This window comes from Perca fluviatilis, chromosome 24 (assembly GCF_010015445.1).
Source record: "Perca fluviatilis chromosome 24, GENO_Pfluv_1.0, whole genome shotgun sequence".
In the NCBI taxonomy this organism is placed as follows: Eukaryota; Metazoa; Chordata; class Actinopteri; order Perciformes; family Percidae; genus Perca; species Perca fluviatilis.
Genome location: NC_053135.1, coordinates 17,539,305 through 17,611,393, shown reverse-complemented (window position 1 = coordinate 17,611,393; position 72,089 = coordinate 17,539,305). Strand labels below are relative to the sequence as shown.

Genomic DNA, 72,089 nt, shown 5'->3' with positions numbered 1-72,089 from the left:
AAAAGTAGTTTGGTTTAGCACCGCAAGGGTAAAGACAATTTTTTATAGACTGAGCTTATATGCGAAGATGGATCACCTTAAAATGGTCTCTTCCACTTCCACTCTTCTAGGTCTATTATATGTTGATGTATGTTTGGCTATATAGTGATAGATAGATATATCTGACTCTTTCTGTGTTGTATCCAGTGATGAAAACCGGAGATAGCGGCTTCACCGTCTTCAGGCTTCTGAGCAAATCCAGGAAGTGGGTCTGGGTCCAGGCCAGCGCCAGGTTGGTCTTTAAAGAGGGGAAACCAGACTTTATCACGGTCCGGCAGAAAGTTTTGACGTAAGTCTCTCTGAGAACTTTTTTGTATTGCTTTGTAATGTTTTACATTAGGAGCGGCGACCCACTCTTGTCTTTTTTTTCACCCCCAGAAATGAAGATGGGGAAGAGCAGCTACGCCTCCGTCGGCTGCAGTTGCCATTCAACTTCGCCACTGGAGAAGCGTTGCTTTACGACATGGCTCCCACCGTCGACATCCCCGACCCCTGCTCCGCCCCCAAGCAGAGGAAGTTAGACAACTACAACGTCCCCCCCGACTCCCTCCTCGGCTGCATGCTGAGTCAGGACCAATCCATCTACTGTGAACACAACGACACCCTCAACTCCCTCAACGACGCCGCTTTCAAGGACACCCACGCCACAGTCAGCGTTCACGGAGACGTTTGGCAGCTCACGACGCCAAAAACTGCCTCGGGAAGCCTGGTGAAGTCCGAGGACACCGTTCAGGACATGATGGAGACCCTGCAGCAGATCCTCTTGGACAACGACCTCTGCGACACCGTGGATGTGGGGCCTGAAGAGCTCAAGAGCTGGGAGAGCACCCTGTTGAAGATAAGTAACAACAGCTGCGAGCTAAACGAAGACCTGGACCACATTCTCAGTAACGACATCCTGTCTTACGTAGAGGAGCAGCTACAGAGGGAAGGCGGATTCAAGCTGCCAGATCAGCTGGATGAAATACCAGCCTGCCTTTCCACTTTGGACCTCCAGAATCAGATTCCTGGCCAGGCTGGGGAGCAGAACTTCGGCTGGCCTCTGGAGCCCCAGAACCAGCTGATACCAAATGGAGGGCAGATGGTAGCCGGACAACCGACTCCAGTCGTGGGGATGATGAAACTGACTCACATGGATCTTCCTCAGTTGAGTTCTGGTTTAAACGGTCCAACCCTTCAGCAGATCGCTTCACAACAAACGCTCCCCACTTCTGTTGGTCTTCAACTGGGAACCACGGGCAACACTGGCGCTCCAGTTACCTTCAGCCCCACGGTGGCGGCTACAACACAGAACCAACTGAGGAAAAGACAGTTAAATCCCATGTTCAGCTTCCAGGGAGACCAGTGGAACTCCCCTGTCCCCAACTCAAACCAAGCCGACAGCTTTGTAGCAACCTACACCCAAAATATTTCAAACGAACCAGGTTTTGCTGCTGATCCTTCCTTGGGAGGCTGCGTACAGGGCCACTTTGCACTTCAGACACAAAACAATGGCAACCAGAGAGAGTCTTGGCTGCTGGAGCAGCAGCTGATCTCAAGCGGACACCAACAAACGGGGGCCTGCCTCAGCCAAATGTCAGGATTTCAAAGGAATCCTCTTCCTGGGATCGCCGTGGCCCAGAACGCTGTCAACAGCAGACCAATGTTCAGAACGCCAGAGACTTTGAATGCACCGTTTCCCGTTCAGCAAGCCATGGAGCCGCCGCCTCTTGCACCTTCAAGCAGTTGTATGTTCAGAAATGCCCCCGCCTCCGTGCCTGTAAACGGAGGGAACCTCAGTCAGACACCCTCTTGCCAGAGACTGAACCACGCCAGTAACCAGATTCCTTCCAAGCCCGCCTGCTTCTATCAGGGTCTCCCTGGAAGTGGATCCGTGCCGGGGAGGACGGCCGTCCCTGGCCCTGATGAGGCAGCGCTGTCCTGCCAAATGGCGGCTGGTCTCGACCCGAACGGCCTGCTGTTCAGTGAACAAACGCAGGTAAAACAGTAACAGCATGCCTATCTTTCAAGTTTGAAGACCCCTCATTTTTTAAGATAAAGTGCCGATTAAATTGTTTTCAGTGTTGTAGCACATTCCTAGCCTGGTCCTACCAGGTCTGGTCCATTACATTTGTACAGAGAGTCTGGCCACTCTCCATTGACAAGTGTTGAAGGCGAGTACTCTGTTGAAGTTTAAAACCATCGGATCTGCCCAGAGCCACTCTGGATCTGCCATAACGAATCGCTAACGTTTGGTCGTGGCGTACAACAACTATCAACAACTATCGGCTTAGCATCGCTGGCGTTTGCCTTAGCCAACTCCTTCACCACTAACGGAGCGAGCTGGAAAATCAGACTTTTCCCATCCCCGTGGGGAGGAGGGCCACAGCATCATGGCCACCAACACAAATCAGCAAAAATTGTTCTTGCTTAAGTTAAAAGTTAAGTAAAGTAATGCCCCATAATTCGTAAGCATTCAACGTATTTTTTGCTGTGTGCACCACAATCACGGCCGCTGTATAAGAACTCCGTGGGCCGCGCGTGGAGGAGGTCGGGGTGGTTAGTCGGGTTATAGTCAGAGCTTTAAATTCACTTTTTTGATCACTAGCCAACATGGCTAGTAGATTTTTAAAGTTAGTGGCCAATTAGCCTTTCGCCAAGCCCCGCCCCCCTTAGTTACTGTTGCTACGTCCGACAAACAAATGGTCAAACACGACAAGCGCGACAGATTGCCATGACGGGAGGAGGTATACCCGTACGTGTCAGTGACCTTTTTTGGAGCAATACCTCCGCGATATCCTCCAGATCGAAGCAAAAGGGGTTACAGTACGCAGTGGAGGGATATATTCAAATGTTCGACTTTGTTGTAAACTGACGAAAAATAAAGTTGGGGAGCTCAAAGACCCAACACAACAGCAGCTAATAGGGGTGGTACGGTTCACAAAACCCACGGTTCGGTTCGTATCACGGTTTTAGGGTCACGGTTTTCGGTTCAGTACGGTTCTTATTTTTTCTTTAACACTCCAGAATATACTTCAGCATATAGCTAAAATTAGCATATTGAATGCATGTTGCACAAAACGTGCACACAGTGGCATTTCTATATTGTTTTATTTCATCATAGGTAACGTGAAATCCCAAATGTTCCCACACACCAGACTATAAACGACGCTGGCGCATCCTCCAGCTCTGGGCAGCCTCTCTCCCACTGGACATTTCTGCACGTGACGTGACGTGACCTGCAGCGGCAGCACGCCACTTGAGGAGCGGTCGGCTCGGTGTCTCTCAAAATCTGACGAAAATCTTTTAAACTGACCTTTGTCGATCTGAAATGAAGACAGATTCAGCAACTGCATGGCCTATTTCTCGCTTAAAATGTTTTCAGAAACACGTTTCGGTAAACTATTTTAGTACAATATGAGATCGTATTCTGAACGAGCCACCATGACTGTTTTGAAATTTGGGACCAGCCAGACCCTTGTGACGCGATCGTCCAATCAGCTGCCATGGGTTGCGTTTGTCACGCCCATCCCGCTCGTCATTTCCAGTAAGTGTTTTAACATAGGTGTATGAAGTGGGCACTACGGCAGTAAGAGGTTAGTGCAGCTTAACAGTGTACTGACCAACCGTGCGGTACACACACGCTCCGAACCGAGACTAGCGAACCGAGCGGTTCGGGTGTTTTTTCAGAACCGTACCACCCCTAGCAGCTAATGTAGCTAGCGTTAGCTAACATGTTAACTAATGTTGGCTAAAGCTAAAGGGCTCGTTAAACTTAGCTTAGAGAGTAGGTTAACATTCTGGCAATGATATCCATGATAATCATAACTTTGGTCCAATTTGTGTTCTTGCCTCTAGTAGATCTAGACAACACGGTAACTAGTTAGCTGTTAGCCTTAGCTTTGAGCAGACGTATTTATGCTTCGTAATGTTCGACACATTTAACTGGGAGTGGGGCCGTCCACACTGTTTTATCCATTGTAGGCACCGCTCACGTTGGCCCTCGTTCTGACTCATGAAAAAAAACATGAGTAAAATAAAAGACACTACATAAACTCTGCTACTGTGTGTTTATTTAAATATAAGTACACCTACATGTAGGCCTAAGAGATTGCAATATAAACCTGTATATTACTATTAGGACAATAGAATACATGTGTCAAGGATGTAGGCTATAAATTAAATAAACTTCAGCTGGAGTCCGATTTACTACGGCAACACTGTTGACCGCATCAGTGATCTCTTTCCATTCAGCATTCTTTATACAGTCTTTAATAACAGTTTTCAGGCTGCCAAATAGTACACACGTTAGTACAAATGAACCGGAGATATCAGGGTTTCAATCTCCACCTCTGAAAAGTGCCGCTTCTCAGCCGGATTACGTCTCGCATGTCGTAAATTGTAGGGGCGAGGCCTCAAAACCCAGAATATATTGGGGCGTGATATTTAAACACAACTCCTCCAGACAATCTCTCGGGGTATCCATGGATGTATTAAGAGGGGGTATCTAGTGTCCGATTTACAAACGCCGTGGGCGCACCGCTTCACCATCTTGCTTGGAGTCAATGTTTGTCGGACCTGCTCACATAGTAACGGTTGCTATGATGTGTGATTGGACAATGGACGTTTTGGGGGAGGGGCCGGCAAGAGGTCAATTCCACTAGCCAAATTTTTACAAATTTAAAAAAAATGTAACTAACTTTACTACTTATTTTTTTAGCTCCTTTGGTTTGTTTCGCGCCGTTGCATTTACTCATAAGCGGCACCGCACACGCTAGGTAGTAGCTGACGGTGCGACACGTCACGACACGGCGTTCATGGGAAATGTAGGATAAGTACAACAAGGCAGCGTTGCCAGATAAACACGCACAAAACCGCCCAAATTCTTGGCGGAAAACAGACCAATCTGGAAATCTATTGTTCATTTTTACCCGCATTTGGCACACTGGCAGGTGTCAATTTAAAGCCTTGGTCATAGTCAATATTGATTAGCCCTAATTCTAAACTCTGGTCGATTCGGGAAACATCCTCCAAGCTAGAACGGACAAATTACATTTATCTTCAAGTCAAATTCTCATCACACACTCAAGAGCCATTTTATTTCCACGTGTTCCACCAAATCAAGTTCCTTTCCGAGGCTATTTTGCAGAGGCACCGTTGCTTAGCGCCGCCCAAGACGATTGTGATTGGTTCAAAGAAATGCCAATAAACCAGAGCACGTTTTTCTCCCGTCCCGGAATGCTGTGTGGACTAGCCAGACCCTTCCTCCTCCGCAGCGCTGTGGAGGAAGGACTGGCAATGCGAGACTAGCATTTCTTTTACATATTATCCTAAGTTTTGACTCAAATTCAACTTAATTGGTTGATTGATTGGTCTCTACATTCGCCCGGGTATTTGCGAACTTCAAACAATTTTCATAATTCGTTCTTTGTGTCGTTTCATAGATCAACAGCTGTCCAGTCAACGGGAACGGCGGTTTCCCCTTCTCCTCGCTCCCCAATGGATACTACTCAGAGAGCAAATAGGAACCAGCCGCTGCGGGATGCCCAGCTGGGACTGAAACGGCGGTTTAAAGGAAGCAAAAGGACTCCTGTCTCTAAACGCGAAAGTGGATCAGAAGAACAGACATTTTCCCGAGGAAAGGACGAGGAGACTCGACAGGACTCCTTTTTCTCTTTTTTCCTCTTATTCGGAAACAGCGACGGAACGTGGAAGTGTTTGGTTACAAAGAGAAGAAAAGGAAAACGTATGTTCCCATAGGAAATCCCTCTCTGGAGCTGGTTGGATTGTACCAAAAAAAAACGGCAACAAAAAAAGGTTAACGGATGATCTGAATCAGTGATTTGTTACGAGCAATCAAGATGGAGTTGGGGACATTTTTTAACCGGTGGTCAGTTTTCTTTCGCCACATTGATGGATGAAATTTGGCTACAGTCATCACTCACTGTCAGCCAATCAGGCGCTGCGCTGCTCTGCTCTACTCTTTATCTTTAGCCCCAGGGTTCAACATTAAGGGTTGCCCGATGGTCCGGGGCAAGCAAAACGCCACATCGGGCAAATAACTAGAACAACCCAGTTGCACGTTCAGACGTCATCGTATCATATCGTTCTCTTTCCCCCGTTTTTTTTTTTGTTTTTTTTTGTTTGTTTAAAAAAATAAATAAAATGAAAGGGGAGAGACTTGGAGGTTGGAATCGAACCTGCGGCCGCTACAGGACTGAGCCTCTATATGTTATGGGCGAATGCTCTACCACTATGCCGACCCAGGCACCCTTGGGGAATGCTTGCTGAAGGCGCCGTTGGCCGTTGCGCCTTAGAAGTTGTTTTGCGACATTGTTTTAAAATGGTTTTGACATTTCGGGCAAGTCAATTTTTTTTTTTTCACTTGCCCGAGCAGACAAGTTGAAAGAAAAAAAAAAAAACCTTAACGTTGAACCCTTCAGTCCTCATTGTTGAAGCCTTGTTGAAGCCTTACACACATACTGTCCAAAAAAAAAACACTTCAGACAACGCCTAAAATCTGACTTTTTGTTTATGTCCCAAGTACGTACTTTCCGAGCTGCAACGTGCTCACTACTGCCCCCTGCAACACCCACTGCAACTACAGCGCCCACCAACCGTTTTAATTCATGTTTCGCCGGCAAAGTTATGCGTTAAAGGAGATGTTTAGGTAAGGGCGTAACTTTGGGTTCGACATTGGGGTGTGGGGAGGTGTGTGGGGTAGATCATGTATTAAAAAAATACATTTTTTTAATACATGATTTGCAGATATTTGAAAAGATTTTCCAGAAAATTCAAAAAAGGCAGCAGGGGATGTAATCATTATGTTGTGCTACTAGCTAATGTTAGCTAGCTCCTAATGTTAGCTAGCTCCTAATGTTAGCTAGCTTACTGACTTTAAGCGGTAGCCCCGGTAGTTTGTGAACAGAGACGTTAATAATGTGACAGGCTTTACAGCGTATGTACAGCGCTCGGATGTATCATAAGATGATACACATGATGAACTACAGCCATTATATCCATTTTTACAGCCACGAGAACTCAGGAGAACCGCCATATTAGCGTGCAGTGCAGGGCGCGGCCCCCTTGGGTCTGCTCGCGTTCATTATTTGTGTTCATCGTGCCTCGTTAAATCATCCTGGATTCGGCTATAAGTGCATGTTAAAATTTTGAAATCCTAACGGTTTAAACAAGGACCATTTAAGTGTTTGGTAAGTCGATGTACCCACGCAAAAAAAATGATCCGATGAAATACAGAAGTTTCCTTCGTCATGTAAAGTCTATGGGAAAAGTCTTTCTGGGCCAGAGGGATGTCAGATGTTGCAGTCCCCCCATGATGCGAGTAAGTGCGTGAGTGTGTTCGACAGAAAGTCTTTCGCTGCCAAAATTCTTAAATGACTCATTCTTGACAAAAGGCAAAAGAGCTGTGCATGCGCACATTTGAATAATGTCGGGCTGTAAATGGGTTTGGGCTTTTAAAAAAAAAAAGCTGTCTTGTTGGGCTCGGGCGTTGTCGGGGCTATCTTTTAAGGCCCGATTACAGCTGTAACCTAGCGTATCAGTGCACCTTAAACATGAACATACAGGAGAAACGTGTGGCTCCCTGCGACACCCGCCAACAGATGAAGGTTGGTCTGTGTGTATGTGGAAGCAGTGTTTCCTTTAGGATTTGTTTTGTGTGTGCAGTGGGGGCAGGTCTGTCCGAACAGCCTACACTTAGAACGGACCCATCGCGGTGACGTTTTTGGTGGAGCTGTTCGTTTAATAGTCGACTCGGAAGAAAGTGAACGCTTTGACAATAAACTCCATCAACACAACAGTATGTGGAGTTAAACTGGACAGGCCCAGTAACCTCTGAACAGTTCTATTTGTTGTTAAATTGCAATGTGAGCGGCAGCCAACGGGGGGTGGGGTGCATTATGTCGGCAGGATAATTTAAAAGCCAACCGTGACTAAATGTTTTTGTACAGCCCTATTTCTGGTACCGTGGTGGCAGAAATGTTACCATGGCGGGCCGCCACTACAAAAAAACCAACATAGAGGAAACGCTGTGGAAGTTCTTCAGTCTCGAAACATGAATAGCATGAGTTGGATTTAATGAGCCTGGAGGACAGCGCGTGCTTGCCGTTGCTAAAAAAAAATTAAAAAATAAAGACTAAGTTGCCGTCAACACTCTGCTGTCTGCGACGCACAAAAAAACACAATACTCTCTAAATATCTCTATTCTATTTTAAGCGCTCGGAAGGATAAAATATGTATCTACTTGTTTTTTTTACCGTTTTTGTCCTTTTGAAAATTGTGTCTTGGTTGCATTCATTTTGAACTCTTTTGCTGTCCCAGTTAGGGAGATATTTTACTTTTGCAGACTGTATATAAAAAGAAAAAAAAAATGGAAAAACGCACAACGAAATCACAGCATCATCATCCCTAAAAGGCGGCTTTTTAAGATTGAAAGATGATGCCATGAAAACAGCTGCTTGTTAGTGCCTTCTTTTATGTATATATATATTTTTTTTTTAAAGCATTCAAACCAAACGTGCCCTTTTCCTCAACTTCTTCAGAGCCAATATGTGAGATCATGTTTGCACTATTTTCTTTAAAGTGTTTGCTAAAGCATAGTGAAGAGAAAAGAACTTTGTTGCAAAAAAAAGAGAAGTGTTTTGATAGCAAAATCAGGATGTTTTAGTACTCTGTATACTCTAGATTTGTATAGGTATTGGATCATAAACTGTGTCTTATTGGAAAACAAAACTCAACTTAAAGTAATAATAATCTTACATTTTGAATGTAATAGGCCTAGACTGAGAGTCAAAGCTGAGCAGCACTCTCTGCCTCAACATTTTGGTTTTAAGACCTTTTTTTGTATCGGTCAAGCCTGTAACTTACTCCCCGTGAACTCTTACCAGATCGCTGTACTCCCGGTTATAGTTTTTGACGTCTCACACACACATAAACAACAATGGCGGCCCCTGTTGACGCTGTACAGACGCCGGTGATTAACGGTGATAAATGAATAGACATAAATAGGCAACGTAAAGTAATTCCGCACATTGTAATCCATACAGTACACATACGACTGTGTACTACTACAGATTATGTTTATTAAATGAAGCCCAAATATATGTCGCCGACTAGAAATCGCTAGTATCAGCTAGCGCTAGCTAACGTCAACGTTAGGTAGCCACTAGCTAACGCTAGCTAACCCTAGCTAGAAGGGTTTGTCGTGACGTTGCCTGGAACGCTACCACGTCGTGAGTCCTGACTTGAAGAAATGGTGTCCGGAAGGCAGCATAAAGCTGGCGATTAAAAGACCAGGATGTTGATCAGACTTCGCAGTAAGATACTAAGATGCGAGAGTGGAGCCTCAAGTCACATTTCCGTCCTCTTCCTCTTTTCCCGCTTCTGTCTTTTGCAGTTTCGTTATCTTATCGCCGTTCTCGCAGCGCACAAATCGTCCCGGCAGTGGAAAAAAAAAGACAGAAGTAAAAAAAATAAAAGAATTATAGGCAGCTATTGTGTATTTAAAACGAGGAAGAAAAAAATGTGAAAGCACTTCACAAGTACCTTTTTAATGGACCTGTTTATTTAAAAAAAAAAAAAAACACGATTTAGCACTTAGATGGAAAAAGAAACACCATGGCAACGCCTCAAAACTGCTTCATCTATGAAATCAGATTTGGTTTTGTGTCGCCAGTTATCAGCACTTTTTTTTTTTTTTTTTTTTAAACAAACCGTTCTCCTAGAATTAGGTTTCAGCTGATTTTAGAAGTTCCAAAGTAGCAACAGACTTGAATATTTCAAGCAAAATACCAAAAAGAAGATAGTCAGCCCGTAGCGTATGTTTCCATCCACTTGTCAATCGAATGATCTGAAGTGTCGCTGGACTGTAGCGGCGACGTTAGCGGTATTAACGTTAGCGGTATTAACGTTAGCCTGTATCCGGTGATTGCGATGCAAAAGTGGCTCCTCCTGTCTATTCGGCAGTTTTTAAAACTTAAGATCGGGGTGTTTTAACTCATTACAAAAGTTGCCGTACGCCACAAGGCAACTTTTCGACATTGTAACAAAAAACAACAACAAAAAAAACAATCGTAAATATGACGAGTCAACCGCTAAGTCATTCATTGGAATGGTTTGTTTTCACACCCCGCAATTTAGCGGAAATGACGTTTTAGTGGGCGCTCCCTGTAATCCCGACCAAGTCTTATTGATCAATTGAATACATTTTTTTTTTCTGGTCTTAATTATGACTTTGAAGCTTTGGCTTGCTTTTTTCACAATTTAATGTGCTAAAACTCTTCATTTTAGTCTTAAAATGTCATCGTAAAAAACGTCTACCGTGCATCGGATTGAATCACGAAGATAATCTACCGTATAAATCTAGGAAACAAACAAATTCTCGTCAAAATGAAGTCATTTTTTCATTTTTCTCGAAAAAATGGAGCATCTACGCAGAAGGGAGTATTTAAAAAGATTTAGCGCAACACAGTCAGCCTGGTCCCTGTTGTCCTGTAATGTAACCCTATGGGGGAAATGTGCATCGTCAATTTCCTCCACTAAAAGTGCTTGTTTTACCGCTGACAGGCTCAGATTATTATTCTAAGTGTCTGACAACATTATGGAAAGGATCCCTACAGAGATAGACCTTTTAAAAGCTCTTTAATAATTTCCCCCTAGGATTATTAAACTATTTCGGATTCGGATTCGGATTTAAAACCTTTCTGTTTAACCAGAAACAGCTCTGAGGCGTTAAACCCACCAGACTCCATTTAAATAAACAATACTTTTAGCGTGTATGGAACCAACGTTTTGCACATGTAAATCTGTAAACTATGTGTTTATTTCAACCAAAACTAGAGTTGTGATGTTTGGAAAAGTGGAAAGACGACCCAAAACAGCTTTTTTTTATAGTTTTATTTTGTTTCTGTCAACTTTGAATGAAGTGTGTTTTACAATGCTAAAATGACTGTTATTTACATGGAGTCTGGTGGGTTTAACGAACGCAATTTGGCAGATGTTTTTGAGTTTAAAAAAAGGATCGTACTCTTTAACAGAAAGGTCGACCTCCTTAGAAATCCTTTTCATAATGTTGTCAGACACTTAGAATATTAATCTGAGCCTGTCAGTAGCAAAACAAGCACTTTGTGGACATAAATACAAGCTGGAGAATTGCCTATTAACTACCATTGTAGCTTGTTTCGCCGCTGCCAACCTTTTACCTCTTTAAATTTGAGCACTTCCTATCCAATCACAAAGTATTCATATAGAAATATTAAATCTATTTTGTTGCTTGCTTCTAGTTGAAAAACCAAACAACCAGCCCTTTGTACTTATTATACTTTGCAAACAGCAGGAGGTCAAGGCTCCACATTGCAGTATCTTTGTGTACCTGTATATACATACATAAATGTTCTGTTTTAAATATGTACATGTCCTATATTGTGTATTTTTATGCCGCATTGCCTTAACCCCAACTCACGCCTTCATCATTTATTGTACATATTGCACAGCATATACAAAACAGTATGTTAACTTCCTGTTATGATTGTTTTTTTTGTGTAACTTGTCAACATGTTGTATCTCGTTCATTTGCCTTCCAAATTTTGCCTCTAACAGTGTATCAAGTGTTAATCCTTCCATGCTTGTAACAGCGCATCATGTAATAAAACATAAAAAAATGTAATAGGTTTATACTTCATTATGAAAATGATCTGCCGCATTTTGTAATAAAAAAAAACTGAATGCAACTTGTGATACATGTAGCGATGAAAGGTAATCTACTGAACACAAAGTATATTTTTTTAAACTACATTTTCAGTCACCATGCTTAAAATAGACATGACATTTTGGTTGGTTATTGCATAATGCACCACACTACATTTTGGTTAAAATAAAGTGCAACCCTTTGCATTTTGTAGGAACCACCGCATTATGTAATAATTCATTACAAAGTGTGGGAAAATCTGGGGCGGCCTTTAGCTCACCTTGTCCTTGACAAAAAAAATACTGTATTACACATTGGGTTCGGGGTTTTATTACGTAATGAAGTGAACATGTATTACATTTTGAAATTGTATCACATTATGCGTTGTAACAATGCTCACCATATTAAAGGTGATCTGATCACACATTGCAGTTTTTTTTAATGCCTGTCTGCTTCACATTATTAAATTACATCTCATTTAGCTGACGATTTCATCCAAAGCGACTTACAGTTGCTCCATACATCAGAGGCCGCACGCCTCTGGAGCAACTAGGGGTTAAGTGTCTTGACATGACATGCTGCTTTTAGGATGCTTTTATATAGGCCTTAGTGGTCCCCTAATACTGTATCTGAAGTCTCTTTTATATAGGCCTTAGTGGTCCCCTAATACTGTATCTCAAGTCTCTTTTATATAGGCCTTAGTGGTCCCCTAATACTTTATCTGAAGTCTCTTTTATATAGACCTTAGTGGTCCCCTAATACTGTATCTGAAGTCTCTTTTATATAGACCTTAGTGGTCCCATAATACTGTATCTGAAGTCTCTTTTATATAGACCTTAGTGGTCCCCTAATACTGTATCTGAAGTCTCTTTTATATAGACCTTAGTGGTCCCATAATACTGTATCTGAAGTCTCTTTTATATAGACCTTAGTGGTCCCCTAATACTGTATCTGAAGTCTCTTTTATATAGACCTTAGTGGTCCCCTAATACTGTATCTGAAGTCTCTTTTATATAGACCTTAGTGGTCCCCTAATACTGTATCTGAAGTCTCTTTTATATAGACCTTAGTGGTCCCCTAATACTGTATCTGAAATCTCTTTTATATAGACCTTAGTGGTCCCCTAATACTGTATCTGAAGTCTCTTTTATATAGACCTTAGTGGTCCCATAATACTGTATCTGAAGTCTCTTTTATATAGGCCTTAGTGGTCCCCTAATACTGTATCTGAAGTCTCTTTCCCATAATTCAGCCTTGGTGCAGGATTACAGCCACTAGAGCCAGTCCCACAATGAGCTTTCCTAGGCTAGAATAGGTTCAAAGAAAGCGACAAAATTGGTAAAAAAAAAAAAGAGGTACAATGGTCTGGTTCGACAGCCTTCTAACTGAAAAAACATTTTGCAAAAAAATGTCACGTACCCCCTGCAGTTCTCCAAAGTACCCCTAGGGGTACACGTACCCCCCCATTTGAGAAACACTGTTTAACTCTAAGTTGTCCTCAAAGTTCAGAAAATATGGGTTCCTTTGAACCAAAATGCCCAAAAATAACATGGATGCATGGCTGTACATTGTATGGGATCTCTGCACGTCACATTAATGATTACTTTTATTGAATTTGGGGTGTTTTATTCAATTTTATAAACATGTTTAAATGTATCGTGACTAAACTTTGACATAAACCAGCCTGCGATCCACTCAACATCGTTTGATCCTAACTATTAGTCAAAATCAGTCATAATTTCTGCTTTTTTAAGTCAAGAATTTGGTATAAATCATCTATATTAGGTTTATTGACCATGAATTTAAAAAAAAACTCACTTTTGACCTGGATGGACAACAAGTTCATGGTCGACGGGAAGACAACACAAGGGTTAAACTATTCAAATGGTGTTCTTTTTTCATGCATATTTATTTATTTATTCATTCATTCATTATCGTTGTAGTTTTGTTGAACGTGATGGTCTCCAGTGTCCACTAGATGGCGGTGTAACTACATATTTTGCAACATGTATGTGCAGCTTTGACACGCTGCACTAGCAAGAACAAAATCACTTTTTTTGTGATAATAATAACGAAAATGTGTCTTCATTTGTAAAAAAGGTACACTATTTGCGTTTATTTTGCTCTGACCTGCTGTATACATGATTATGGGTGGCTCTTATACAAAATTACACCAAAAGTAGATGTTTATTAAAATATTAAAACATTAGTGATGTATAAAAAAGTCCCTAATGTACTGATGTAGTTTGTGAAAGGTATCCACCGAGAATAATGGAAAATTAATAGTAATAATTATAATAATCCATTTTATTTACATAGCGCTTTTTAGAACACTTATAGATACTTTACAGAGTTTTGAAAAAAATGAATAAATACTTTTTTAAAAGCTATAAAAAAAAATACAATATTCAACATAACCGTTGTTTTTCCTTGACGTGATGACCTGACATCACCTGCACGCTCCCGACGTCAAATCAGTGCCCCACGGCCGCGGGAAGCGCGCGCTAGTCCGGGTCCAGGAGAGAGAGAGAGAGCAGCAGAGAGGAGAGGTCCGGGGAGGAGAGAGAGAGAAGAGGACCAGATGGAAGGAACATTTCACTTTATGACCATTTAATTTCAACGTTTTTTTGGGCTGAACTTCGTTCCCCCAGGATGTGAAGCTGAAACGGAGGTTTTTTTGTTTTTTTTCCGCGGGATTCGAACGCCATGGACGGGATAACCGGAGCAAGAGGAACGTTAGTCCTATGGCGGTCCGCCGGTAATACTTCGACAGGCAGCTCTTAGCTAGCTAGTGCGTCTGCTTTACAAGTGACAGAGTGTATCTTTGGTTATGGCGTTTGCTGTTTCTCTTCCCATATGAATTACCTTCTGGATTCTTCTGGAGTTTGTATATTACAAGTTATTAAACGGAGACAATAAAGCAACAACAACAACATGTATGCTGGACGGAAAAGAAGAAAACCTGCGCAGAAGGGGTAATGTTGTTGTGGCTTTTTAGACCTTTTCAGTGGAATTCTTCCATTGCTAGGCAACAGCCTGCCCCTCCCGTTAACCTCCTGTCAGTTAGCTAAATGTCATTCACATAAACTGCAACAGGAAAATCAACTTATGTAATGTAGACTCTTTACGTTTACTAATGCGGACAAATGCAGGTGGATTTTCATGTTGCGAATACAGCCTTTTAAAGATATGGATTATGAAATATCAGACATTTTGCAAGACATTAAAGGTGAAGAGGGGTACAGCATTTAAACTAACCGATATCAACATGGCACTTTTCCCAGCTGGTGACTTGTATTAAGACATATTTTTAGGTTTAGATATGCAAGCGGGGAATTATCTAATGCTAACTTTTGGTGAATTTAGGAGACGTTTACAGGCGTTAAATAGACAAAGTGAGGTAAAATAATAATATTCTACTGTAAATGTGTATTTTGGAATGTTTTCTTCCCAATTGACTGAAAGAAGACATGTTATAGAAGCAAAAAAAGCCCCAAAAACTCCAAATTGAAAAATTATGTTTAATTGTTAAGTGGTTTTAATCAACTAACGTTACTGACTCCGATTCAAGTGTGTGTGTCTCTCTCTCTCTCTCTCTCTCTCTCTCTCTCTCTCTCTCTCTGTGTGTGTGTGTGTGTGTGTGTGTGTGTGTGTGTGTGTGTGTGTGTGTGTGTTGTGGTCTGGTCATTCAAGACGGGTGTTATTGTTTCTACTCATAATCAACAACAATTTATAAATATCACAAATATGTGAATAATCCATTTTCAGTGGGAAACAAAACAACTTGTAAACTCTGTGATGTTTTTTTATGGCTGCACTGAGTCGCCACGTGCAAATATTCTGGATGTTCAGAGCATATTTTTATTGACGTGCAAAATCACTGTGGTGTGAGGCTGACATTGTGCTTTTAGTGACGCACACCTGGGCCTGTGTTTTGCTCCTTGAGTGTAAGTGTTTTGATTATTGGGTAATACTTTTGATTTCAGTGTGCGAGCATGTTCTGCATTTCTGCTGCTTGCAGTGTTCTGCTAAAATACAAGAAACTGCTCGTTGAATTTGACAGTGATATGTCGCTTCACGTCCAGAGTCAAGCCGGCCCCGGCTGAAAGCGCCAAGTCCAACCCGTCCAAACGCCACCGCGACCGCCTGAACTCGGAGCTGGACCGGCTCGCCAGCCTGCTGCCCTTCCCCGACGACGTCATCTCCAGCCTGGACAAGCTGTCCATCCTGAGGCTCAGCGTCAGCTTCCTCCGCACCAAGAACTTCTTCTCCGGTGAGGAAAACGCAAGGTCATTATGAGATGGAATGGAGCTGCAGAGCTCGCATACCTCAGCTTAAACAACTTGTGTTGGTCTACGTAACAGTGTTTCTCAAATGGGGGGTACGTGTGTCCCCCTAGGGGTACTCTGGAGGACCGCAGGGGGTATGTGACATCCAAGGCTGTAGTTACTTCTACTGTCTTTTTTTTTTCTCTCCAAGTTTGTCGCTTTTTTCAAAGTTTTTTGTCGCTGTTGTTTCAGTTTGTCGCCTTTTCTTGAAGGTTTTGTCGCAAGATTATTTTTTTGAGCTTTTCCACCTTTTGATGGACAGGACAGCTAGGTGAGAAAGAGGAGAGAGAGGGGGGTAAGACGTGCAGGAAATCGAAACCCTGAACCTCTGCGTCGAGGCATAAACCTCTAAATATATGTGCGCCTCCTCTACCCACTGAGCCAACCTGGCCACAGGTTTTGGACTATTCTTGTCTTTCTTCCTTAATTCTTTCTACTTTGTTTTTTTTCCAAGTTTTTGTTACTATTTTCGACCTATTCTTGCCTTACTTCCTTCTTTCTACTGTCTTTTTCCAAGGTTTTGTCATTTTAAAAATAAGTTTAGGTATAAGTTTATCCATCAGCATTTAATTAAATGTGTTCCAGGTCCAAGGCTGTTGTTTAGTAAATCTATCGCTGACATCGCTGTATTCTTCCTCTTTATATAGACTGCTGCTGCAACCCGCTCCCGCGCAACACAGCGCCAATTTAGTCTCTTTGTGGGTTTTTGCGTCTCTTTGTAGTCGTGTTGTGTGTCTCTCTTTGGTCGATTGTGTTTCACCTGGGGTCGTTTTGCGTCTCTGTAATTTGGCGTCTCTTTGTAGTCGGTTGGGGTCTCTTTGCGGTAGGCTAGTTTTTGCGTCTCTTTTTTCACATCGTTTTGGACCTTTATCATCTCCATACCTGTGTCTGGAAACGTCGGAAAAGCTAGAGCTGATAATGAATCAATAACAATCAAAAAGCTTGAAGACAAAAAAAGTTGCTAAAGAAGTCCAACTACAGTCATTAGCTCTGAGAAAAAGTCTTTTAGTCACATTAATTTGGCTTATAGTAGGTGCTACATCTAAACCTTATAAGGGCAGGGCAAACCCTGCAAAAGGTAATATAACAAAAAGCTCCCAGGAGGCCGCAAATGTGGGGTTCTCAACTGCTTTGGCGGCGGTGGGTTTTAAAGTGGCGACCATGATGACTTTGGACATTGAGACGGATAGGGAAAGAAAGCGACGCTGGTAAAATGTCAGTCCGTAGTCCTGAAGACAGATGCTTTGCCCTTTGCCTTTCCCCCGCCTACTGAAATAGCTTTTCACACCTCGCACGCAGGACCTGCGGACACAGAGGCAGAAAAACATGCACAAACAGACGGCGGAGGGCGGTTTTCAAGTGAAAAGACATGAAGGTCAGGGAGAGTTTCTGGAAGCCACGTTGGACACGAGACTGTGAAATACGAGTCAGTTGTGAGTAGGGCTGGGTACCGAATTCCTAATAATTTTTAGGAACCGACCGAATTGCCTCTAAAGTATCGTATGGATAAATGCCTCATCATTCAATACCCATTATCAATGCCTACCTCTTCAATACCACACAGAAGGGGAGGGCAGAAATGGACTTTTCAGCATGAGCCTGTCTCTCTCAGCCCCCACCATTATATCACTTTGTCTGCTGTACACCTGGCTGTCTTATAGGCTGTATTAGCCCTCCTACACAATCTGGACTGTGGTCATAACATCTGCGTCTTATAACTTATTCCCTGTTATATGTTGTTCTTAACGCATATTATTTCTTTTCTTATGTGTCAAGCAATTCTATTATGTTTACATTCTTGTCTTTTCATAGTCATAGTTAATATTTAATGATAAGCTATTGCACTGTTCACTTTTGCACTATACCACCATTGCACACACTCTACCATAGCACCATATCATGGTCATTGCATCACATGGTCTGTCCATACCAGACCTTTGTAAGTACTACACAATTGTTAACTCTTTACATTACTGTGAGTGATTCTTATGTATGTGAGATATACTGTATGTGTGTTTGTTGTGTTATGGTTGTCTAAACTACTGGATGCCTAAAATTTCCCTTACGGATGAAAAGAGTATCTATCTATCTATCTATCTATCTATCTATCTATCTATCTATCTATCTATCTATCTATCTATCTAACTATCTATCTATCTATCTATCTATCTATCTATCTATCTATCTAGATCTCATCAGCGTCAGTGAGCCAATCAGCACGCAACATTCTTCTACCAAGGTCTAATAATGTTTGTGATTGGCTGTCTAATGTTACACGTCGTAGAGACACGCAGGAAAAACTCTGTTACAGAAGGAGCTGAGACATAAATACAAAGATTTATGCCGTTATGTTGTCATTTCTTTTTGTTTTATAGAAAAACAGTATCGCACAGAATCCCACCAAATTTTTCCCCACATTCAATGCGATAGCTGCTACGATTAATCGTTTAGTCCATCATTTAGTTGTCAACTATTTGGATAATCGATTTCTCGGTTTGAGTGAATTTTTTATAAAAATAGGTCAAACTTCTCTGATTGCAGTTTGTTAAATGTGAATATTTTCTAGTTTTCTTCACTCCTCTGTGACAGTAAACTGAACAGGCCCTATCTCGCACCTGGCGCGGCGCAAAGCCCGACGCAAGTGTCTTTTTTAGTTTAAGACCGACGCAGTTCTCAATTTCCCGTCCAGCGCCCGCGTCGTTTAAATAGCAAATGCACCTTACGCCCATCTGTGCGCCCATGGGCGTGCTGGTCTTACAGGGAGGTGTGTTCAGGTGCATTCTGGGCGTGCTGGTCTTACAGGGAGGTGTGTTCAGGTGCATTCTGGGCGTGTTGCTAGCTTGAGGCAGCGGGAAGTGATCGCGCCATTGACCAACAAAAACCTGGTCTAAAGTCAATAACGCAGCATTTTCATTGTTATTTTAACAGAGCATTAGTAAAATGCTCCTAGGCTCGTGCACAGCGCGCGCACACTATGCTTGTTAGACACACAGGGACGCGCAGCAGCACACACACATGCAGAAGATTACAAATAAAAATATGACAATGGGAAATAGTATGATGATATGATCTGCTCGTGCACTTTCACTTCACGCACGAGCAGATCAGTTTCTTCTCCTGAAAATCTCTCCTTTCTGCTCAGCAAATCCTCCATCATAACCAAACGCGCCTGGCTTTTAAAGGGAATGGGAGATGATCTCTGATTGGTTTATTGCATGTTACACTCAAAACACACCTCTGATTAATGAAGACACTAAGTACAACCCTTTTGAACCATGCGCCCGGCGCACGGACCCTTTGTTCCACCGTTAAACTAGCAAAAGTGCGTTCGTACTCGCCCTAAATGCACCTGCGTCAGGCGCTTCCCGCCGTGCGCTCTTAGATCGTTAAAATAGGGCCCTATATCTATTTCCTGAAAACAACAGTTTTGGACATACCAGGTTTTCACCCGACAGGGACGATGTATACATATTTTATAAGAGGTTTCGAGTTTGTGACCTTTGTGTCTGGGCTGTCTGTGATTCAGGCTCTGTTTAAGAAGTGATTAAGTGGCTTTGTCGAGGTGCTAGCAGACTTACAGGCGTAGCAGATGGATTTTGAAGAGGTGTGTGTGCGTGTGTGTGTGTGTGTGTGCGCGTGCGTTCACAGATTTGCTGTAAGAGGCAGATTGTAAGTTTGTCCAAAAAAACAACAAACAGCCTTCAAAAATCCTTGAACCATATCACAATCCTACGGCTGCAATGACGGTGCAGAGACTCAGATCAGTTATATTTCAGACGGACAGTATGATTGAAAAATAGTGTGTATTTTGAACATTAAAGCACGTAGACATGTAGTAGAAACCCCAAACACAAGTATGAGGCTGCAAAAAGAGCAGAATATGGGCTAAAGCCCCGTTTGGGTTTCAGGCTTTACGTGATATGGAAACACTCCTTTATCGACCAACTGCAGAAGCTCTTTGGCTGCCGACGGCCAATCACAGACCTGATTAGATCTCGGCAGAAGCACGCTGCGTGCTGATTGGCTCACTGACGCCGATGAGATTTACTCCTCAGGTGTTGAAATTGGGTGTTGGATGACGAGGCATTTTTCGATACTCGGTACTTCAGAGGCAATTTGGTGACCCTGCAGAAACAGGCCTGGACACCCATACACACACACACACACACATCGTAGCTTCTTAGTAAAACAACCTTCACGTATAGTAGGTCAGTCAGCTCGTCTTGCCCGTGGCCGCGAGTCGACCCGTGTCCCAAAGTCTCAGTCACACAGTAATGTAGGTCTGAAGGGACTGCAGAGAGGAGGTGGGGGGTGGGGATGAAAGCCCCGGAGAGTAAAAACACGGCGGGGATAATCCAATCATGGCCGCTTTACAGAGCTTTTGAAGAACGAAGGGGAGTGGGGTGCCCACTTTTCAACTTTTGACCCCAACAATCTCAGAGAAACCCCTGTATTTAAATGATCCTACAGTTATATTTAGGGATGCAACGACTATAGATGTTGTCGGTACGAATAATCACGCTTTTCGCGATTATCACAGTTATGATGCGTGAATCAATTTCACCACGATTGTATAAAATCACGTGACCACTCTTGATTTGAAGTTTCAGGAACAGGAGTCCTCTTCTTCGCCCAGAAAAAGAAAAAGCATATTGAAAAGAGCAAAAGACCGGCTTTTTGAAGCGTGAAGGCTACCGTAGCCATAATACGTAATTTGAACTGTGTGGTGCGAGAGAGTTCATTGCAATATACGATCTCAACGCTAGATGGGAGAAATTCCCACATATTGGACCTTTAATGTTACAGGCCAGTAAGCCTATCAAGGTTTTTTCAAAAATACGCCGGTTTATATGTGCTGATAATACGCTAGAAATTATGTTAAGACATTTTAAACTTTGAAAAATGAATAATTTGGTGGCCCCACTCTGAGGACCCCCTAGGGGTCCCTGGACCTCCTGTTGAAGACCTCTGCCATAGGGGATGAAGAAGATAAAGCAAGTAACATGTTAAGTTGGAAACGTCAGTGACATGTTTGGGCTGTTGCGCTGTAAATGCAAACGTCGGCTCCCGACTCATTAGCTGTTAACGGCGTCGTTAACATTACCGTACACCGTGAACATTAAATAGGCTAACTGTAGCTAACCAGTCCCTCCATGGTTTTGCGGCCTTCTTTTGATTGGTCAAAATTGCGAGCTGCACCAAAGTTGCGGTGATTGGTTGAATTTGCGTGAATTGGCGCGATTGCGACATCGCGAGATCCTGGAGGGACTGGCTAACTGATAACGTTAACAAGCTGACAAACGCTTAACAACAACATTGACAAACAATGAAGTCGCTAGCAAGCTTAGCAACTTGAGATCCCCTGTTGCCGCCGCAGCGGTCCTGATGCCAGGGCCTGGCTCTGCTCTGCGTGCGTTTTCCTGCTGTTTGCTTACTTGATGTAACGTTTAAAAGAAATTGCAGCAGTATCCCACCACGAGACGCCATTGTCAGGGCTCCAGACTAACTTTTTGCCTTGGTCGCACTGGTTCGCCTAACTTTTTTTATTTAGGTGTACCAGCACAAAATTTAGGTGCACCCAAATTTTTCCTTGCGTCGCCATTAAGGCCACAATTTCAAGGTCACCTTTTTATCACACTCCATATACATTCATATATATATATATATATATATATATATATATATATATATATATATATATATATATATATAGTGTCAATTATTTTAAACAAGAATAAGGAGTTGGTACATTTTTTAATTTTTTTTATTTGAAGCACATTATACTGTACTCAAAGTCTTATAGCAGGTTCCCCCTTGCTGTCAAATGCCCCTCACATGGCCAACACCTGTAATTTGGCCTTCTTCCCCTTTGGCCTTGGCTAAACCAGCACACTCCCTAGCATCAAATTTCTGCAAGCTGGGCCCCTCCACACTGATTCTTATCAGATCTTCCACTAGTCCAGGACTAAATCATATCTCTGTATTTTTCGGCTGAATGGCGATACACAATATATATCTCTCTATCTCTAATTTATATTTTTTACAAAGTAGGCTAAATGTTCAGTTTTAAGTCAAAGCCACTTTTCACAAGCTCTTTTATCAAAACAGATGTGATTGAAATAAAATGCAAAGACAGGGTTTCCTTCCCAATTTGAAAATATACAGCTGCAACACGTAAATTATCTGAAATAAATAGCCTGGGATATATTTCAAAAATATATATCGCTGAGAAAGCTCCTTCACTTGTTTTCAATAACACCAGATAGCCCAGTAGCTCATATAGGGAGAGAGGGGGAGTACGATGGACTGAAGCTACTCACAGAGTGACGGCTGACTCATTATGAACGGGTCCTGCACGGGTCGAATGCGGGTCGGCGGCGTTACATACGTCTTGTGTAGGCTATGAAATGTCTGTATTGTCACTGCGCTGCAATGGCGGCCGCAATAACAGAGAGTTAGGCTACCAGCGGAAACACTGGTACCAATACAGGTTTCCACGTTAGCCTCCACAGTTAGGCTAACGTTAGTTTAGCTAACAGCTAATTTGGCTAACCGCTAGCTGAGACAGCATGTAAACTTTAAAGACCCTCAAAATAAAACTTGAAAATAAACGTTAACATATATAACAGCTGTTACGTCAGTTCTACTTGTGCTCATTTAAAATACAATCACTCAATACTTGTCTTTATTGTTATAACTGTAAAGTCTTAATTTAGCTGTAGCCTGCTTTTCCCATTATGTTTGACTTAACGTTATTTTAGACTGAATCTAGCTGTCCGTTCTGCCTGCCCGATCCGTTCTGCGCATGCGTTATTTTAGACTGAAGGCTGTCGGCTAGCGGTTAGCCGAATTAGCTGTTAGCTATCCCGGTGGAGGCTAGCGTGGAACAGATTGGGCAGGTCGTAAAACGGTATTATCAATGAACTTCTAATATATCAAGAAGTGCCACTCCCTCGTTACTTCCGGGTTCTGAACTGGTTGCAGTTCCACCAGAGTTCCATATAGGGGGCGCTCACAGGCCAGTGCAGAATGAATGGGGCTCTATGGGGCTATACCCCTCAAAACCCACTTTTCTCAGGATATAATTTTTTGTCTAGTAATTTGAATGTTGCATTCGAAAGGGGAGGCTAAAAAAATACACACTGCTGTGTGTTAGATTTTTTTAAAGTCACTTTTTTGTTCTAAAAAGCCTTTTAAAATGTCAATGACGTCATACACATATACGGCCAGAGATACTGCTTTACGGCAAGCTCTGAGTCGCTTCCTTTGTTCTCTCGAGGCATCGACAACACAGCTAACAGGTAAGGCTCTCCCTGTTAATACATGTGCTAGAAAGAGGTTTGCTGATGTTTTAAAGACCACACCGAAATATTCACTCTGACATTCAGGCTCTGCTTCGGATGCCGTCAAGCGGGATCTCCGATCGTAATCACTCCTTCACTGACCAATCAGCATTCATTAGCAGAATGCTAGCGTGTTATGGGCTACAACGACTCACCCTGTAAGAAATCAAAAGGACATAAGTACTCGTTCATTCAACTTTCGACCTATAACCCATGTTGAACTTGCAAAAACTACAATCAAATCTGAGGTTTCTCAACGACGGCGAAAGAGACAAATTTAGCCGTCTAGCTCCATAGAGTCCCATTCATTTTGCACTGGACCGTGATCACCCCCAGTGGAACTCTGGTGGAACTGCAACCAAAATCCGGTACAATGGGGCTGGATAGGGAGTGGAATGGCTTTCCGTAGACCGGCTTTGGTATTATCATCTGCGCATACGTCATGGCATACGTGTCATCTTGCACATGCGCAGAACGGATCGTGCCGGTGGAACGGATCGGGTACTGACAACGGGGTCATTGTTTGTGTCATTGACACTGCGGACTGTGGTAGGGACTTTAATCTGCGGCTGCTGCAGGTTGAGGAGTAGAACAGATGAATCCATGTTGCAGTCTCTCATTGTGTTCAGTGTAAGGCCACATTTACATCGCTACGGTGTATAAGCCAGATGACTGTAAAGCGTCTGTTGTGATGTTTATATTGGCTGTCGGTGTCCTCGTCGCCCTCCGTTGTGCCAACACGCGTCCCCTCCTCCTCCCGTTTGCCTCGGGGTGTTTTTTCATGCCGCGGGCCACCGTTCATGACATCAGGGCGCAAAAATACCCCCCTCCGCCCCTTTTCAGCTCTCAATTATTGATAGTCGGACATGCTTTTCCTGCTCTCTCTCTCTCTCTCTCTCTCTCTCTCTCTCTCTCTTTTTTTTTTTTTTTTTTCTTCTCTCTTCCACTACACTGAGCGCTGTTGCCAAACAGACAAAGCTTGGGGAGCATTCCTTTTTATACGAGGAGACATTTTTTTGAGATGAACTACAACACACTTATGTCACAGGCATTAAACAATAACAACTGTGAGGGACCATTCTGGTGTTTATTCATGTTTTATGCATTATTTACTTCCCTTTTCACCCATTTTCCTGAACATACCATAAGTTTTAAGATTTTGCTCTTTCCAGGCGTTTTTTTGTGCTCATTTCTCTTTGTTCTTTGTATTAAAATACAAATATATGCTTAGAAATGTGCTAAAAAAACATCTCTGTTTATTATATCTAATATCAGTGTTTTCCCTAGCTTTGTGGAATTTTCGGATTGTACCACAGATTTTATTCTTGAACTATAGGAAAGTGGAAGTTTAGCGATACTTGGTTTGAAAAAAAACAGAATTTAGGGCTTGGTTAAAGCCAGTTGCTGCGGCCGGGTTAGCTCAGTGGGTAGAGCAGGCGCACATATATAGAGGTTTATTCCTCGACGCAGCGTCGGCGGATTCAAAGAAAAGCAATTCATTTTATGACTCTGCGTTACCTTGTACGTGATGTTGGTCTTAAATTTCATTCATAATGGATACGACGGAGCTTTATCGAACCCTTTGTGGAATTTGGGTCCCGATCAGAAGAAGCCGTTTTAAGTGGCCTCTGTGTTGTCCGGAGCGCTCGGAGACTTCCCCTTCCATTAATGTCTCCGCCGCTGCTTCAGAAAAAGCTCTTTTGTGTTCCTCAGACTCAACCCACTCAAACACATTTCACCCCCCAGGGTCAAAGGCACCGGGCCGGCCTCCGTGTTTCTGTCTCAAGGTTCAGAGGTCACAGAGAAGCCCCTGTGGGTTGTTTTGTCTGCCTTGTCAAAGACGGTTTAGAACCAGGACGCCCCAACTCTGAGTAGTTTCCTGTATCTGTGTCCCGTGGGCTCCGCCACGCCTCTTCAGGAGACTAGCGGCAGGTCCTGAGTGTATTGATTCCAATGGGACAAGTGAACGTGAACACAGTAGAAACCAAAGTAAATATTGGACCCATTCTTCACAAAGCCACAAATCTCCGGAACATTCTGACACTAAAATGGCAATTTTATCAGACCTGATGCGGACCTTGGAAACGCTGCTCCACTGTATAACAGTGACAGGGTTTTCGGACACGTCTGCTAATTGATTTGTGTTTGGTCAACAATCCAAAATGAAAGATATTTGTACTGTGTCCATCACTGACTTTTCCTCTCTGTTCCTCCCTCTGTAGTGGCGCTGAAGAACCAGCTGTCCAACGCCACGGCGAAGAGCAGCGCTCACAGTGACGGCCGCGTGCCCGAGGGGGAGCTGCTGCTGCAGGTTGGGGAGGCTGCTGTCATATTTACTGACCCTTTAACTGAAAGAGAGATGGAGCAGGGACATAATTGTATAAAATGAAATTGCATCTTAATCTGGTCCTACTATAACTTTTAGGGCAGCCTAAAGCATTTATAGATTCATGTTTTGCATAGAATACAAAGCTATTCAAATAGCCTAATAATTGTCGGCACGATTTTATGAATCATGTTTTGATGTTAAACACACATGTGGAACAGCCAATCCTTTGGGATGAACTGTATCTGTAAATGGCTGCTTTACATTACCTATAGGCCAGTAAGCCTATCATCAGTGGGGATTTGTATTTGCTAATAATATGTTAATACTTTCAAAAATTAACAATAATTTGGAGGACACCCCTGCAGTTACTCTGAGGACCCCCTGTTGAAGATCCCTGCTTTAGGGCAAATGTGTATCGTCAATTTCATCGACTAAAAGTGCTGTTTTTGCCACTGACAGGCTCAGATTATTGTGTCTATAAGTGTCTGACAACATTATCAGACAATACTTTTCACATGTAAATCGGTAAACTATGTTTATTTCAACCAAAACTACAGTCGTGATTGTTGGAACACCAGAAAGAGGAACCAAAACGGCTTTTCATAGGTTCATTTTGTGCCTGTCGACTTTGAATGAAGTGTGTTTTACGATGATAAAATTAATGTTTATTTACATGGAGTCTGGTGGGTTTAGCGATAGCAATTTCGCAGACGTTTTTATGTTTGAAAAAGGGATCTTATTGTTTAACAGAAAGGTCGACCTCCTTAGAAATCCTTTCCATAATGTTGTCAGACACTTAGAATAATAATCTGAGCCTGTCAATGGCAAAATCAAGCACTTTTTTGGACGTAAATTGAAAGTGCACAATTGCCCAATAACTTGCACTGCAGCTTGTTTTGCTGACTGCCGACTGCAGCGATCTCTCTCAATACTGGACCAGTGTCAAAGACTGTTGTTCCCATCAGTCACTTAGACACAAAAACATGGGAAAATAGTCAGGTCAAGGTTGAAAAAACACGACATTACCCTTTTATTCAGGATCGTAGGTGATTTTGAAGATATGACGTTGAGAAATATCTGTGTGGAGATGGAAATGAATTAAAAACATAATTTTAGGATGATTCATGCAATAGGACATCCCTATCAGACACACATTCCTGAAAGATACAACCCCAAAAAGTTACGCTTTAATGTGGGGTTTTATTTACACGTTACAGACGTCTGGATACAGTTTGTATTCACATGTTTGATCACTACCATCCCTTTAGAACTTCTCGGACATGTTTTGGATTAAAATGTGACTGGACTGGCCACAGTTGAATAGCTATCAACTGAACACCCCTGGCTCTGAGGATCTGAGTTCGCTGTGGCTTTTTTTCCCCCTGCATCATGCGAAGAGTCTGCACACAACAGCAACAACTGGCGGTTGTACGGTCAGTTAAAATCCTTCTGATGGAGGAGAGGTTGCTCTGCACAGCAGGACAAGAGCAGAAATGGCTTGTTTTTGTGTTCTCGCTTCAGCTTTTGGAAAAAAGTTAGAGAGATGAGTTTGAGTTTACCGCAGGGGTCGGTTGTTTTTCACTTCCATCTCACGCTATTATTATTTTCAAAAGCCATATAATGGCATTGTGTTGCGTCATATATGTGTGTGTATTTACTCTCTGAGAGAAAGACCCCCAGACACACACACACACACACACACACACACACACACACACACACACACACCAGATACCAGTGACATTTCATGATAATGTCAAAAACTTAAACAAAACGATGAATCCCATGTCCTTCTTTTATAAGGTGTATTTTAGATAACAAGGATAACACTTGGGGGTGTTGGGACAGTGTAATACCACTGATAAATGTTTTGATCCCGAAATCACCAAAACCCCAAGAATATAAATGTATTGATTTTGCTTTACTATAGGCACTATCGACACAGCAGGGGGAAAAGAGAGCTGAGCCAGAAGGTAAAGCTCTCGATCTACCGGTCAACTTTCGTTCCTACCCTCACCTATGGTCAAGAAGGCTGGGCCATGACCGAAAGAACAAGATCCAGGGTACAGGCGGCCGAAATGGGTTTCCTCAGGAGAGTGGCTGGCGAGAAGCTCAGTCATCCTTGAGGAGCTCAGAGTAGAACCGCTGCTCCTTTGCGGCGAAAGGAGCCAGTTGAGGTGGTTTGGGCGTCTGGTAATTCTGATATCGATAGCATTTTTGAGACTGCTTAACGATCCGAGTCTTTATCGATACTTTTCTGTTATTTGGTGGAAAGACAAGACAACATATTCTTAATCTTAACAGAACTTTTATTGCAAAAACTGTGAGTCTGTGACTGTCTGATTTCTTCTGTCTCTGTCGCTGTTTTTGTTTTAACTCTCTGAAGCCCTTACTTATGGTCATATCTACTTATGGTCATATCTAACTCTTGTGCCCCCGGATGATTCCTCTTCACTATTTTCGATCTTTGTTTCATCTGCAATGACGGACCTGCCTTCCATTGGTTGACGAGACGTAAACAAGCTTTGGGGAGGCTTGTCTTTCCCTATAGTCTTTACGTAAATCATTTTTTCTGGTCCGCGCACGTATCTATTTTTAGACATCACGTTATATGATCCACCAGTCTCGATAGCAGTATCGATAAGCTCGGACCTTAGTGATTTTCGGGTTATGAGAAATTTGGAACCGGGTCCTTAATAGAACCGGGTCTCGAGACCCATGCATACCCAAAGGCATGTCCAGCTGGGAGAGGGCCTCGGGGAAGACCCAGGACTAGGTGGAGGGATTATATCTCCCCCCTGGCCTGGGAGCGCCTCGGGATCCCCCAGTCAGAGCTCGTTAATGTGGCTCGGGGAAAGGGAAGTTTGGGGTTCCCCGCTGGAGCCGCTACCCCCCGCGACCCGACCCGGGATAAGCCGATGACGATGGATGGATGGATGGACGGATGGATATACTACACGCAAATAGGACTAATAGCTCTCATCTGGAAGACAATGGAGGCACCTACAACATGTGCTCAGATCAAGAGTATGGCGCAATGTATGTCCATGGAGAGACTGACATATATACAGACATACTGTATATTGAGAGGCACATTGGGGGTGTATGAGGAAATCAGGAAGACATTTGATCGGTTTATAAGATAAGACATAGGGGAGCTACTACTGTAAAACTGATTGTTGTATTACGGCAGAGGATGACAGAGATTGTTGTTGTCGGTTGGGATGAGGGGGGGTTTGTTGAAAATTGTATTTGCAATACAAAAAAATAACAAAATTGATCAGTACAGTACATTGATCCCAGAGGAATAAATGGGTCACTGCAGCGGTGAAGAATCAAGGATCAGCAGCTTCCTCCTTCAGCTGCTCTGTTCCATTACAGACGGCGGCCCATGAATTATACAGAGCCGGTGAACACATGTATTATTGAAGTGGGGGGGGGGGCGTTTGGATGAAGGATGTGTGCCTTGGTGGAGCTGGAAACCGACTAAAAGCATTCAAAGTATTCTTAGATGTTTGACAGGATATCACCAAATCTTAAACACACCCATCATGCCTTCACATCATCCTCTTTTAGAGAGGAGTGAGGTGTGTGTGAACTGGGTCAATGTGCTTTTGGGAAATGCTTATTTTATGGTAAATACTGGGGGGGGGGGGGAAAAGAGAGAGAGAAAAAAAAAAAAAAAAAAAAAAAAAAAAGATTTCCTGTGTTTGCTGTCATTGGGTTGTCATTTGACAGACAACAAACAGATGAATCTACAGTAAATATTTATGCCACTCCACTCTGAATTTTGTGTGTGCGTGTGTGTATGTGTGTGTGTTTGTTGGGTGTGGTCACATACTGTACTGTAGTTTTTTTTGTTTTTGTTTTTTTTTTCTGTTTTTTCTAAAGCTTAAATCTAAGAGCCAAAACTAATCCGGTCATGAATCAATAATATATTCTGTTGTTAATAAATGTTGGCGTTTTTTTGTCACTTATTGGGAGCAGTAGGCTAGTTGGAGCCGGTTACCTCCAGGATCTGTGCTAAGCTAGGCTAGCTGTGGGTGCACCAGACAGAGTTACGACACACACAGGGAGATGAGAAGGGTATGTGTGAACTTATCTAACTCTGGGGGATACAGGGAATAAGACAAAGTCCCAATAAGTCGGCGTGTTCCTAAATAAAAACTTGACAGCTCAAACAAAGACCACAACTTACCGTAGGATAAGTCAAGGTGAGAGTGTGTTTATTAATTTAGCTCAGAGCTGTGCGGGGAGCTTCAAATTAGCCAACCAGAATGAAGTGAGCAACCCTGGCCAATATAACAAATGTTAATAGCACACCAGAGAACCGTTTTTTTGCCTCTTTCAAGTCACACGTTGCTGCAATAGAGTAGGACCCTCCTACCTAAATGTCAATTATCCAGCAGCTAAGAGAAGCTGTCTTATTTGAAGCCTGATGCTGATGAATTTTTGACATCACTTAATGGCTTTTGAAAGAGGTTTCGAAAAGGGAAAGGTTTTAACCCAACAGCAGCGATTTAAACCATGCGATGTGGAAATGAGGGTGTGTGCTGTCTGTTGTCAGACGAAGGCTGTGTTCCTACGGAGGTCATCATCACCCTCGTCAGGGAGGTGTAGGCGGGACCGGCGGGATGCCGTTGGGACTCTTTGCAGTGTCGGGACACGGTGTCATCACCTCCTCCCCGAACCCCGAGGCTCGAGGAGGGGAGTGGAGGAGTGATGATGAGTACTGACCTCCTTTACTTCTTCCTCTTCGTCTCTTTCTGCCCAGGGGAGAAGTCTCATCCCTGTTTTGTTTTTGTTTTTTTGTCTCCTCTTATTCTTTCTCCGGCCCCATTTCTTCTCTTTCTTCCTTGTGCTCACTGGAATCTGATACTAGCAAGTGAAGGCCCTGCACAATGTAATTTACGGTTTCAAAACCAATACATTAAGGACAGAAAGTGCAGTTTAGAAATCCGTCTCCCTGCCAGTGTGCAGTGTTTAATAAATAAAATACATTGCGGTCAATGGAAAAAAAAAAAGTTGTTGTTTTTTTACCCAGACATTTCAAAATAATACATTTTAAAGCTGTAATTGCAATGCCGCAATACAGTCAAGCCGTGATATTTTAGCTGAAGGTTATCATACCATCAGAATCTTATACCGGCCCATGCCTAGTAGGGTCAGGTACCGTTTGGATTTTTACGATTCCGATGCCGAACCGGTACTTTCAAAACGATTCAGATTCCTAAACCGATTCTTGAAAAACTGAAAAAGTGTAATATGTTTACTAGCGATCACGTGCAGTGAATGGTTAATATGCTTTTATGTCCGTTTTTGGTGAGCCCAGAGTGAAGATATGGCATTTTAAAAGTAGCCTACATTTACGGTAGCTAGCTAACGTTTCGGTGCGACCGAGGGAAAATATTTCAGCTGACCGAAATTTGCGTTCTAATCCGGTCCGATTCCTACCGGTTGGTTAGGAACAACCCTAATGCCTAGTGAAATGTTTTTGTCATTAGCTGACATTTGGGTTTCACCAGGTAAAACTACCTTTAGTGCATCTGCAGTAAATATGTTTATATGTCGGGCTGGGTATCAAAAAATGTCGATACCGATACCGTGACTCGGATACCGGTTCTTAAACAATATTTTTTTCCGATACCAATTTTATAAAACGAAAACTAATTTACAACATTACACATAACATTTTTCTGCGTGTCTAGACAGCCAATCAGCAGCATTATTACACCTCGGTAGAAGCATGCTGCGTGCTTATTGGCTCGCTGATGCTGATGAGATTTACTCCTTAGGGTTTGAAATTGGGTATGGAATGACGAGGCATTTTTCAGTACTCGATACTTTAGAGGCAATTTAGTCGGTGCCTAAAAAGTATCGAATTCGGTAACCGGCCCTATTGATATGTTTGGCTTGCTAACAATGGTCAAACGTTAGCATTTTATACCCTAATCTTCAGTCACTGGTGTCAAAAAAGAGAGAAAATGAATGTAGTCCGGTCTGTGACTACAGGCTACAGATTGAAATGATATCAGCTGTGGATGTTCATGCTTACAAGAGGGCGACATTTTTGTTCCTCTTGACCTTTTCCGCTGACCGCTGCCATCAGGTGAAACTCCTCAATTGTAGCAAAGGACATTTTTTAATATGTATGCTTCAACCTGAACCCTATTTTCCCATGTTTTTGTTTCTAAATGACTCTGATGACTGCGATGATCTTTTTAATTGGTCTAGTTCCGCTTCTTGAATGTCCGTCCAACGTCCATTAAGTGCTTGTTTTGCCGCTGTCAGGCTCAGATTATTATTCTAAGTGTCTAACAACATTATGATTAGAATCCATATGGAGATAGACCTTTTTGATAAAGAGTAAGATCCTTTTTGTTGAACATGAAAACCCCCGAAATCGCCATCGCCAAACCCACCAGACTCCATGTAGATAAACAGTCATCTTATCATCGTAAAACACACTTCATTCAGAGTTGACAGAAACAAAATAAAGCTATCAAAAGCTGTCTTGATTCATCTTTCCACTGTTCCAACAATCGCCACTCTGGTTTGGTTGAAATGAACCCTTAATTCACCCATTTACATGTGATTTATATGCTACATGGAGTCTGGTGAGTTTGGCAATGGCGATTTCGGGGGCTGTTTCATGTTAAACAAACAGGTCTATCTCTGTAGGGATCCTTTCCATAATCTTGTCAGACACTTAGAATATTAATCTGAGCCTGTCAGCGGCAAAAACAGCACTCTTAGTGGACGGACATTGACGGTGCACATTTGCACCCTTAGGGTCACATTGCAGCTTGTTTCGCGGATGCGTGTTACAGCGTTCTCGCTCAATACTGGACCTAATTTCAAAAGATTTTTGTTCACATTAGTCACTGGGAAAAAAAGGATACATTTTCAATCATTATGAATATCATACAAACACATCTTCTCTGTGCAGGCCCTGAATGGCTTCGTCCTGGTCGTGACAGCGGAGGGAATCGTCTTCTTCTGCTCTCACACCATCCAGGATTACCTCGGCTTCCATCAGGTAAAAACCTTCTCGTAAAACAGGTCACTTATCTCAACCCAGCGGCCTATTCTTATTCTTCTCGACTCTTTGGATTAGGCAGTGTGTCCTCCTTTAGTTTGGCTTGTTTCATCCGGGTGAGAATGATAACACCCCAAAACAGCACGAGACTCCTGAAAAAATTTCTGTTGGAAATCGAGAGGAAACACAAGGAATTATGGGTAGAGTTGCTACTCCGAGACTTATGTGATGCTCATATTCACACATTTCTTCGTGTGTTCTCAATTGAAGTCAACACCTTCATAGGCACATTTCCTTCACTTACGTGTAAAACGTCTGTGTCATTTTATGTTTAGTCTCATGCCAGGCCTACTGTATAAAGCTCCACAGCGCAGATGCATTCTGGGATAGGAGAAAAAAAATGCTCTTGGTTGTTTGAATAGACCCTTTTTCACGGCAGACATGTTGACATGTCATAGTAGGGAAAGCACAGGTGTATTCAAAACCATTACTGATGGCTGCATTCCACAGAGGCCCTGGTATTGTGTATGCTGACTCACTGAAATAGCTTACTGGGACACTTGATGGAATTGAGCCATCGTTAAGGTTATCAATCTCAGCTGGGCTTTTCCTACTATGACAAGGTGGCTCTGCTAAACAGTCTCAGGAAGGAACTTGTTTCGGTGGGACATTTGCACCCCGCAAAGGAAAACGCCACATACAATATTAAATGAAGTTAACTGTTGACACGATACAGTAATGTGAGCTATTTAAATTAGCTGATACATGGTTAAAACTCATTGGCTTTATACCAGTGTATCTCCGTGTGTACTTCATCCACAGCAATCCCATCAATCGGTCCCAAAACGTCCCAGTTAGAGAGGAAATGTCGTAAACATATTCTTTGTAAATCTTTACAATTATTCCCCGAAAGAACCAAGCAAGCCTGCCTTGTTGCATGATTCAAATTTTCTTCAAAACGTGACATTTTCAGCGTGTAGCTTGCTAGCTCAAAGTTTGTTGTTGTTTCCCTTAGCGAAGGGATTTTGAGAACACTAACACACACACAAAGGAGAGTGAGGGGCAATGTACTTCCGCTGAACCAGGCTATTTTATGAATAATTTATCTAATAATTGGTTAATGTGACTGTAGAGGTGCTGTGACATGCTGCTTTTTGGATGCTTTGATATAGGCCTTAGTGGTCCCCTAATACTGTATCTGAAGTCTCTTTTATATAGACCTTAGTGGTCCCCTAATACTGTATCTGAAGTCTCTTTTATATAGGCCTTAGTGGTCCCCTAATACTGTATCTGAAGTCTCTTTTATATAGGCCTTAGTGGTCCCCTAATACTGTATCTGAAGTCTCTTTTATATAGACCTTAGTGGTCCCCTAATACTGTATCTGAAGTCTCTTTTATATAGGCCTTAATGGTCCCCTAATACTGTATCTGAAGTCTCTTTTATATAGGCCTTAGTGGTCCCCTAATACTGTAACTGAAGTCTCTTTTATATAGACCTTAGTGGTCCGCTAATACTGTATCTGAAGTCTCTTTTATATAGACCTTAGTGGTCCCCTAATACTGTATCTGAAGTCTCTTTTATATACACCTTAGTGGTCCAACTGCATTATAGAGACATAATATAGTCTACCAGCCGCAACAGGCTGAATATGTTGTGAATTATGAGGATTATTTCAGGCTCCAGAGGCAGAGCAGTGGAGTTAAAAAGCACAGCGAGGCTCATGACGGGCCCCGAGAGCACCGAGTGCCCCGAGCATCGAAACATACGCACATATGGAGCGAGAGCTTTAATCCAGCCGCTGCCTTGAGTCTAATCCCATTTCGGTGAATGTGATTATCAAATTATCTAAAGTCTGTCTATCTGACACACACACACACTTACATATACACAGGCACACCTTCTAAAACACACATCTGTCCCTCTTTCACACACACGCATGCACGCACACACACACACACACACACACACACACACACACACACACACACACACACAGGTGTGAACATCACCTCTCACCCCTCATTTCCCCTTCCACCTGAGGCGCGTCACCGTGCATTTACTACGCAAACCCAAATCCGTGGTGAAGCTGCCGTCTCTGCTCGCGTGGAGGTGTTTGGAAACAACAACAAAAACCGGGTGCCAACGGCTGTTGGAACACGCATAAAACAAGACCCAAATGAGGAGCAAGTACGGAAAGAACACCCAGCCGAAAAAAAGGAAAGACCCAGATGATGTATTTGCAGTTTTTCTTCACTGCTTAGAACAGGGAACGCTCAAAATCATGGCATACAAAAACAACCAACTATTTATTTTCGCAAAAGAACATAATAAGGACATAAGGACAATAAAATAAAGAAAGCATTTCCAGTGCAAGAGAGGAATGAAGCCTAAAAGGCTTATACAAATTTGGAAAAGAACTAAAACAAAGATGATATAATTACTCAACAATAATGAAACAAGCAATGCATCAAAACCATCAAAAAGGGAAACATACAACACACACACACACACAAATATATATAATAAAGCAAGCAAAAAGACAAAAGCAAACAGAAAAGCAAATCTAGAGTAAGTCAATGAATACAATCAACAGAATAACGGGCCATGCTTATGTGAGCCATGCCTCAACAAAAACGAGCTTTCATGGGATCTACGATCGAGAATAGTTGATTTACATAAAGCTGGCAAGGGTTACAAAGTTATTTCAAAGACTGTAGAAATTCAACGGTCTACAGTTAGGCAAACAATCTACAAATGGAGGCCCTTTGGGACTGTTGCTACTCTACCAAGAAGTGGGCGCCCAGTCAAAATGACACCTGTATGTTTTTTTGTATTTATTGTTATTAAAGCTTTTAATGATAAGGTAAAACTATGGCTTAAACAGAGGCACATTTGAGAACAATAAATCACAGGTTTGATGCAACTCATTATAATTTACGCTCCTATTTTGTTTATTCTTAGTTGTTATTTTAGGAAAATGTCTTAACCCTTGTGTGGGTCTTCCCATCGACCATGCAACTTTGTGTTTTTCTGGGTCAAAATTTCACCATTTTTCTAAACTCAACGTTTTTGTCGATTTATTTATTTTTGTCACTTTTTTGGCGTTTTAATTATGTTTTTGTAAAATAAATTTAACTTTTTTTGTCACTTTTTCCAATGTTTTTTTTTCTTTACTTTTTTCAAAAAAGAAATTGTCAGGTTTTTAACAAGTTTTTGTCCGATTTTTTTATTTTTATTTTTTCTGCATTTTTGTAGCTTTTTCCAACATTTGTCACCTTTTTCAACGTTCTTTTGTCATAGTTCTGATATAGAAAGTTTTTGTAACCGGGTCAACAGCAGGGTTAACTTATCATCCTTAGTGACATAAGTCTGTCTGTCTGTGTTTCACTGTTGATTTGGATGTATTTATGTGACTGTTTGCGCTAATTGTCAGCTTTTAGCCATCTAGGTTGGCGGCCTCAGTCCGCTGTATCGTTGGTCTTTATGGCGGTAGTGGACGTGGCTGCTGCTCCATGTTTGCTTTGCTGTTTTTATGCGTCTGTGACTGTGTGTGTTTGTCTGCTTCAATGGTTAGTTTGTATGTCTATTTTATAGTGTTTTACCACATGTGTCATTTCTAAAAGCCTAACCAGGGACAAGGACTGCAAATTAGCTTACGGCTGGAATCCCACATACGTTGCATCAGTTGCACTTTAGATGTAACAATGCCTACAGTGGCTTGCGTAAGTTTACACACATTGGCATGGGGTACTTTCTGCCAATCTCTAGGTATGGTGAAGGATATGTGATGATGTGGGGCTATTATTTTAGAAATAACTGGCCTTTAAAAATAACAATCTGCCTGCCTCTATGGGAATTTAACATAGGGGTGTACTTATACCCCCTGTATTTTAAGGAAGAACATTTATTTAGTTACAATACATTTTTCATTCACAAAGAAAATTGGTGTCCTTGAAGGTTGGATTTTTCCAAATTATTTTAATTAAGGCATTAAGATCAATTTCCAAAAGATGGATTTTTATTCCTCTTTTTAGTCAACTTTAGCATAGGTGTGTAAACTTATGCAAGCCACTGTATATGTATTGTCCCTGACAAAGAAACTGATAACATTTCTTTTTTTTTTTTTTTTTTAAAGATGGTAAAGCTTTAAAATAGTTTAGCACAACCTTTGCTTCATGAGCCGATAGCCAGGCTGCGGACAGCCCAAAGTCCCCCCCCCACAGGTATTTCACGTAACACTTCTGCCTGTCAAAATTCCTCTTTGGTGACCCGAGTTTGTTCCCTTCCCGCACTGGGAGGGGTGGCTCCACTCTGGTCCTCAGCCAGGTCATGCTGGGCCCGGACTGCAGATATCAGGGTCACAGGGGCCTTTGGCTCCGGTTCAACTATTTGAATCAAATGTTCAGCGACTCTTGATTTCTTTTGGCTCCACTTCAAGGCAAACGGAATCCAACCCCCTCAGGGTAACCTGCTAACAGTGACATCTGCCTCAACTCGTGTAGTCTCATAGTCAGTCTTAAACTTGTACTTTGAAAAACAAGGTAAAATGTAGAGCTGTAACAATTCCAAATGTTGCTGTACAATTAATTGTCTCACACATATTTGCGATTCACAACAGAATTGTCTCTTTCAGTCAAATTTTAAAAATACTTTTTTTCTTACTTTTTTAAACAAATTAAAGTTTTGAACGAATCCCAGGATATGTCTTTTGGTTATACTGTATATAACTGTCATGTGACCCAGATAAAGTAATCACACAAATACACAGCCGATGAAGAAAACAACGCCTCTTTATTATCATAAAAGATATTTTCTAACTGTACCCCACTGTCATTTTTGTTGCATTGAACGTGTTTAAGGTCAAGTGCCAACAACTAACAATTGAAATAATAATAAAAATAGATACTCCGACCAATAATCACTTATATAATTAAAATTTGGCATATGTAAACAACATCAACAATTACCAGTCATACACCTTAAGACCTTTGCTAATCAGTGTTTCCCACAGCGTTAAATAGCGTATAATAAAATTTTTTATAAAAAGAATAACGAATATGTGGCAGCCGGTGTTGAATTAGTCTATGTGTGGGAAACGCTGCTAATGTTAGCAAATTGCGGTTAAACAAAGAAACCGTGATTACGGGAAAAGAAAAATGGACAATTATGTAATAATTGTAACAGGCCTAGTGAAATGTTCCTTTATCATTTTCTGTGTAACTTCATCTTGATTCATCATACTGTATTTGACGTCTTCCTGTCAGACCGACGTGATGCACCAGAGTGTGTTTGAGCTGATCCACACTGAAGACCAGCAGGAGTTCAGGAGCAACCTGCACTGGGCCCTCAACCCCCCCGCGGACCCCTCAACAGGTCTGTAAACTGGAGATAATTCAATTCATCTTTATGCTGTGTCTGTATAGGAAGGTCTGAATACACTTAAAAAGTGCCCTTCATTGCCATGCTAGTTTGCCATTGCCAGACCTTCCTCCACAGCGCTGCGGAGGAAGGTCTGGCTAGTCCACACAGCATTCCTGGATGGGAGGAAAACGTGCTCTGGTTTATTGGCATTTCTTTAAACCAATCCCAATCGCGGTGCCTCTGCAAAATAGCCTCGGGAAGGAACTCATTTTGGTGGAACATGTGTACATTCAAAAGTAGATTTAGTCGAGCAACAGAAAACTCTGATTGGACAGATGGTCTAGCTAGCTGCAGAGATCTAAGGAGCAGTTAACCATCGTCCTCAGAAATCCACCAGAGTTTAGAACGGCAACACAAAGAAAGAGGAAGCGGACAGAATTTCCGGCGGCATCTGAACAATCCTGGAAGTGGAATGTCGTCGATATATAGACTATCGCCATGGTAACTGGTTAGCTAGGTTTTCTATCCACAGCACTGTGGAGTAAAATCTGGCTACACCACAGATATATTTTGAGATATAAAAAAAAGGGGATTCATTTCTTTTAACCAATCACAATTGTCCCCGTGCTTATTTGCTCCTTTTCCTGAGGCCATAAGTTAATTATTGCTGCGCCAGAGAGACCATTTCAAACAACATATAAAAAAGTGGAAAATTTCCATTTTGGAAATGGTTACCAACCCTGCCTTTTAAATGAAGTTAACTGTTGAAACGATACAGTAACATGAGCTATTTAATTTACCGTATTAGTGTATCGCCGTGTGGGTGGTGATGGCGCAGTGGATATGACACATGCCTTGGGTGTGAGAGACCTGTGTTCGAATCCCACTGTGATACATCAACCAATGTGTCCCTGAGCAAAACACTTGACCCATAGTTGCTCCAGAGGCATGTGGCCTCTGACATATGTAGCAATTGTAAGTCGCTTTGGATAAAAGCGTCAGCTAAATGACATGTAATGTAATCTATTTCCTCCACAGTATTCGCTCCCAAAACGTCCCAGTTAGAGAGGAAAGGCCCTAATCATATTCTTTGTAAATCTTTACAATCATATCCCTTAAAGAACCAAGCAGACCTGCCTTTGTGGCACCATCCACATTTTCTTCCAAACTCGCCATTTGAAGCTCGTAGCTCGCTCAAAGTCTGTTGTTGTTTCCCGATCAACAGACTTAGACAACGTCAACACGCAGCGAGCGGAAGGCGAGGGGGGCCTGGAAACGATCCAGACTATGGCGAGTATAATAAAGACATAAACTGCATTAGTGTTATTATTTGATGTCCCCAGATGGCGAGTCGGTTTCGACGTCTTCCTGCCTGGTGAGCTACGACCCCGACCAGCTTCCTCCGGAAAACTCCTCCTTCCTGGAGAGAGGCTTCGTCTGCCGCTTCCGCTGCTTGTTGGACAACTCCTCCGGCTTCCTGGTTAGACTGACATTACAATTAAATTCAAATGTATTTATGAGTGTCAAATCACAACAGACGTAGTTTCAGGACACCGATGGAGTTGGTCTCGACCACACTCTATAATTTACAGAAACCCCCAAAAATTCCCCCAAAGAGCAAGCATTTGTTGTGACAATACAGTCACAACCCATACAACTAATCAACACAATGGAAGGCAGTTTGTTGAGGGCAGGGTGTTCCCCGCCATTATAAGGTTGTGGTAGTGCAGCACCCGAGCCGTTTTGGGCAGCACCTGAAGCCGATTGAATGGAACTATAAGACTTCTCCCCAGATCTAATGATTGTAGTATCTGCTCTAGCTTTTCCAACGTTTTAGACACAGATATGGAGATAACGATGGTACAAAATTATGTAAAAAAAAGAGACACAAACATTATTAGATCTTGGTAGAAGCATGCTGTGTGCTTATTGGCTCTCTGACGCTGATGAGATTTACTCCTTAGGTATTGAAATTTTGTATGGAATGACGAGACATTTTTTGATACTCAATACTAAGGAGGCAATTCCATCTGTGCCTAAAAAGTATTGTATTCGGTACCCAGCCCTAGATAAAAATGAATCCATGTTTGAGGCTTGTGGTGTTTTTTTACGCCCATTGGTGCTGCTAGCAGTATGGCGTGCTACCTCAGAGTCCCTCAGGGATCAGAAGCCACCGTTTACTCCCGTAATCCGCCTTAAGAGAGCCTCGGGGTCGTGGGGAAAAGGGCTTTAATCCTCCCAGAGCAGAGGGGGAACTTGCTTAGTCAGGGTTGGTAGCTCCAGACCGGTCACTGCTTCTTCTTTCACCACGACAATTAGCCACAGAGGGAGAACAACACTCTGTGGTTCAGTGTCAGCTAAAAAACACCCTTAAACCTGCCGAGAAAACTGGTGCAGGGTCCTCTGTGAGCATGGCACTTCAGGCACCATATACCCATCGTTCTGCACCTTTTCAGTGCTGCAATTTAAAGGCCCCGAACACTCACACAGGTGTTTTCACGTAATGCGGCTGATTGGACCTCTTCCCAGAACTGTGTGGGTGTGGTTAGACTGATTGAGTGACATCTTCCTGAGTCCCCTGTTAGTGCTCTTGCACCCGTTAGGCAATCAGAATCAAGTATTCCCGATATGTATTTCTGATCTGCGTTGTATTTCTCTTTATGTGTGTGTGTGTGTGTGTGTGTGTGTGTGTACATATATACAGTATGTATATACACAGAACAATGGTACCCAGGGCTTTAAATTAACACCCACCAACCTGTCAAATGTGGGTAAAAATTAACTTTGGCTTTGGGTAACGTTGTAAAGTTATTAGCCAATTTGGCCGGTGATGAATAAAGTATATAATTCTGCGTCTGTTTGTGTCGTCCGGCTGCAGAAACGATATGCTAAATCGGACTGTTTATTGCCAAGAAATTGGGGCAGTTTTGTGTGTCTTTGGCTTGGACAACGCAATCGTTATCCGGCAACGCTGCTTGTTGTACTAATCCTACATTTCCCATGAACACTATATAGTGGTTAGGCGTCGTACAATCGTCAGCTACGTGCCTAGCGTGCAGTATCGATGAAATTAAGTAGTAAGGTTATTCAAATTTGTTTGAAATTAGTACAAATTTGGCTAGTGGAAAATCTGATTGGCTGGTAACTTAAAAAATGTACTAGCCATGTTGGCTGGTGATTGAAAAAAAGTTCATTTAAAGCCCTGATGGCTCCACTAGCAAAGTCATGATACGCATAAATACCCAAAACAGATAAGAGTGGCACATTTGCTGTCACCCTCCAAGACATGTCTGTCCAACGGCTTCAATCCTAGGTATCCTGCCCCGCATTTTCCCTCTGCAGAAGCTCCCCCATGTTTCAATGTCTTTTTTGACACTTTTCCTAAATCTTTGAATCCCCTATTTAGCCACAGTGTTATATATGAAGAAACAATCAGAGGTGTATTAAAGTATCGGATTTTTTTTTATTTCCAGTCTGTGGCTGCAACTGACGATTATTTTCACCGTCGATTCATCTGTCGATTACTTTCTCCGTGAATCGATTAGTTGTTCAGTCTATAAAATGTCAGAAATGTGGATCAGTGTTTCCCAAAAAGCCCAAGGTGACGTCCCCAAAAGTCTTGTTTTGTCCACAACTCAAAGATATTCAGTTTACGGTCACAGAGGAGAGAAGGAACTTGAAAAATGTTCACATTTAACAAGCTGACATCAAAAAAAGTTTTACTTTTTTTTTTTTCACATAAAATGACTGACTCAAAAATAGTTGGGGATTTATTTAATAGTTGACAACTAATCAATTGATCGATTAATCATTGCGGCTCTATTCCAGTCAAATTATTTCCTGTTTTCAGGGGGCAGGGACTCAGATCTTTGTCAGTAAATGAAAGTTACTTTCATTTGTTTTTTCGTCTAAAAAGCTTAAGTTAGGAATTCAACGCCTTGCTCAAGGAAACTCCCGAAGTTTGGTTTGGTGAAGGGGGTTTCGAACCTGCATCTCTCAGCCCTCCCTCCCAGTGCGTTTGCGTGAGCATTAAGCCAGGTCTCTGCTTCTGTCTACCGGTCGCTATGGCTTTGCTTTTTGTGTAATCCCTCCTGCTATTCAGGGCTAGATTCCTGACATCACGGCTGCAGGCCCTTAAGCCCACCAAGATCAATTAACCAGAGCTAACAGAGGAGGCGGGGGGGTCCTCACACGAGATGCCGCAGGGTGAAAAGGAGGACAGCGGACAGCATAAAAGACTTTTTAGGTTTTTCTTTTAGAGGTCTTTGTAAGGAAACTGTCTCCGTGTAAGTTTCACGGATAATTTTTTTTACCACCAGACACATTTAGATGAGAATGACGGGAAAACGATACCAGGTGAAACCTCCCAGTCACGTCAAGGGTATAGTAAGCGATATTAATCCACTACACTTTTATTTTTATTTTTGTCAAATTCAGCGACTATCTCCTCACGGTCACCTAACTCTTTTAGGTTTGTGAAAGACTTAGGTGCACGTAATTGGAGGGGGATTAAGGGGTCCTTCCTCAAGAAAATGTGACGTTTTTCAATAAAAGAATTATGCAATTTCACATATTTTGGACCATCGTTATCTCCATATCTGTGTCTAAAACTTTGGAAAAGCTAGAACGGATAATGAATAACTAACACTCTAAAAAGAGCTTCTGGGTTGTATTTGTTTGGCAGTTGAGTTCAAATATCAACAATCTTTGCGCAGCATCGCTTACTGCACCTAATTATATAGCATTTTCAGGTTCATACTTGTATTTTGTGTTTTTACTAGAACATGTTAACATGCTTTAATGTTCACACTTTCTTTCACACTGCCCACGGCTGCTGCTCTTGTATTCACCCTCTGTCTGAGACGCTGTCTCTTTAATTAAAAAATTGCAGATAAAGGCTTTTGAACTAAATACTAGACAACCAGACATGTTTCATGTTTCATTTTTCCCGAAATTGGCAGGCAAGGTTAAAGTTACAGCTTTCCCAGACTTAGCATGTAGCTACATCTGACAATGTAAACAGTTGCAGTAACTGCGCTTAAAAAAAAAAAAAAAGTTGACCAATCATAGAAACCCGGCAACATGTCACGGAGAAAAGAAATAAAAAACCTGGCTCCCTACATTACCCAGCAGGATAAATTAGACTGATGTCGCCCGACAGGGAGAAGAGAAACATCACTCACTCGTCTGCTGTGGAACTGGATGCAATAGTCTCAGAGGGAAATCTTAATTGTGATTTATGCGCTCTCCTCTCAGGCGCTGAACATCCAGGGTCGACTCAAGTTCCTCCACGGCCAGAGCCGTCAGCAGCGCGACAGCGAGGGGAGTGCCCCGCCGCAACTCGCCCTGTTCGCCATCGCCACGCCCCTCCAGCCTCCGGCCATCCTGGAAATCAGGACCAGGAACATGATCTTCAGGACCAAACACAAGCTCGACTTCACGCCCATGGCCTGCGACGCAAAGTACGTACTCTCCAAAATCCTCCCACTAATGACTTTAGGTTTTTATTCAAAATGTTTAGTCATTTTGTTAAAGTGCTCATATTATGCTGTTTGGCTTTTTCCCTTTCCTTTATTGTGTTATATATATTTTTTTGTGCATGTTATAGGTGTGCAAAGTGAAAAAGCCCAAAGTCCCCCCCAAAGGGACTTACCATCTCCAACAGAAAACACTGTTCACAAACTGCTCCAAACAGCTCTATTGTAGTCCAGCCTTTACTTCAGAGACAAACGTGGTCACTTTGGAACACACGTTATAATGCTCGCCTAGCTGCTAGCGTGGCACGCCCTCATACTCTGTTTCTGACTGGTTAGTAGTCCTTACCTAGGTACTGTCAGGGCATGCCCTCCTACTCTGCTTCTGACTGGCTAGTAGTCCTTACCTAGGTACTGTCAGGGCATGCCCTCATACTCTGCTTCTGACTGGCTAGTAGTCCTTACCTAGGTACTGTCAGGGCATGCCCTCATACTCTGCTTCTGACTGGCTAGTAGTCCTTACCTAGGTACTGTCAGGGCATGCCCTCATACTCTGCTTCTGACTGGCTAGTAGTCCTTACCTAGGTACTGTCAGGGCATGCCCTCATACTCTGCTTCTGACTGGCTAGTAGTCCTTACCTAGGTACTGTCAGGGCATGCCCTCATACTCTGCTTCTGACTGGCTAGTAGTCCTTACCTAGCTACTGAGCATGTGCGACTCCCAACAAAGATGGAACAGAGGGGAGATGTCTCACTCTGTAGCTGAAACAGAGAGCTCAACACACAGGGTGAAAAGAGGAGCTGCAGCAATGTGCAGTACATCAAAAATATGATTTTTTTTTTTAAAGTTAAACCATTTAAACCTATTCTGGTACAACCTCTAAATAAAATTATGAACCTGAAAATGAGCATAATATGAGCACTTTAATGGTTGTAACCAGGGCTTAAATAGAGACCCGCCAACCTGCCAAATGCTGGTTTAAATTAACTTTGGTGGGTAACAATGTAAAGTTCCTAGCCAGTTTGGCCGGTGATGAATGAAGCGAAGCGTCCGTTTGAATCGGCCGGCTGCAGAAACGATGCAACAAGTCCGTGTTGTTCCCATGAACACTATTTCGTCACGTGTCGTACAACCGCTGGCTACGTGCCTAGCGTGTGCGGTATCGATTACGAGCTACGCTGAAACGGAGAAGACGAACGGAACAGCAAGAAACAAACCAGAGGAGCTGAAATAAATAATAAATAAAGTTAGTTAGGAAAACAAAAACAACAAAAAAAACATTCGGCTAGTGGAAAATCTGATTGGCTGGTAACTTTGAAAATCTACTAGCAATCTTGAAGTGGCGATCGAAAAAGTTCATGTTAAAGTCCTGGTTGTAACACCGGACTAAATGAAGGCTTTCAACTCAAATCCCAATTACAGTATTAAGCGTGTAATTCCTGTGTATCTTGTGTGTGTTTTTTTTTCTTCTGGATTTTCAGGGGTAAAATTGTTCTGGGCTACACCGAGGCGGAGCTGAGAGTTCGAGGCTCGGGTTACCAGTTCATTCATGCCGCCGACATGCTGCACTGCGCCGAAAATCACGTCCGAAGTAAGTCATGCTCCGTACGGTTTACATCACACTTGAATGACATCTTTAATTCAAACAGAGAGTTCGAGGTTCAAAGCCCAGCGCACTTCCTGGGGGGCCTGGTTGTAACTCGTACTCATCTTCCCTTATCAAAACTATAAGGTCCAACTTGCACTTTTTAATCAGCGCTGGCTGCGCCCAAAAAGCATGCTGTGAAGAAGAAGGTTGACTCATCAAACATCTAAACACTGAAAAGTCTATTTTAGGCAAACAGGGAACTTGTTGGGCTGCCCACAGAAGGCTGTTAAATAGATTTGCCTTTTTTAAAACCGGTTTCCCCCCATCTAGGCTCAGTATACATTAATGAGTATTGACCCCTGTCCCATGTTTGTAACACATGCAACAAACAAACAAACAAACAAACAAACGTGCATCTGTTGATGATGGATGAAACCTCCACGCGAGAGTCAAGTGTCCTACTTATCTCGTGTACCGGATGACCCGGTTAGTTGTAACCATGGCGCCCTCGACGCGCTGCCACAAGACATGCACACTCACAAAGCCACATACTGTATGCATGTAGTCATGCATACAGAAACGGAAATGCATATGCATTTGGAAACGTACAACACAGAGATACAGAGATACATACATGCTCTAATGCACGCACAGATGGGAGAGACAGGTTTCAGTGCAGCACAACAGGGTCCACATGATGCTGTTTTAAAGATACAGTGCCTTGCGAAAGTATTCGGCCCCCTTGAACTTTTCGACCTTTTGCCACATTTCAGGCCTCAAACATAAAGATATAAAACTGTAATTTTTTGTGAAGAATCAACAACAAGTGGGACACAATCATGAAGTGGAACGAAATTTATTGGATATTTCAAACCTTTTAAACAAATAAAAAACTGAAATATTGGGCGTGCAAAATTATTCAGCCCCCTTAAGTTAATACTGTAGTCCGCCACCTTTTGCTGCGATTACAGCTGTAAGTCGCTGGGGGTATGTCTCTATCAGTTTTGCACATCGAGACTGACATTTTTGCCCATTCCTCCTTGCAAAACAGCTCGAGCTCAGTGAGGTTGGATGGAGAGCGTTCGTGAACAGCAGTTTTCAGTTCTTTCCACAGATTCTCGATTGGATTCAGGTCTGGACTTTGACTTGGCCATTCTAACACCTGGATATGTTTATTTGTGAACCATTCCATTGTAGATTTTGCTTTATGTTTTGGATCATTGTCTTGTTGGAAGACAAATCTCCATTCCAGTCTCAGGTCTTTTGCAGACTCCATCAGGTTTTCTTCCAGAATGGTCCTGTATTTGGCTCCATCCATCTTCCCATCAATTTTAACCATCTTCCCTGTCCCTGCTGAAGAAAAGCAGGCCCAAACCATGATGCTGCCACCACCATGTTTGACAGTGGGGATGGTGTGTTCAGGGTGATGAGCTGTTTGTTTTGTTTTACGCCAAACATAACGTTTTGCATTGTTGCCAAAAAGTTCGATTTTGGTTTCATCTGACCACAGCACCTTCTTCCACATGTTTGGTGTGTCTCCCAGGTGGCTTTTGGCAAACTTTAAACGACACATTTTATGGATATCTTTAAGAAATGGCTTTCTTCTTGCCACTCTTCCATAAAGGCCAGATTTGTGCAGTATACGACTGATTGTTGTCCTATGGACAGAGTCTCCCACCTCAGCTGTAGATCTCTGCAGTTCATCCAGAGTGATCATGGGCCTCTTGGCTGCATCTCTGATCAGTCTTCTCATTGTATGAGCTGAAAGTTTAGAGGGACGGCCGGGTCTTCGTAGATTTGCAGTGGTCTGATACTCCTTCCATTTCAATATTATCGCTTGCACAGTGCTCCTTGGGATGTTTAAAGCTTGGGAAATCTTTTTGTATCCAAATCCGGCTTTAAACTTCTCCACAACAGTATCTCGGACCTGCCTGGTGTGTTCCTTGTTCTTCATGATGCTCTCTGCGCTTTACACGGACCTCTGAGACTATCACAGAGCAGGTGCATTTATACGGAGACTTGATTACACACAGCTGGATTCTATTTATCATCATTAGTCATTTAGGTCAACATTGGATCATTCAGAGATCCTCACTGAACTTCTGGAGAGAGTTTGCTGCACTGAAAGTAAAGGGGCTGAATAATTTTGCACGCCCACTTTTTCAGTTTTTTATTTGTTAAAAAAGTTTGAAATAGCCAATGAATTTCGTTCCACTTCATGATTGTGTCCCACTTGTTGTTGATTCTTCACAAAAAATTACAGTTTTATATCTTTATGTTTGAGGCCTGAAATGTGGCAAAAGGTCGAAACGTTCAAGGGGGCCGAATACTTTCGCAAGGCACTGTATATCAGGAGGGACGACTGGCACAGACATCACAATGCTCAGTGTTGGGCACGTTACTTCCAAAATGTAATACATTATACATTACTAGTCACTGTCATTTGAGAATAATTCATTATATTACAATATTACTGTCTCTGAATTGTAATGCTTTACATTACTTTTGCGTTACTTTTGAGTTACTTTAACCAAAATGACAGCGAAGTTTGACTTGGCAGCTAGCTAGTGAATTTCACCACCGGATCAATAAAGTCTCCTCTTTATCCACTTTAATACATCATAGATTAGTCATAATATTTTGTATAATTACTATGAATATGCAAAGTTACTGAATCTATAAAAATAGAGAAGTAAAATGTACAATAGGCAAGTAGGAGAAAATGAATACTCAATTAAAAGTACCTTACAGTTGTATTTAGTGGTCCCCTAATACTGTATCTGAAGTCTCCTTTTATATAGACTAGGGCTGTAGCGATACACTAATCTCACGATACGATACACGATATTCAGCTCACGATACAATATATATCACGATATTCAGCCAACGATACGATTCGATACACTTACATCATTTTCTGAAAGATTTAAAGGGTACAGAGTGATTTTGGTGACATCTTGTGAGTGTTTCATTTACTTGGATTTAATTAATTGAACTAAAAACGTCAATTACACAATATATGTCTCTGACTGGACAGAGAGTCTACAGCAGGGATCATCAACTACATTTTTTTCATAATTTTTCTAAGCACTCTGGCGGCCGGACTTTCAAATAAAGAAAATAAAATGAATTTATACCTAATACGCCTATTCTTGTTCGAAATTTTCACTTTCTTACTGAATTAATGCTAAATCTTTTTTTTTTTACATGTATTAGTGTGAGCAAACTCCTAAAAAACATGGAAACTCCATAATGATAACTGGCTCTTTAACTAGAAAAAGATCTCAGACTAGGAGGCAGTTCACTGAGGAGTGATGGTTAAAGTCTGTGATTATGGAACAATTATTGTAGTATGCAGCATCCTGATTGGTGGAAAATGCTTGCAGAAAGAAAGGCTGTTGTCAGGTAAACATGTCACTGTCAAAGAGGCTGAAGCGAAAAGTTGATGTGGAAAAGCCAAAAGCCCAGCTTTAATAATGAATGGACTGATAAGCAGGCTATGCACTCGTCATGTAGGCCTCATTTGCAATGAAACGATGTTGTTTCAAAATAATACAACCAGCATCATCATCATCACTCGAACATAACGATCGCGTCATTCACGTGCATATTAAGTAGCTCCAGATTGTCCGCTCTAGCGGAGAGTTTGGTTTGTTCAAGTGAGGTTTACAAGAATTTGTCAAAATTTCCAGATTCCCGGCAACCTAAGATAAACAGTTAGACTACAAACCGACAGCTTTTGTTTTAGCTTGTTTGTAAAAATTCGCTATTTGCAGAGTAGAGCTGTGTTTGCGTAAAACAGCGCGGTGGACTGAGCAGATTGGAATATCGCTTTCTACATGTTTATGCCGGTCTACACAGGTGAGTGCATTGATAAGTATTGACTTTCTACTCACGAAGGTTTAATTATAGCTTATTTACAGAAAAGAGACCAGCGTGAGTTCATCTGCCCCAGCAGGCGTTGGTAACTCTGTATCGTTCCCAGTCAGGTGCTGTGTGTTTTAACCTTTAACGCACACACATCTCGGCTCAGCTGTGTGTGTGAAGCTCAGGCATCGCTGTACAGAATCCCGGCATGTGAATAGAGATGTAAATACAGGGGGCTGGGTTTTTGCTCTAAATGCTTGAAATGATAAATAAAAATGTTTCCTCTTTACATTTTGTGAATTCATGATTATTCTGCGGGCCAGACTAAAAGCTTTGGCGCGGGCCGCCAGTTGACGTTGGCTGCTCTACAGCGACACTAGCGGCTGGCTGACCAAATCGCTCTTCCTGCAACGTGAACGGGGGTAAACACCGGGGATTTGAATGGGACTTATGTATCGATACTTTCTTGGGGGAAAAAATATTGATTTATATCGCAGAATCTATAAAATTGCTCAGCCTTAATATACACCTTAGTGGTCCCCTAATACTGTATCTGAAGTCTCTTTTATATAGACCTTAGTGGTCCCCTAATACTGTATCTGAAGTCTCTTTTATATAGACCTTAGTGGTCCCCTAATACTGTATCTGAAGTCTCTTTTATATAGACCTTAGTGGTCCCCTAATACTGTATCTGAAGTCTCTTTTATATAGACCTTAGTGGTCTCCCTAATACTGTATCTGAAGTCTCTTTTATATAGACCTTAGTGGTCCCCTAATACTGTATCTGAAGTCTCTTTTATATAGGCCTTAGTGGTCCCCTAATACTGTATCTGAAGTCTCTTTTATATAGGCCTTAGTGGTCTCCTAATACTGTATCTGAAGTCTCTTTCCCGAAATTCAGCCTTGGTGCAGAATTACCGCCACTAGAGCCAGTCCCACAATGAGCTTTCCTTAGGATGTGCCATTTCTGTGTCTGTAGCTATTGAGGAGAAGAGAGGGGGGGCAAGGTGGAGGGTGGGGTTGTGGCCTTGGCCTTGACCAACTGCCACATGTCTCTCTCTCATGGTTGGGCCAAATTCTCTGGGCGGGCAAAGCAGAGAAAGGGGAGGTAATCTTTCCCTTTATGACCTCATAAGGAGAAGATTCCAGATCGGCCCATCTGAGCTTTCATTTTCTCAAAGGCAGAGCAGGATACCCAGGGCTCGGTTTACACCTATCACCATTTCTAGCCACTAGGGGACCATAGGCAGGCATGGGACCTTTAAATTTAAAATACTAAAAATAAGGCCTTTTAAATTATGAACTTTCGTTTACAAAGGTAAATTATTTCTTGTCCTTTCGTAGCTTCAAATAAATGCCGTAACGTCAAAACTAAATATTTTGTGTGGGTAACGTTTCAATGTACTTGATTTTGTATATTTAGTTTCAGAGCATAAGAGGTCTAAATGTGCCAAATATTGTTTATTTTATGCTATAATGTTATAAGTGTACAAACACACTTCACAAAATTATATTTATTAAATTCAGGTAACGTTACATGGTAAATACTTCTTTTCTCGGGCTTAAAATCCACACTGATTTACCATTATGTGGCCGTGAAGTTGACATTACATTTCATCCTAGGTGGTTTTAAAAATGTCTTAAAATTTGCCTTGAAGAATCCTGTTCTTAAAGCTCAGTGAGACAGGTTTGTCTTAGTGACATTTAATGACATTTCTTTTTACAATTGACAACTCAAATGAAGGCACTTGCAGTTGACATGGTAGTTTTAAAATGTCAACCATACTTTGGTGTTTAATTTTACCAACATCAATGATAGACACATAATAACTGTTCCCCCAAGTGTTCAACTATGATAATCTACACAGACAAGAGGAGTCTAGGTGGGGTTCCACTGGTTCTGTGCTTCACTGTGAAGTTTGTTTAGACACGAGACGGCGCAGAAACATGAGCGGCACCGCAATTACACACACCGACAGACACAACACTGAGCCGTGGAGATGAGGGACTGGAGGTAGAAGGATGTGATGGTGCGTTGGGATGCTTTTAAGTGTGTGCAAACAGGACTTGTAACATGTGCATGTAGCCAAAAGTGAACATCAGCATGGAGCCTGCGCCGCAACAGCACGCCCGGCTGAGCAAATGCAGAGTGAGAGTGTGTGCAAACCGCGGGGTGTACAGAGCGTAAACAGCAGTGACACAGAGCCTCTGATGTCTCGTCTGATGTGATTCCAGTGATGAAGACGGGCGAGAGCGGCCTCACCGTCTTTAGGCTGCTCACCAAGGAAAACCGGTGGAAGTGGGTCCAGGCCAACGCCAGGCTTGTCTACAAGAACGGCAAGCCAGACTACATCATCGCCACCCAGAGGCCCTTGGTGTAAGTGGACGACAATTTTTTTTATTCTATATTTTTTTATTGCATTTCACAAGAAATCCAAGATGAAAGTTCATTCTGCAGTTATACACAGCTTTCTTTGCCCACCCAGCCTCCATCCTATGGCGCAGTGATGCTCAAAGCAAACACACACACAAAAAAGGATATATACATACATATATATATATATATATATATATACCATGAACACATTCATACCTGGACATACATGTAAAAAACATAAGTGAAGAAAATAAATAGATATTTACATATCAATAATTGACATAGTTTGATTGAAACCTTTGACAGGTCTTATCATATTGCAATTTACACTGTAGTGCCAAACGTAGCCACAGACAAGACATGCATTGAAACCCAACATATTAGCCAGTATTCCCTGAAGCTGCCCTTCTTGCCATAAAATCTCTATGCAGTTGCCACATATTAAAAAAAGTCCTGACTTTTACATCTTATGTTGTAATAGATTTTATCCAATGGGATGTAGCTAGAGACTTAATTTAACCAATGTATTGCTGTAGGGGGCTGATCAGATTTCCAATGAATTGTAAAGCACTTCCTTCAGCGATCCAAGCAAAATATTTTTTTTTTGTGTGAAATTCATTCCTAGGGTCCATATTGCTTGTGCCAAGAAGACACAATCGATTTTTGAGTGGTAACCACAGACTGCTAAAATATTGGACGGAGCTTCCTGGTCTGAAAAGTGACGCCAATGCTGGAGTGCCTTAAAGCTGCATTCTCTCTATTTTCCAGCAGGGGGCTCCAAAAAGAAGTGTTTCTATAAATGAGTCTACTTCTCACTTGATTTATTGTGTAAACATTTTCATAATGATTTTATGGTCTCAATCGCTAGTTTCAAGTCTTCTTTAATACAGCATGTTGTTCATTTAGTAAATTACGGTTCCACTTATTTTTAGAGAAAGTCCCGCACACTGACCATTACGCAAGCAATAATTTATTTAGAAAAATACAACGTTTTGGTCTTAGACCTGTATTTGTATTTTTCTAAATAAATTATTGCTTGCGTAATGGTCAGTGTGCGGGACTTTCCTCAAAATTCTGATCTGCTACTTTTGATCATATCCTACGCACCTGCCCGACAAAAGAGGTGTGCAAAAATCTTTCCTACGTTCCATTTATTTAAAAAAAGACGATAAAGCCGTGAATACTTTAAGACCTGTCAATTGGGACAGAGGCTTAGCAATGCTAACCATGCTAACGTTGTGGACATTAAACTAGACCAACTGTGTTTTCGTCTTAAAGTTGAACCCTTTCGCTGCGTGTATTCAACGTCCCCAAAGTCAGCTGGCAACATTTTGGTTGCCTAATAATGTCTTGTTCAGCGTTTGGCCAACCAAGCTAGCTAGCTATCTCTAGCATTAGCTGGTGACTTAAGAGGAAATTAGCTGATTTTCTGTAGTGACTTTCATTCATTCATTCAACCTTTATTTTATACTGGGGATTATCATTGAGGGGGAGCCCTCATTTGATGATGATGATATTGAGTCAATTGCACAGACAAAGAAAGGAAAAACAAAAACTTGAAAGAACAAACTTCAACAACAACACAGAGAAGACATAGAGATGAATGGCGGCAGTAACCGGAGGTCCATGCCTGCCGCCAGGAAATCTCTGCTGGATGACTCTCTTCAGAAGGGTTATAAATCAGCAACTTCCCCCTCTTTAGTGTTTAGCTTAGCGCAGCGACATTGCAACATAATAAAAACTGTCTTGGCCGTGTCGTCCTGCCCAGCCCCACCCTCTCGTCAAAACAACCCGGCACATCCGGTTGTAAAAAATCAAGACGGCGACGCCCCTATCTCCAAACTCGAGGCTTCAAAACGGCTGTCCACAAACCAATGAGTGATGTCCCAGATGCTACTTCCACTATATTCACACTCCATGGTTTTAACTATAATCTGTTGAATTCTTCTCTGTTCATATTTTCACAGGGATGAGGAAGGAGGGGAACACCTGAGGAAGCGATCGATGCACCTTCCCTTCACCTTCGCCACCGGAGAGGCAATGCTCTACCAGACCGGTTACCCACTGCACGGTTTCCCCGATTCCGTCCGCGGCCCAGGCAAAGCCAAAGGCAGCAAGTCCAAGAAAGGCAAGGTGGACAAGAGCTCTTCAGACGACCTGGACCCAAAGTCCCTGCTGGGAGCACTGATGAGCCAGGACGAGTCTGTGTACGTCTGCCAGCCGGACACGGAGCCCAAGATGTCTTACCACAGCCGCCTTTTCAGCGAGCAGCAAGCTGATGGTGATGGTTTTGGTGGCTTGTTGAGTGGCGATGGCTGGCACATTGCATCTAACGCGGCGACGGGGAGATGCAACGGCAAAACATCCAGTCATGACCCACTGCTGGCCATTTTGGACTCTTTGTCCCTGGACGAAGAGGAAACGTGTTCCAACAGCGAGCTCTTTAGCGCCCTGGAGAACCTGTGCCTAAACGCCGAAGACCTGGAGCTCCTGCTGCTGGATGAGAGGATGATCCAGGTGGAGCTGGGCCCCGGCCACATCCCAACACTCAGTGACCTTCTCACCAACAACGAAATCCTCTCCTACATCCACGACTCACTGGAAAGTGGGACAGGAGGGGAGGAACAAGGAGACGGAGGTGGATTCGGGCCAGAGTCGGCCCAAAGCGTCTCCCAGCAGCCACAGGCGTGCCTCACACCTGCCGTCCCTGCAGCTCATCCCATCATCCAGCTGTCGCAACAGATGCAGCAACACGTGAAAGCTCAACCGGGGCAGATTCAGTCCGTCTCCCAGCCCGGAACAGTGGACGCCAAGATATTAAATGGCATTCCTAACGGTCACTGGGTGGTAGCGACCGAGAGCCACCACCACCCACACGCTGTACTCAAAGCCTCGCAGTTGAACGGTGAACATAAGCATCTGAACTCGCTCCCGGAGTCGAGTCAACAGTGGCAGCTTCAGCAGGACCAGCTCTCGCTCCTCCTCCAGTCCCAGGGTCAGGGGAGCGGCCAGAGCGCTTTGCCGTCCGGCTTCCAGAATCAGCTAGGACTGCAAACGTACGGCTCTTACATCCCAAACGGACACACAGCCTTTCCAGCGAACGTGGACGTCAGCCACACAGGTTACAACGTCTTCGACACGAATGGCGTGACCACGCCAGACGTCTGTCACGACCAAAGTATGGTGGCCGGCGCTCAGCCCTGCCAGCTCCAGGGTCACCAGAAACACCAGCACACGTTGCAGCAGACTCAGGTCCCCCAGTGTCCCGCCCAGAGCTCTACACTGGAGTTAGAGCACTTACTGGGTCTGTCCCAGCCACAGCACAGCCTGCCGTCTTTAGAGACCTACGGCATGTTCAACGCCACCGCACAAGACTCCTCTCACAGCAAGGTAAGGGACCGAGAGCAAGACAATTACGCAGTCACAATGTGGAAATCTGTCATTTTTAATCCTGTCTAGACTGAAGTTAAAATTTTTCATTTAAGCATTATGTAAATAATGCAAGAATAAAGGGATAATGGCTAAGCCTAAAAAACAGCGACATCTCTGAATGATGAAGATCGCTGTTTCCATGGAAATGTTAACCGAACCCGCGAACAGCTGGCGAGCTGCTACCACTGAAGTCTACGATTGTTTTTGTTTTTTTGTTGTTGCGCCGAATCAAATGTGTTACGGTCACGATTCATCTCGTAGCTGGTTGGCTTGGTTTCAGGATGAAAACTCTTTAGATCAACATTTAATGAAACGTCAACGGGGGAAAAATCCAACACATGCTCACTCCCGCCGCGTCAAAAAGCGACGCTTGGTCAGGTGCCTCTGGCGTTTGTTATTGACACAAAAAGTCTGCTTCAGCGTCATATTTAGACGCGCTTGGTCGGGACTCTCTGCGTCACTTTTTGGCGCTCTGGGTCAGGACGTACCTTTAACAGACATGCGGCACAAGAACGGGACAGTTGGGTTTAGGAAAATATCGTTGGTGGGGTTACAAAGTGTACGTTTGAGTGACACGCGGGACAAGAAAGGGACATTCACCCCGGTCTCCTGGGTGAATGTCTCCTCACACTGGATTTCGTTCTTTCACACTACTCTCTTCCATTGTCTCACTTAAAGGTGCCGTAGGTAGGATTGTGAAGATCCAGGACTTAGCCAAAAAACATCAACAACTTCTCAGTCCCTCCCCCCTTTCCGCTAAAGCACAAAACGGTCTCCTAAGCCCCTCCCCCCACAAGGGAGAATGAATGCGTGTGCATGAGCAGTGATTGATACGCAGTTAGACACCCCCCCCTGGCCATGATTGGTGCATCAGAACAGGGAGCGGTGGATTTTTGCAAATCGCACTCCAGGCTGTAGGTGGTGCCAGAGGAGCCGGATTTTTTTATTTTTTATTACCTGCTTCATGTAGTTCTACTGGAACATAGGGTCAGTTTCAGCAAATATGACAGAAAGGTAGTTTTATAAGTAGAGACGCACCGATTTCAACTTTTAGGCCGATTCCAATTACCGATTTTTCATTGAGTTTGAACTGCCGATACCGATTTTAGCCGATTCCGATTTCATATTTTCTAACCACTTTTCAGCACACACAAATATTTATTTTCTATCTTTTCTTTCGAAATTTTTTTGAATAGATAATCAATCACTATAAAACAGAACTATACATATGACTCCTGGTGTGGGACATTCACACACATCTAAAGTGCAATGTTAGAACCATTTCCTTCTTCTCACATCCAATATCACACTAAAATATATATATATATATATATATATATATATATATATATATAAAAATTAAAATAAATATAGTCTTGCAGTATAAAGATATTTCTCAAAACACACACGCAGGCCTGTTTGAAGGTCAACAGTAACGTTACCTGAAAACGTAAACGTCAGACAGATGATTTAACGTCACCGCTCATTTTACACACAGTTTAGCAACAAAACTAAACGCTGGGGGAAGATTTCTACGTTTTTAATGTTGGTTTGGAGCGGTATTCATCCCCACTAACCTGGAAAACGTTTAAACAGTAACGTTAATACAGCGTGTTGGAGGAATACAGCGTCGCTCTTTTTTTTTTTTGCTAACGTTAGCTTCTTGTCTCATCTGGGGTCTGATAAACAGTAAATTAATCAAAGTCAGGGTGCCCAACACTATTTTCCGATAAACTGTAGCTGTCATATTTCACGGGACCCGCGTGAGTGTGGTTTTCATGTTCCAGTTGTTCATCCTCAGACGGGAGAGAGAGAGAGAGAGCGGCTGACCGTTCGCCTGAGTTCAGTAGAGCAGGCGGCTCTGCAGAGCTGTAATTATGACTTTATGACATTTCATAAACAGCTGATTGAGCGGCGGTGCGCTCATGTTGCGCGATGTTAATCATGCGGTGCCCGAGTGCATTTAACCGGCATAAAATCGGCATATGTCAGACTGACTGGCAGGTCGCCGGTCATGGTCGGTCACGTGAAAATCGTCCAATTCCGGTCACCGGCCAGTCAATCGGTGCATCTCTATTTGTAAGGCTTACCTACTGCACCTTTAATACTATGTCATCTTACAGCGCCACGGTCGAGCTGTTGCTCTACAGACGCCAAAGGGTGATTTTTGCGTCGGTATACGGCGCTGAGAGACACTGACCAAGAGTCAGTGCTTTGCGATGTTGGGAGTGAGAACAGCTGTTCAGAAAAGTGGGCGGTAACTGTTAAGCACTATTTCCAGTCATACGACATCCCCACATAATCCTGGTCCCCCTGAAAACAGGGCTTCTGCTCCACGAAAAGGTGAGTAATGCTTTCCCATCCCTTAACTGTCCCACTAAGACCTTCTGTTCTGTGTCAGCCCTGTTCTGTCTTTCTTTTTCTCGCCATCTCAAAAATCAAAACGACTCAAGCTGCCAGCTCTCCTCAGAACTGTTTGGTCTGGGAGCCAAACTCTCGATCCTAGCCCACTGACGACGCCTGAAGTCAGCGTTGCCCGGGCCAACATCAACAAACTGAGGGCCGCAGAGTCTACAACCCTTCAACCCCGCGCTGTTGTCTTTCACTGTCAGGAAATGGATTATTTTTTTATTATTTTTTTGCTTTCAAGTCAGCACACAGAGGCCCTGGGGCTGGCATGGAGCTCAGTGTAAACTGTGGTGATGCGACCAGACATGCCATGTAAATAAGACGAGGGGGGAGATGGGTCAGAGCAGCACAGTCTGAGTATGGAGTCCACTCCAATCTATTGCAGTAGAGTCTGTATAAGTAATGGGGTTGTATTCGCTTTTTTCAGGAGAAGTTCTGGTTTATTTGTGTGTGTGCTTTTGCACCGGGCAGTGATTTATCAGCATCAGACATGCATGAAATAACCTTTACGTCCACTCACAAATACGTTAATTTCTTCTTTGAATTCTCATTGTCATTTAAACCATATTCATTCGGTCCCTTTTCATCACACACCATGTTTAGTTGAGACTTCAAACGAACACGCCAGACAACAGCTTTGATTGAAGATGACGATCGGTTTGTTTAAAATGTCGATAGATAATTCGTCTGCAACTATTTCAGTGCTGCACTATATGAGGAAAATATGCGATACTGTTGTTGAATATCGCGATAAATAACCAGATAATAAAGTTTTATCAGTTCGGCTGCTTTCAGTGTTCTGCTAAAACACAACAACCTGCTTGTTGAGTTTAAAACAAATGAAAGGCAATCATTTCCAACTTTCTTTTATTGAACAAATGTAACATTGAATCAAACATAAAAGGCAGCGCTAAAAAAAAGAATGGTTACACTTTACTTGAAGGTATCTACATGAGAGTGACATGACACTGTCTTGAACGTGTCATAAACATTATGAAAAAGTTTGAAAAACGTTTATGACCTAACGCTTCTTTTAGTGAGTGTCATTCGGTTTTTGTCATGACAAGTTAGGGTTAGGGTTCATGTATCATGACTGTGTCATGACACTGTCATGTTTTCATGACACTGTCATGTCTCTCTTATGTAGATACCTTCAAGTAAAGTCTTACTAAAAGAATTTTTCAACTCACAAAAAAGTCAGAGTGTTTTTCATGATGTGTCGCAGCCAGTTTGCCAGTTGATATCGCGATGATGATAAAAAAACAAACCTATATAGAAATAACTTGCAGCCCTGAACTATTTCTGCCAAAATGGCTGGTTTCAGCATCTCGATATTTCCTGTTTTTGATTATTCTTCTGTTAAAGTTACCTGAATGTCAGCCGGACAAAACAAGCAATTTGAATACGTCAATATGGCGTTTGGGAAATTGTGATGGGACCTTTTTTTTTTTTTTACCATTTCCTAACTTTTTAATGATCCAAATGATTAATGAAAAAAAAATAATTGTTAGTTGCAGCCCTGATAAAATGTGAACTAAATTAGTTGATGCATAAATGAACATTTTAAGAATGTCTGCTCTATGAGTTGGGATATCGTTCTAGCATAAACTCAGATCCTAGTAACATTATTTGTGTTGGTTAATGAGACTATAATGTTCAGGGGGGTGGAAGTCTTTAAAGTCCACTTAAAAACTTTTTTCCCAGTAATGACAGGGCAGTGAGGGCTGGGGAATGTCATCCTCAAAAAAAACAAAAAAAAAACGCTAATCAGTTAGTAGAGTACAATGACGCACAGAGCTGGAGGTCTAGAGAAATCCCCCATCGTAAAACATAACGAGGTAATGAGACCTCGCCAATTCAAACCAGGAATGTATCCGGAGCTCGCACAAATGGCACCTCCTGGTTTATTTTTCTGGCCCTGTGGAACAAATCTGCATTGTTAACTTAGCGGTGAGCTCTGACAAAGGCCAGTCTTGCCTGTGGGTGAACCCTCCGTGGACAAAAGACGCACCGGGGAGTCCAGCACTCCTACTCAAAAAGCCAATTTTACTATTTCATAAACTGCTTTTGGGAACCCAAGACTTTTGTAAACTCATTTCAAGCACCAAAACAACGGCTTTCTCAAGAGATTTGAGAAATTTCAAAAAGCGGACATGAACTTTTATAGCTTTAGGGGCCGTTATATCTCTTTACACATTGGTCTGGAACAAATGTGGGCGTTACTATACAGTGAGTTTGTTCTGAACAGTTTGAAAACACACAGGGATCAGTTTTAGGGCTGGAACAATTCCTCGAATAACTCGAATAATTCGATTACAAAAAATCCTTGATGCAAAATGACTTGCCTCGAAGCTTCGTTAAATCAGTGTTACCAACGTTGTATCGCTGACGGACGGTGTTTCCGCACGGATCATTATTACTGTCGCACACCAGACGCGGCTCAGTCTGCTGCTGGCGACACGTGCCAGAGGGTAAATAGCGAGGGGCTAAGAGAAGAGACAGGCTGGAGAAAACGACAGAAAGTCTCCAAAGTTTGGAATCAGTTCAAACGTAATTAAAACTAAAACTCTGTACAGTGTGTCTACTGCAAAATCAAACTAGCTTAGCACGATGATAGCACGACGTCAGTGCTTCAGCATCTCAACAGAAAACATGGAGTCTAACTTAATCCTCCATTCCACGAAGTGGACCCGACTAAAGTAAATCACAGAGTCGTATGGACGATGAAACTACACCAAACACAACAACTACCAAAAACAAAGACAAGAAAATACGTAGTGGTGACTACGATTTGATCTAAAGTGCTGGCGTGTTGACTCTCTCTCTCTCTCTCTCTCTCTCTCTCTCTCTCTCTCTCTCTCTCTCTGCGGAGAAACAGCTGATCAACGATCTAATAGCATAAGTGTAACAGAGCTGTGTGACATTATAATCAAATATATAAATGAAAATAGGTTGAGTATAACTAATATTTACATATAGGCCTACTGTATATACAGATCAGTCTCAGGTTGAAACTTGTAGTTCTGAAAGTTAAGTAGCACAACTTAATGTAATGTTTGTGTATGTTTAATGTATGCCTTAGTTTGAGGTTGATATCATTTGAAAAAAGAAATCTTTAAAAACAATGTAATATGGCACTTAAATACACTTAATATGTTTAGTTTTTTGAGAGATGATATTGTAAGCAATGTAGGCAATACAAATGTTGCTTTTTCTGAAAATTTAACCAAACTATTGTTAATTATTGCGCTTCAATAAAACTTCTTATTCTTATCCGATTACTAGATTAATCGATGGAATAATCGGTAGAATAATCGATTACTAAAATAATCGATAGCTGCAGCCCTAATAAATACCTCTGTTTTTTTGAGAAATAAAAGCCAATGCTTGATCATTTTACAGCCACATCATTTTCATTATGCATTATTTGTTTTGGTTGTTTAAAAACACAAACAAAATTATCCAATTAATCGATCGATAAAGTGCTAGATTAATCGATTACAAAAAGAATCGATAGCTGCAGCCCTAACCAGTTTTATGTAAGTACCCTTAAAAGGTGACTTTAAAGGAACACGGTGACTTATTAGAGTTAGATAAGTCCATACAAACCCTTCTCATCTCCGTGCGTGGCGTAACTCTGTCTGACCCACCCACCGCTAGCCTAGCTTAGCACAGATCCTGGAGGTAACTGGCTCCATCTAGCCTAGCGCTCCCAATAAGTGACAAAATAACGCCGACATGTTCCTATTTACATGTTGTGATTTGTATAGTCACAGCGTGTACAAATAACAAGGTCTCCTGAGACACAGCCATCTTCTAACCGTATACATACTGGGAACTATATTCTCAGAAAGGCGAAGCACTGCTACTGCTGCTACTTGGGCGGAGTGATCACCTGAAAAGCACCGTCGTTACCCTCAACTCCTCACCACGGGGCTTCTCGGGTGCTGCGAGCAAATCCCTCCACCCAAATAGCAGAAGTAGCAGCGCTTCGCCTTCTGAGAATGTAGTTCGAAGTGTGTATAAGTCAGCATGTTCCTTTTTAAGAAGAAATGTAAAATGCCCTTAGACCTCCTAGAGGGTTAAACAAGCCGATTAGAAACCTGACATAATGAAGCTTTTAGGTTATATAAGATCTGCTGTAGTTTCAATCTCACCTTCTGCTTTGTAAGGAATGTAGTAACCCCCTTTTGTCGATGATGTGATATTGTTACTGTATTTCCATTAAATGGACCAAAACTGAAAATGGGAAAATGTATTATTTATTATTATTATTTATTTTATTTATTACTGTTTATTGATCCTCAGTGGGGAAATAATTTTTTTTACAAATGCATCACCTTCAAACTACAGAAAATCATCCATTTATGATGTACGTCTTCATGACGCTTTCATAAAGTCAAGATTAGGATTTGTCAGATTTTCTGCATCTTTCCTCCCTCCGTCCGTCCGTCTGTTTTTTTTTTGTTTTTTTGTTTTTTTTTAATTTCTTTACAGCGTTAAGTGTTCCACAACGGGATAACAAAGGAGATATAATTAAATATGAGAGAATGGGCTGGAGGGAGGAAAGAAAAGCAAAGAGGCAGTAGTGATAAAAACGAGCGCAATAATGAATAGAATAAGGCCGACCCCAGCAGGCATCCATTCATCCCCCCGCCCCATTCAGCCTCCTCTGTTATTCTTCAGGGTCAGTGGCTGTCGCTGAAAGAAAAATACTGGCAGGCTGGCCAGTCAAGCATGAGCGGCGCTGACCTACAATTTGACAGTCATCATTACCTAATGCTGTGAACGTGGGATGGATGGAGGGAGGGGGGAGGCAGGCAGTGCAGCCAGACCATTCTCAGCTGGGACAGAAGCAGGGCTCCAACTGTAGTCTGATTTACATTCATTAATATATACGTTACGCCCCGATTTGTCTATATCGATAACATGATTTATGATACGATGATGCCCGAAACGTGGAAGTGCGTTATTACATTCACTCGCCCGACGTGGCGTTTTACTTGCCCCCGGGCCATCGGACGACCCTTATTGTTGAACCCTGTTATAAAACCAAACGGGACTTTTCATGAGCAGAAATTGTCATGAAAAAGATAGATGATTGTGCTGTCACTTTGTCTTTTTCAGCTGGAGAACGGTTGCCTCCTCAGTGCCGCCAACGCCACGTACATCAGGACGTGTCTGATGCCCAACGGGAACGGAGTGGCGACCGGCGGCATCCCAGACTCACTCCTCACCCTGCAGGACCCCCAGAAATCTGGATTTTTCCTCTGAAAGGAGGATGGCAGAGTTATCAGCTGAGGCTAGAAGAGAAGAGAAGGTACAGAGGGGGGGAAAAAAGAGGAAAAACTCCCCTTTCGATATGACCAAATCTTGTTCATTTAACAATTAATGGGAAGAAAAAGAGGCGAAAAACGTGTCTTTTTCCAGAAGGGACTCTATACATCAGGCTCTCTCTCTTTGTTTCAATGTCTCGTCCCTTAGTCGGACATCGCACTCGTGATACTCTGTTCTCTGACTAAACATGATGGGGAAAACAAGTTTTTGTATTTGTCTCGTGCGTGTTTTAATATTGCTAGTTGTGCGCTCACTGAAAGTTTAATTTCTATGTTTGTTTCCACTTTGCTAGAGCGTTTACCTGACTAGAGCCGAAAGCCATCACCGTCTGATTTGTATATACACTGTTAAAGTCCCGAAGAGAAGAGAGACACTCTTTTTATCTGTATAGTCTTACGCTGACTACTTTCCTTTCCTTTTTTTCACTACAAACTGTTTAAGAAAGCTATATTCCAGCCCAGACAATCAATATATGTTTCCGCTGTAAAGGTTGGAGCAGCATATAATATAATAGAAAGCGGTTTCAGCACAGGACTGTTACAATGAACTCACTTTCATAATGTGCATCCTTCACATAACTGCCGACCATTTCTCAAAGCATACTTTTCAACCGGTTTCTGTAAGTGACTGATTGGGACCGACATTTTTGAAATCGGTCCAGTATTATGCAAAACCGCTGCAATCGACAAGCTGCAATGTAAGTTATTGGGCAATTGTGCACCTTCAGTTTGGTCCACGAAAAGTGCAGTTTCAGGCTCAAAGTGTCTGACAACATTGTGGAAAGGATTTCTAAGGAGGTCGACCTTTCTGTTAAAGACTAAGATCCTTATTTTAAACATAAGAACGTCCGCGGAATTGCGTTCGCAAAACCCACCAGACTCCATGTAAATAAACAGTCATTTTAGCATCGTAAAATACACTTCATTCAAAGTCGACCGAAGCAAAATAAAACTCTCAAAAGCAGTTTTCGGTCGTCTTTCCTCTTTTCCAACCACCACCACTCTGGTTTGGTTGAAATAAAAACAGAGTTTACAGATTTACATGTGAAAATATGTTGGCTCTATACACGCTAAAAGCATTGTTTATTTAAATGGAGTCTGGTGGAGTTTGGCGATGGCGATTTCAGAGCTGTTTCTGGTCAAACAAAAAGGATTTTACGCTTTTAAATTATGCCTCTGCAGTGTTTCCCACAGAATTAGATTCTATTTGTGGTGGTAGCTGACCCGGGGTGTGGGGGGGTGCACGGGCGTAAAGAGATGCAGACTTCTTATATTAATTGTACTGCAAATATTTTTATACAAAATTCTGCAGGTCACAATTTTATTTAATGGTATAATGCTAAGGGAAGGGGGCTTTCACATCTGACTACACTTGATAACAAAGTTGAAAAATATAGCAGTGACTTACATAAGGTAACTGCTATTACTGTTGCAGCTAATTTGTACAATAATACAATAGTGTTAGGAATACAAAACATTATGAAGTGTAATGTTTTCTATTTTGAAATATTGATAAATAAATGTCCGTGATGTAGAGTAACAGACCGCCCCTACAGTTCGGCATGCATGTGAACCGCAGATTGTTGCAAATGTGACCATCCCAGTGTGAAATACAGTTTAACTGGTACTGTTACGTGAACAGGCGGAGCGAGACCACGTCTCCGCATATTCAGGGAAGTCAGGGCAATGCCGCTAAAGCACATCAGGTGTTAAAATGAACTGTACCAAAACACGGGGGGAAGTATTTAACGCGACGTACAAGACGTTTTTATTTTTACAGTCTCAGTTTAATACTGATAGACTGCAGTCGGAGCTCCGGCGGATGGAGAGCTCTGCGTCCGTCAGCAGCGGTTTCTTGCTGTACCCTGCCGGTCCCCAGAGCAGCATGGTCACCGGGAGAGTCCGAAACAGTCGGATTCAGCAAACGCTGGCTGGCAGCTGAAAATCAGACTTTTTGGCGCACGTGATATTCCTTTGGCGCTGGCTAAAACCTCTTTAGGAGGCGCCAAAACTTTCTCTATGCAGTAAAAACCCTGAATAAATACCGGTAATAACTTCATAATACTAACCATTAAAGTCCGGATCGACTCTAGCCGTCTTCTCTGCGGGGGGGAAAAGATCGATGTGGGGAAAAAGCAACTTCTTCTTCTGTGTGTTAATTAGCGGATCGCAAACCAAGTTTAAGGCTCATACCGCCACCTACATTACTGTATTGGAGTGTGTAGAATTATCAATGGCATTAATTAATCTGCACGGAGGAGTAGGGTCTGTTGTGTTAGAGAGAGAGAGAGAGAATACGGCAGTATGTGGCGGTCAACATTGATTGTGTGGCGGGCCGCCACTAATATATCAATGTATGGAAAACACTGCTATCTCTGAAGGGATCCTTTCCATCATGTTGTCAGACCCTCAGAATAATAATCTGAGCCTGTCAGCAGCAAAAACAGAACTTTTAGTGGACGGAAATTGACGGTGCACAAATGCCCCTGAGTGGTTACATTGCAGCCTGTATCCTGGCTCCCGGTTACAGCGGTTTTACTCAATCACGGACTTATTTTACATGACATAACATTACATCAGTCACTTAGATACAAAAACATGGGTAAATAGGGTCCAGGTTGAAATACCGTAATTACCCCTTTTTGGTTGCTTTTATATAGGCCTTAGTGGTCCCCTAATACTGTATCTGAAGTCTCTTTTATATAGACCTTAGTGGTCCCCTAATACTGTATCTGAAGTCTCTTTTATATAGACCTTAGTGGTCCGCTAATACTGTATCTGAAGTCTCTTTTTGTGACATGCGGAACAGAACGGACCCAAACGCAGACTCACAACAAAAGGTGTTTTATTAAGGGAAAACAAAAAGGGGAAGCGGGGAGGCAGACGCCGGGAATGGGGAGCAGCTGAGGGAAGGCTAGAGGGACTGGAGGGTGGACGTATGCAGGGAAGCCGTAGCCGAGGAGCCGTGGGGGAGAAGCTGGGCCTGGAGAGCAGAGGGAGCGAGGAGAGGTTGGAGCAGGGTGCCGAGAGAGGGGGTCCGCGTGGTGGAGCCAGCTGACTGGAGACGACAGGGGAAGATGAGGATGGCAACTGGGGAAGAAAGAGACACAACAGGTAAGCGAGTGGTCAGACAACAGACAGAGAATACAGAGAAACAACGAAGCTCTCAGAGAAGTGGGGCTTAGTATATCACCAGTGTGACTGGAGCAACAATCAAGCGGAGATGGTCTGTTGAGCCGGGGTAGAAATACTGGTCTTGATTGGAGATGGCTGGCAGGTGTGTGTGGCGGGAGAGCAGTGATTGTTGATTGGCAGCAGGAGTGTGTAGTCAGCTGGCAGCAGCGGTGGGGAGGTGAGAGCAGAGTAGGTGCAGAGAGAGAGAGAGAGAGAGAGAGAGAGAGAGAGAGAGAGAGAGGCAAACGAGACAACACAGGAGAGGAAAAAACCAACCAAGAACTAAACCAAAGAATAGTAAACAAAACAGAAACTCACAGCCAGCCGAACCCAACCATCACACTTTTATATAGACCTTAGTGGTCCCCTAATACTGTATCTGAAGTTTCTTTTATATAGACCTTAGTGGTCCCCTAATACTGTATCTGAAGTCTCTTTTATATAGGCCTTAGTGGTCCCCTAATACTGTATCTGAAGTCTCTTTTATATAGACCTTAGTGGTCCCCTAATACTGTATCCGAAGTCTCTTTCCCGAAATTCAGCCTTGGAGCAGAATTACAGCCACTAAAGCCAGTCCCACAATGAGCTTTCCTTAGGATGTGCCATTTCTGTGTCTGTAGCTATTGAGGAGGAGAGGGGGGGGGCAAGGTGGAGGGTGGGGATGTGGCCTTGACCAACTGCCATGCTTTGCTTGTTTGCAAGCCATGATGTCTCTCTCATGGGTGGGCCAAATTCTCTGGGCGGGCAATGCAGAGAAAGGGGAGGTAACCTTGCTCCTTATGACCTCATAAGGAGAAGATTCCTGATTGGCCCATCTGAGCTTTCATTTTCTCAAAGGCAGAGCAGGATACCCAGGGCTCGGTTTACACCTATCACCATTTCTAGCCACTGGGGGACCATAGGCAGGCTGGGGGAACTCATATTAATGTTAAAAAACCTACATAAAGTGACATTTTCATGCCATGGGACCTTTAACATGACAATAATGTACCTTTGACAAGTAAATAAAGCTGCATAAGATTTATTAGCTCTATTATCCCTAGTCTGCAACTTGACTTTTATTGTATTTTTATTTTTAAACACAATGGCTGCTACGAAAATATGGAATATTCAATTGTAAAAAAAATAAATAATTATATATATATATATATATATATATACATATATGGTTTGCTTTAAAAAATGGTCTGCAGTTATATTGCAAGAAATGCTTTGCACTTAACGGGCTTTTGTTTGAGAACATTTGTGTGTTTGGAAATACCGCTTGCTAACTTCAACTTCCTACCAAGATACATGTTCCATTTGTCTAAGAACGAGCCGCGTTCGCTGGTGTACTAACCGCTCAACATGTCTGCTGGCAGTCCGCTCGTTTTCCACTCCGCGGGGAAAGTTAATCGTGCGCAGACGAAGAGAGCCGAGAGATTTGGAGTGAACACGCCAACGGATTATTGAAACGTCAGTGTTTGTTTGTTTGTTAGTAGCCGACCTGTTAGGGTTAATAGATGTCGTTCGTCCTGGTGCTTTACATGTCAACAAAAACAGCATTTCATTCTTACCGTTAATATTGTTGAGATGAGATTTAAAACAGATGGTTAAAAAGGATTTTATTTATTGCCGCTGCCGTGAAAAAAAAAAACACATTTCTTCTGTGGCAGAGTTTATCCTAATGCTGCATTTCAGCCTACTTGAGGTTTACGATGATGTTGTGCACTTACAGTATAATTATGTTTATTACAGGCATAATCAGAGAGGATCTGATTTGTCCGTCAGTGGCACTGAACTCAAACGTGTAAAAAAAAAGAAAGCATTTTTGTTTCCTGACCGGAGACTCCCGTGAATGCCTTGTCTCGGCGGCCTTGGCCAGTCAAGACTCCCGCTTACTTTTATCCTGCAGTCGTGTCGCGTAGGAAACACTGAGTGCACTTACATGCACACAGGAATCCATTACGGACCTCATTGTAAATAATAGATTACATCTGAAGGCCGAAGTGGAAGTGCACAGAAGTAATTCTCAAGCTCTTGTTTTCCTGTGATCACACAAAACGATTGAGAGGATATATGCACTTAAATGTCTTTTTTTTATTTTTTAATTTTATGTTTGCATCTGTCAAATAAGCTCATGTGTGGAAACCAATTTGAAGTAAAGATCAGAAGCAAAAGTGGAGGTGCTCCTTGATCTGTAGTATTAGTTGGAGACTCAAACCAAACAGACCCAAGCTCAGATATGAAGTGGTCCAAATAGTTTTGTCCCTCCTTTTGCAGTGTTTCCTTACAGGGCTGTGAAATGCTCCAGTTATTTCATTTCGTATTTACCTCCGCTAAAAGCCACTACGTGTCAGGTTTACAACATAGACTGTTGTATAAAGATGGGACGACGCGTCTCCACTTCCTCCAGGTACGTGTTCCACAGGCGGCGGCGTTTACCACGCGCTCCCATTCGTTGTCTCCGTGAGCAGCCGTCATTTGCATAAAAGTTGAATCCAGGTTACTTTATGCAAATCAGGGGGGGCGTCCAGCTCGACTCGCCTCTTCGAAAATCTTTTAAACTGACCGTTTAAAATAAATAAATAAAGACAGATTCAGCAGCTGCAGATTGTTTCTCGCGTAAAATTTTCAGAAAAAGATTTCGGTGAACTTTTTTCTTTAAAAAAATGAAGGGAAAGTTTCCAAACGAGCCGTCACGTTGGTCTTATTTTTTTTAAAGTGCCCATGTTATGCTCATTTTCTGGTTCATAATTGTATTTAGAGGTTATATCAGAATAGGTTTACATGGTTTAAAACACCATATATTTGTCTTACTGCTCATTGCTGCAGCTCCTCTTTTCACCCTGTGTGTTGAGCTCTCTGTTTTAGCTACACAGTGAGACATCTCACTTCTGTTCCATCTTTTATTTTCATCAAAGTCGCACATGTCCATTAGCTAGGTAAGGACTACTAGCCAGTCAGAAGCAGAGTATGAGGGCGTGCCCTGACAGTACCTAGGTAAGGACTACTAGCCAGTCAGAAGCAGAGTATGAGGGCGTGCCACGCTAGCAGCTAGGCGAGCATTATAACGTGTGTTCCAAAGTGACCCACGTTTGTCTCTGAAGTAAAGGCTGGACTACAATAGAGCTGTTTGGAGCTGTTGGTGAACAGTGTTTTCTGTTGGAGATGGTAAGTCCCTTTGGGCTGGACTTTGGGCTTTATGCACAAAAAAGATTTATAACACAATAAAGGAAAGGGAAAAAGCATAATATGAGCACTTTAAATCCAGGAGCAGACGGCCCTCGAGTGATTGTGGGAGGGTGTGGCCTGTTTCCTTTGCTTGTCAGTGGTCGTGAAGAGAAACTGATAACTACTAGCCCATCAAGCTGGGAAGCTGGGTGTCCCCGCCGTTAAAAAAAAACAACAAACAGACCGCCCCCAATCACGAGTCATGACGTTTCACCCCGTTTTTATAGCCTCAAATAACTAATACAAACCAAACCGATCAGAAAAATGAGCACTTGGGGAAACAAAAAAAAAACATAAGCGTGATCAGAACTACCTAAAATGTCAGAAACCATCTTCGGGATAAATTTATTTAATGTGTGCTTTGAATTTTTTTCTGAGTTTGTCCCATGTCCCATCCTCTAACATGGAGGGGGGGGGGAGGCTTAGCCAGCCTTCTATGGGACCTGGGATTGGCCATCTGCTTTATTTGAATATTACGTCAGACAAACTTGTCACCAGACTTCCTGTAAACAATAAAAAACGGAACCTGATTCCCTCGTTTAGGCTACATTTACATCGCTACCTTTTGGTTTTCAAGCGGAGTTTTGAGCCAAAAGTGATCTCCGTGCACACAAGAGTGTTTTTAGTTTTTTTTAGCTCCAGTAGAAGATGTAACCTCTGTTTAAACTAACACGCCCAAAGCTCATATCCTTTAATTTCATCAATACTTAACAACCCGTAGCTGCTCGTGCATAGTAACATTAGTAGCTTTAGTCTCAGATAACGAGACGTCGTGACCGATGAGACCCAATCAGGAGGAGAAACGTTGGCGTCAGTGTCGGTGTTGCTAAAGGCCTCCGTTTGGGGCCGTTGAGACGGCAACACAACCCCGCAGATTCCAAACCAAAACAGGTCAGAGCAGATGTCTCCAGAGCAGGGGGAATGAGGGGGGACGCCAAAGCAGGGGCAATGAGAGGGGGGAAATGCCAGAGCAGGGGGAATGAGAGGGGGAAACGCCAGAGCAGGGGAATGAGAGGGGGGAAACTCCAGAGCAGGGGAAATGAGAGGGGGAAACACCAGAGCAGGGGGAATGAGAGGGGGGAAATGAGATGGGGAAAAGCCAGAGCAGGGGGAATGAGAGGGGGGAAACGCGCTAGAGCAGGGGAAATGAAAGGGGGAAACGCCAAGCAGGGGGAATGAGAGGGAGAAACGGCAGAGCAGGGGGAATGAGAGGGGGGAAACGCCAGAGCGGGGGAATGGAGAGGGGGGAAACGCCAGAGCAGGGGGAATGAGAGGGGGAAACGCCAGAGCAGGGGGAATGAGAGGGGGGAAACGCCAGAGCAGGGGGAATGAGAGGGGGGAAACGCCAGAGCAGGGGGATGGAGGGGGAAACGCCAGAGCAGGGGGAATGAGAGGGGGAAACGCAGAGCAGGGGGAATGAGAGGGGGGAAACGCCAGAGCAGGGGGAATGAGAGGGGGGAAACGCGGAGCAGGGGGAATGAGGGGGAAACGCCAGAGCAGGGGGAATGAGGGGAAACGCCAGAGCGGGGGGAATGAGAGGGGTGAAACACCAGAGCAGGGGGAATGAGAGGGTGAAACGCCAGAGCAGGGGGGAATGAGAGGGGGAAACGGCGAGAGCAGGGGGGAATGGAGAGGGGGAACGCCAGAGCAGGGGGGAATGGAGGGGGGGAAACGCCAGAGCAGGGGGGAATGAGAGGGAGAAAATGGGTAGAGCAGGGAATGAGAGGGGAAACGCAGAGCAGGGGGGGAATGAGGGAGAAAGGCAGGAAGGGGGGAATGAGAGTGGAATGCAGAGAGGGGGGAATGAGGGAGTGGAAGGGAGGGGAAGGAGAGGGAAATGCCAGGAGTGGGGGGGGAATGGGGGGGAACGCAGAGTAGGGGGAATGAGGGGGAATGCAGGAGTGGGGGAAATGAAATGCAGAGTGGGGGAATGAGGGAGAGAAATGGCGGGAGTGGGGGGGAATGGGAGAGGGGGGAAATGCAGAGGGGGGGAAATGGGGAGGGGGGGAAGGGGGGAGAGTAGGGGGGGAATGGAGGGGGGGAATGCAGGAGGGGGGGGGAAGGGGGGGAAGGCAGAGTAGGGGGGGGAATGAGGGGGGGAATGAGAGTAGGGGGGGAATGGGAATGAGAGGTGGGGGGGGGAAGGGAGCAAGGGAATCAGGAGAGGGGAAACCCCAGGGAACGAGGGAAACCAAAAAGGAACGAGGAACGCCGAAGAATGGAAACGCACAGGAATGGGGAAAGGAAACGACCCACAGGAATGGAAACGAAAGCAAGGGAAATGGAACGAGGGAAACGCAGGAACAGCAGGAATGGAAAACGCAGGACAGGAACGGAATGGAATGGAAACGCCAGGCACGAGAACGGGGGAATGGAGGCACACCCAGAGTGGAATGGAAAGAAAGGAACAAAATGGAACATAACCCCGGACCACACACACAAGAGGACACACACAAGAAACCCAAACAACCAACGACCCAGGAACAACAAGACAACCGGACCACAAATAAGAAAACATGGACATGAACGCATGACAAAACCAACCCCACACCAGACACGAGACGACCAAACCAAATGAGAAAACACACACACACACACACACACACACACACAACACACCACACAAACAAAACCCGAAGAACAGAAGAAAAGGACGACGACCCAAGCAAAAATGGACACACGAGAACAAAGGAACAAAATAAAGGACAAAAGGAAAAGACCACGAAAGAGCCACAGGAAAAGAAGGAGGGAGAGCGACACAAGGATGACAACACAGCCGAAAAAGAAGAAGCCGAAAACAAAGAGGAAATAGGAGAAAGAAACCACACATAGGACACGGGGCGAAGACCACACGAGGGAGACACAAGGAGCAGGAAGGAAAATGGATCCCAGGAATAAAGGAATACACGACAAACCACACAGAATTAGACGACGACACGAGCCACACGGACAAGGAGAGGAATACACAAACACTGACCACCAAAGAACCAACACCGAGACACAACACAAGACACGTAACAGCAACACACAGAGACAAATAGAGACAGAAAAGACAGAAAAAAGACAACAGAGGAAGAGACGGAAAAGAGACAACG

General features: G+C 42.9%; 2 protein-coding genes across 5 annotated transcripts in view; both read left to right on the top strand.

Annotated features, from left to right (window-relative positions):
• ahr2 (aryl hydrocarbon receptor 2) overlaps positions 1–6,472 on the top strand; it is an 83,591-nt gene extending 77,119 nt beyond the window's left edge. Inside the window, exons 9-11 of the mRNA XM_039792929.1 lie at positions 187–328; positions 418–2,017; positions 5,463–6,472. Coding sequence (XP_039648863.1) covers positions 187–328; positions 418–2,017; positions 5,463–5,543 — 1,823 coding nt within the window. The 3' untranslated portion in view covers positions 5,544–6,472. The remainder of the gene's footprint in view (positions 1–186; positions 329–417; positions 2,018–5,462) is intronic.
• A 7,771-nt stretch (positions 6,473–14,243) lies between these two features.
• On the top strand, positions 14,244–62,811 carry LOC120554202 (aryl hydrocarbon receptor-like). Of its 4 annotated transcripts, none has more exons than XM_039792935.1 (11): positions 14,244–14,480; positions 15,808–15,995; positions 25,616–25,704; positions 32,672–32,761; positions 38,027–38,135; positions 39,467–39,603; positions 43,380–43,585; positions 45,080–45,189; positions 51,289–51,430; positions 53,398–54,820; positions 62,399–62,811. In XM_039792935.1, the coding sequence occupies exons 1-11, from the start codon at positions 14,467–14,469 to the stop codon at positions 62,543–62,545; spliced, it is 2,655 nt and encodes an 884-aa protein (XP_039648869.1). In that variant the 5' UTR covers positions 14,244–14,466; the 3' UTR covers positions 62,546–62,811. The 4 variants fall into 4 exon arrangements, with proteins under 4 accessions (XP_039648869.1, XP_039648867.1, XP_039648868.1 ...); XM_039792933.1 differs by having other exon boundaries at positions 15,786–15,995; XM_039792934.1 differs by having other exon boundaries at positions 14,245–14,697.
• Positions 62,812–72,089: the final 9,278 nt, after the last annotated feature.

Coding starts and splice junctions, on each gene's coding strand:
- LOC120554202 (XM_039792933.1), top strand. CDS start 14,429: ATGGACGGGATAACCGGAGCAAGAGGAACGTTAGTCCTATGGCGGTCC. Junction 38,136..39,466: donor CCCCGCGGACCCCTCAACAG/GTCTGTAAACTG, acceptor TGATGTCCCCAG/ATGGCGAGTCGGTTTCGACG. Junction 45,190..51,288: donor CGCCGAAAATCACGTCCGAA/GTAAGTCATGCT, acceptor ATGTGATTCCAG/TGATGAAGACGGGCGAGAGC.